General features: G+C 37.6%; 5 protein-coding genes across 6 annotated transcripts; 3 read left to right on the top strand and 2 right to left on the bottom strand.

Moving 5' to 3' along the window:
- The first annotated feature begins 1,868 nt into the window (after positions 1–1,868).
- LOC145781398 (neural cell adhesion molecule 1-like) lies at positions 1,869–21,050 on the top strand. Of its 2 annotated transcripts, XM_082593190.1 has the most exons (14): positions 1,869–1,977; positions 5,854–5,942; positions 6,303–6,394; positions 8,730–8,863; positions 11,242–11,368; positions 12,005–12,210; positions 14,770–14,906; positions 15,031–15,160; positions 15,633–15,752; positions 16,037–16,237; positions 19,187–19,403; positions 19,831–19,937; positions 20,281–20,407; positions 20,838–21,050. In XM_082593190.1, exons 1-14 carry the CDS (start codon positions 1,929–1,931, stop codon positions 20,977–20,979), a joined length of 1,878 nt encoding a protein of 625 aa, XP_082449316.1. In that variant the 5' UTR covers positions 1,869–1,928; the 3' UTR covers positions 20,980–21,050. The 2 variants fall into 2 exon arrangements, 1 of the variants encoding a protein (XP_082449316.1); XR_014290728.1 differs by lacking the exon at positions 20,838–21,050 and having other exon boundaries at positions 19,187–19,407.
- Positions 21,051–23,122: 2,072 nt separating this feature from the next.
- Positions 23,123–29,548, bottom strand: LOC145780791 (ubiquitin-ribosomal protein eL40 fusion protein). The gene is made up of 5 exons (XM_082592431.1): positions 29,524–29,548; positions 24,810–24,918; positions 24,610–24,696; positions 23,965–24,067; positions 23,123–23,260 (listed from the first exon to the last, which is right to left on the bottom strand). The coding sequence occupies exons 2-5, from the start codon at positions 24,910–24,912 to the stop codon at positions 23,167–23,169; spliced, it is 387 nt and encodes a 128-aa protein (XP_082448557.1). The 5' UTR covers positions 24,913–24,918; positions 29,524–29,548; the 3' UTR covers positions 23,123–23,166.
- A 3,739-nt stretch (positions 29,549–33,287) lies between these two features.
- Positions 33,288–37,159, top strand: LOC145781388 (selenoprotein S-like). Its single transcript, XM_082593180.1, has 6 exons — positions 33,288–33,446; positions 33,744–33,884; positions 34,182–34,288; positions 35,158–35,250; positions 35,896–35,965; positions 36,534–37,159. Exons 1-6 carry the CDS (start codon positions 33,341–33,343, stop codon positions 36,608–36,610), a joined length of 594 nt encoding a protein of 197 aa, XP_082449306.1. The 5' UTR covers positions 33,288–33,340; the 3' UTR covers positions 36,611–37,159.
- Positions 37,160–39,319: 2,160 nt separating this feature from the next.
- LOC145781387 (dolichyl-diphosphooligosaccharide--protein glycosyltransferase subunit STT3A-like) lies at positions 39,320–48,905 on the bottom strand. Its single transcript, XM_082593177.1, has 17 exons — positions 48,789–48,905; positions 45,408–45,505; positions 45,043–45,225; positions 44,528–44,746; positions 44,270–44,394; positions 43,860–44,024; positions 43,220–43,400; positions 42,773–42,928; positions 42,532–42,623; positions 42,242–42,400; positions 41,610–41,798; positions 41,279–41,395; positions 40,833–40,935; positions 40,497–40,618; positions 40,137–40,203; positions 39,759–39,874; positions 39,320–39,546 (listed from the first exon to the last, which is right to left on the bottom strand). The coding sequence occupies exons 2-17, from the start codon at positions 45,493–45,495 to the stop codon at positions 39,508–39,510; spliced, it is 2,121 nt and encodes a 706-aa protein (XP_082449303.1). The 5' UTR covers positions 45,496–45,505; positions 48,789–48,905; the 3' UTR covers positions 39,320–39,507.
- A 7,810-nt stretch (positions 48,906–56,715) lies between these two features.
- On the top strand, positions 56,716–58,299 carry LOC145780519 (uncharacterized). The gene is made up of 4 exons (XM_082592141.1): positions 56,716–56,789; positions 57,376–57,566; positions 57,799–57,917; positions 58,193–58,299. The coding sequence occupies exons 1-3, from the start codon at positions 56,773–56,775 to the stop codon at positions 57,909–57,911; spliced, it is 321 nt and encodes a 106-aa protein (XP_082448267.1). The 5' UTR covers positions 56,716–56,772; the 3' UTR covers positions 57,912–57,917; positions 58,193–58,299.
- The last annotated feature ends 12,637 nt before the right edge of the window (positions 58,300–70,936 follow it).

Genomic DNA, 70,936 nt, shown 5'->3' on the forward strand with positions numbered 1-70,936 from the left:
AGAGATTTTTACCTTTAGCCTAAGATTGTAAAAGACAAAGCGCACAAAGGTAAACGATAATTTTCTTTGTGCGCGAATTGTCTTTTTTCTACAACACAAACTTTATCACTTCAGAATCTCCTCTTTGGCTGTTGTACAAATGTTTTCGCTTGTCAACAAGTTAGTTGAGCAATGTTTTGTTCAAAATGTTAGAGTGATTAAATTAGCATTATGTGAAATCGTAAAAGAAACAAAAGTCATACGGTTAAACAGTTTCTGGTTTCAATTTGTCAAGTTACTTGTGAGAACTCTTTGTATTGCGCTCTGGGGTAGGCTACGCTTTTCAACGTGGAAACAACATTCTGTTTCAAAGAAGTGATGTTGAGTCTTGACTTCAATCTCATTTTAATCACATAACGGACAGAAACGCGCACAATTAGTTGACATCAATTTTCCCTGATTTGCTTCCTAAAGAAAATCTGCAAAGAAGAATGACTGTGATTTTGCGTGGTGAGAGAAAATACGGTTGTTTCTTTCATAAACTAGAATGTTTTCAAATCAAAATCCTCTCTCATTAAATTAAAGTGGCCTGACTCTGAAGGGGAGAACACACAGCTGCTTGATTTTCGCAAGAGAATGATTGAAAAATCCTAAAAGGCTTTAGTTACTTTAGTGTTCCCAACTTAATTTGGCCCACTTGAAACGCTTAAACAATAGTAGTAAAAATGCATCAACCAATTTGATGTTGTAAGAAATAGTAATTTTAGATATTTGGTTCAAAACACGGCGAGATAAAGCCAGGAAGCAAACTAAAGTAAATTTAGAAAGTAGTAGGCTACAATGCAAAAGGATTTTATTGAGTGTCACAATAATTTTTATTTAGGCTGAGATTCTTTGTCAGTCCGTATATTAGGTAAAGATGCACGAGAGAATAAACAGTACAGCTGAAGCATAGCTTTAGTTGATAAACAATGTTTCAATTTAGAGAGTATATGCCAACAGATTTGGCGTGTTTTCAAGATAGAACATAAAAGTGAGAAAGAAAAGAAAGATTCTTGTCAATGAAAATACCAAGGTATTTAGCAGTATCAAGGTTTTTTAGCTCAATGAATTATCGGCTTCAATGACAAGACAATTATTGTCATCAGCAAATAATCTAGGAACACAAGAAACAGTTTGATATATCATTTATGTATAGTAAAAAGAGAAATGATCCTAATATGGACCCTTAAAGGAATATCAAATTTTATTTTTTCTAATATAGAATTTTCTTGTCCTATAGACACAAATTATTTACAGTTTTTCAAGTAGGAAGTAACTAAATTATTAGCAACTCCTCGAATGCCACAATGATCAAGTTTATGCAAGAGTTTTTTTATGATAAACAGTTTCAAAGGCTTATTTAAGGTCTATCACTCTAGTAAAACAAGTTCAGTCAATTTATTGTTCTGCGTTTGCTCATATGTGGAGGTACTGCAATAATGTCGATAGAGCAGCATGACTTGTTGAATGATTGGCACAAAAGCCATATTGAGCAGGCCATAACTTCCAAGTACGATTCTCCCCCCCCCTCCTCTACAATGATGCCGTGCCCGAGTCTAAAAGTAATTTTCAAACTGCCAAAGCCATTGTGTCACATTTCCAAACATTGCTAAGGACACGTTCACCTGTTCCACATCAAAAGGGTGTAAAGTGTCCGATCAAAAATGAAAACTTGGCTTGACATTTGCAATAAAAGAATCACTAACCATTCGCAAAAGGACTGGCAAAGTTACGTTTTGAAATTTCACTGTTTTCACCACTGTTGAAAACAGCTTTTGTACCACTGTTTAATTAATTTTGTAAAAGTTTGAATGAGACATTGATACAGTTGTTCTTTTTTTGTTTTTAGAACTTTACTATAGTCTATTGTTAGTTTCACGCTATTCTTGTAAAGTCGCTGAATTACCATGATTTTATGGCTCAACTGGATATTTCTTGCAGTTGCTGTCGTGAGGGGTGAGTTGTAATGAACCTTCCATACTAAACTTGGAAACTAACAAACTAATCTTAAACAAAAAAAATTGTGTTTTTTTGCTGATAAGTAGGCATATTAAGGAGTGAGCTCATATGGGATGCCAAAGCTGATCACATATGATTAATCTGTTGAAAAAGAAGAAGACATAATTAGCTACAATGCCAATTACTAACATTAGCCTAATGTTTGTTAAATTTTTTTAAATTGTACGATTTTTGAAGTTTTATGTACATTGTACAGTACGTAAAAAAGTTGCGTCCGGAGATAAAAAGTATTGTTTCGTAGGCAGAAAATCTTATTCTAAAAGTTTGAAGGGGAATCATTATTGAAAATAAGCTTTTTTATCATTTCTGCTTTGCGGCTGTTTCGACAACATAACACTTTTCATGTCTGTACAAGTTGCAATTGGGCTTAGAAGCAAAATAACACAGTCAAAATTTTGCTTTGTGTGAGGCTATCGGTAGGGTATGTTAGATTAAAAAGCATAACGTATTTATGACAGATTATAGTTTAATTTTATCTGTCAAAATATTAAATTATTCATAAATTTGCAGTGACAGGTGTCCTATAAAAAGCTTATCAGCTCTTCAACACCAAAAGGCGAACAGAAGTAGACAGTTAGTTGAACTTCATGAATATTTATACCTGATGCAGTTTGCATAGTTTATGCGTTGAAGTCTCAGTGGACGTCAAGTCAAATTAGCTTAAAATAATTGCAGAATCACATTGCAGTTTTTTACATTACAATTGGTTTTCTCTGCATTCGAAAAGCAATTTCCCTTTTTTCGTTGTCTGTTTTTTCCTTATTTTCGTAGCCTGTTGCGATGCAAAACGAGATGGTGCTTCCTGAGCTCGTGTTGTTGTGGAATGAATTTCAAATGATAAGAGTATTATGTTGCGCACCTAATAGTATTAAATTCTACTTTAAAATTTTAATTCAATTCGGTTTTAATGCAATGGACAAGGATCTTTCAAAAATCGATCACATTTTTATTGTATTTGCACCAGCTTTCCCAACACATTTACTGCTAATGTCACTGTTCATTTGACTTGTCAATGGGTAGCCTACCTTTGTTCTGCAACCACATTCGGACAAACAGAGCAGCCTTGCCCCCTTTAGCAAATCAATCATTTCTTACATCCGCAGACGTTGAATCAATGTAAATGATTGATTTACTGATCGGGCACAGGATACATGCTGACACCAGTTGCTCCGCTTGGTTTTTTCCAGATTGATCAGCTGTGACCTCCCTAGTCAACTTCCACCATTTTGTTCTATCTTTGTTATTAGCAATAATTTCGGCATAAGTTACTTTTTAGTTCCTGTAATTTGCTTGATGTTGTCAATATATTTCATTTTTGTCATTCTTTAGTTCGTTTGCTTGCACCATCTCAGTTAACATTACATTTTCCACTGAGTTTTTTCTTGCTGGGTGTCCAAAGTATCGTAGTTTTCTAAGGTTGAAGTTGTTAATTAGATTCCAATTTGTTGGGTGAAAAATCATTTGTTTTTCTTTCCATTCAGCTAATGCGTGATAGTCTCTTGTGGAACCACATTTTAAAATTTTCAACTTGTAATGTTGTCATGGTTGCGGTATGATTAATGTAACATTCCACATAATTTTTCATATTTATTGCTTCCAAATTTTTTAAGATGTAATTGTTCTTGGCTCAAGTGAACGTAGCTCTGCACCGAAAAAGGTTCGAATTATCAAAAGATTTTTTATGTACTTTGAATAACAGTATTCATGCTACTTACTTTGTTGTAAATCGTTTGTTGACAGCGCAGCTAAGTTTCTTCTTTTCCAAAGTTACGCTATTTCTCAGGCAGAAAGTTGCCTACGTAGGGAAGGCAACTTTTGCCGACTGGGTAAGCTCAGCTGGGTTAGAGAAATACGCTTTAGAATGTGATTGTTAGCGTTAATCAACGTTTAGGCCTACGCTTTGTTCTCGGCTTTTAGATAGATTTTCGACCAACAGGCATTCGTCCACATTTGTGCCCTCTATGACTTCTAATAATGTCCTTTTTCACAAAGCATTTGTCGTCTGTGTAGGCAAACAGCTGAAGTTGATTTCCTTTTTATTGTTTATTTCAGCTGTCTCGATTACGGTACAATTAACAAATCACTTCATTTTTTTTGTTATCAACGCCCGTTTGACTTATTTTGTTTAACAGATGCAACAAATGCTCCAACAGTATATATGACAAAATCCCATATGCAAATATTTCACCCCAAAATGGTTTTAATATTCGATTGAAAACGATTTTCATAAAAAAAAAAAAATTATTTTATTTCTTTACTCAGCTTTGCAGATGCAGGTTGAATCGTCATGTCGTTGTTGGTTATGTATCCCCTGTAGTGTTTCCAGCTGATCTTTTGAAAACAAAGCTAATAGGTTTCCATTCATTTTGACTTTTTGTCACTTCGTAACGCAGCAGGCTCATTTTAAGTGGTCATTAGTCAGGTTTTACAATTGGGATTGTCAAGACGTTCGCCAGTCTGTTGGAAAATTTGTTGAAAATCTCATATTTCACGGCGATTTACTAAATTGGTTTATGGCCGTGTTGACCTCATTTCTGGCTGATCAGCCACGATCAAGATTTATTTGGTCATTATTACGCATATTGATAAGGATTGCTTTTTCTCACTGACAATCGAATATTTGAGCATGATTTGAGTAATTCACAAAATAGGTCAGTTGCTTTTTTTGCAAAACCGTTTTTAAGTACGGCATTAGACACAGTCAAATTTGAAAACGCTGTTAGCCCGCGATTTAACTTTAGAGCAACAACTTAGCACAATCACATTAGCAATCCTTCAAAATGAATTATCAGTTTGTATTATTCAATTACATGTACGTAATTTTAAAAATATATTTCTTCTGCTGGTAGTTGGCCAGAATATTGAAATAAGGTTTCTGATGGGTAAAGTCTGGTTGAGTTAACCTCACGTTATAGTTTGTTACGCAAATCGTTTGCTATGAACCATACTGTTTTCATTAATGAATCCAAATGACACTGTCATTTGTTTACAAAAACCAATTTTTTTTCAGTTTTGATTTATCAGTAGGACGCCTACTACTACTACAATATCACAACCGATGCGGCCTTTGATGAACTAGATGCTCAGTTCGTAAATTCTTCCCATGTTCCCTTTATCGTGCAGTGTCCCAAAGTGTTCTTGGTTGGCTGATTGCTGTATTTCGTTGTATTGATGTAGGACGCCAAGTCGTTGTTATTTGGGTCGCAGTGAAATATTCACATTAATCTTAAAAATACAGAAGCCATTAGTCATGGCTTGATCAATTGAGAACTCAGTGAAACCGAATTTGACATTGATGCAAAAACGAGCACACTGGGCTGCAACCCAGACAATAAAATCCGTCATTTTCGCATTGATTCAACGTTTGCAGACGCTTGTATTCAGCCACCATTTAGCGTCATATGGAAGGTTAAAAAGCAGGAATGCGGCTTCATATGATGCGTGAATAACCCCAAGGTAACTCCTTGGATGTAACGGTATCACTAAAGTCAACCAACACATGCCAGATGTTAAACGTGCTAGATTTGACTAAAAACAGCGATTTAGAAATTACCTAATTGTTAACACTTCTTCCTCTTTCTGAAAACCGAAGAAGCGGAGAAATGTTTTTAAAGACAAATCTTTTCAGTTCTTCACACTTTTTCCTCGCCGTTTCTTAAGCCTGTTTGTTTCAAAACTTTTGTGACCCCAGCATAGGATGAAACATGCAGCCTATATCCGGGGGCCCATGCATGGGTATATACAGTATTAAAGTATAGCAAACTTTAAATTTCGAGAAACAATTTGAGTAGGTTTTAAAACAATTCTTTGCAGCTGCAACTGACCAAAGCGATGACAGTGCACCGATTATGGGTGAAGTTGGAAAGTCGGTAACGATACCATGCCGATACAAGCTTACGGAGGTAAAATGTTTTGTTTGGTTTCAAGTTACCTATTTTCATAACTTTTTTAGTTTTGTCGAACAAACACGTAGTATGCGTGTCTTGCGTTCTTCCGATGACTATAGGCTACTGTACTAACTACAAGAAATCAAAATTTACAGTAGTCAGTGATAGGCCTACTTCAGACGTTTCGTCAGTTAGCACGACTGACTTTATTAAGGAGTTAATAAAATGCCAACTCACGTTGTTTTAAAGCTCTGTTTTATAACTACTGGACAAGCCTGCTTTTATCCACCTTAGGTAAAAGGCTTCGACACTATGCAATGTCAAAGCATGATGCAATTACAGTAGGCCATATTAAATTGATAAATTTATGATCAGAACGAGCAGCTATACACTCTGAGATGGCATAAAGGCGACGAAGACATACAAGCTTTTGTAATGAACAAGGAAATTTACAAAAGAAACCTGACGTATGTGTTATGTTCATCAAGCCTTTAAATGCATTCGCAAATCTCAATTAAAGTAATCTGCAAGATAAACAAAACCATAGAAATATTGGATGATTCTGTAACGTGCTTGAGAGCATATGGTGGAACGGAGTGTCAATAAAAGTAACAAAATATAGAAACAATTAGGCTACCGTACTTGATACAGTACATGACCTAAGGCACACCACGTCAGAATTTTAATCGAACTTGATGTTTTGAGTCAGGCTTGGGTTGAAGAGAGTTATATTAGGCGTGAATCTCGTCATTTTTTTAAGTATTTATAGCCTATAACAGTGGTTCCCAACCTGGGGTTCGCGGACCCCTTGGGGGTCCGTGAGAAAGCATTTGGGGGTCCGTGATTACCTTGATGAATTTAGGAAAAAAAAAATTGTTCTATATGCACGGATGGAGCACCAGCTATGCTCGGGAACAAATCCGGATTTACTGCTAGTAAAAACTGAAGCTCCTCGCGTGGTTGTTTCCTGCACAGGTACGCCTTAGCAGCAAAAACTTTACTAGCAAGTCTCAAAGAAATTCTCACGAATTGCGTGAAAGTCGTTAATTTCATCAAAAGCAGAGCTGTAAACCACCGTACTTTTAAAGCGCTCTGTCAAGAAGTAGGGTGAGATTACGGAGTACTTCTGTATTATTGTGAGGTACGTTGGTTATCTGGAGGTTTTAAAATGACTGCAGCAGCTAAAAAATGAGGTATCAACTCTTTTGAAACCAACAGAAGTCCCCTCTCAAAATTGTTCGAGAGTAAAAGTTTTCTATACGGCATGGCCTACTTAGCCGATATTTTCGGTCATATTAACAATGTTAATCGTGGCATTCAAGGATCAGGTGTGACAATAATTGATGCAGCTGAAAAACTGAAAGCGTTTTAGTCAAGTTGCCGGTTTGGAAACGCAGATTGGAAGCAGGTGATTACGCTAACTTTCCAATGTTAGAAGATCTTATCTTGATGGATGAAACTCAAAGAGAATGTACTCTTTTGATCTCTATGAAAGAAAATTTTTGCGCACACTTGAAACCCTGCAAATCTCATTTCAACGTTATTTTAATTTAGAACACCTGCCAAACGAAGTTGAAACATGGATTCGAAATCCTTTTCTTTTTGACTTGAACAACATTAGCGATGACGATCTCAGTAAAGATGACCTAATTGATTTGAGATCAAAAGAGTTATTACGCATTGAGTTTCATTCAAAACCTGTGGACGAATTTTGGTGCTCACAACTGCAAACCTACCCATTCTTGGCAAAGCAAGCGATTATTGTTTTGTTACAATTCATAACCACTTAACCTTTGCGAGGCAGGATTCTCAGCTCTTGTTACAATAAAAACTAAACATCGAAATCGCCTGGACGTTGAAGATGACATGCGTGTTGCATTGTCAAAAACTCAACCGCAGTTCAGTCGTTTAGTTCAGGAAAGGCAACAACAGCCATCTCATTAAATTTGTTTACGTTGAAAAAGTTTCGGCATGGCACTTTGGGTCACCTTAATATTCAAATACTGCTGACATTTCTTGAACAATCCATTCATTTTCTTATTTGAGCAACTGTTTAACCTGATATTTGCCGCAGGAGTCACAGCGGCAATGCAATATGACACCGTACAGTAGTTGAGTAGCATAATTATTACAATAGTCAATAATTGAGTTTCAGGCAAAATTTAGGTAGGGGTCCGCAGAATTAATAATTTGTCTAAAGGGGTCCGTGACAACAAAAAGGTTGGGAACTACTGGCCTATAGGTATGAACCAATTTGCGTTTGACAAGTTATTCATCAGCAACTTTACAATTTGATCACATTTTGAACTTCATATGAATCTTCTCATTCGAGCTTGGTTTAGGTCCTGTATGTATAGGCCTGATAGGCCTGAACCAGACTGCTGAATGCTTATAAGTCCTGTTTATAACTGCTCTTTTCTTTGGTAAATATGCTAGTCTGTAATGATATTAAAGTATTTTCGTCGATCATAACAATGTAATCACTTTATTCTCGCAGTCGCACATTGTCCAGAATGCGGTAGGCTACAATTTATTTATGCATCCAAATCACTGCAAATTTGTTTCCATACTTGCAGGTTTGCAACCGTATTATTTACTTTTAGTTTTTGAGTTTGCCTAGAATTTAGAGCTAAATTCGATGCTTGCAGCTCACCGATTTTTTTTTTTACAAACATCTTTACTCAGCCATTGTTTGCCTATTTTTTTTTTAATTTTTTTTTAAGTTTACTGCTTAAAACGAAAATCACATTATTCATACATACTTGCTTTATTATTTGTTTAAAATATCATCTACAAAATTAGGAGAATGCTGGTGAACAACAACACTCATGAATTGACTCTGGTGGATCTTCAATATGATGATGCTGGTAAATTTTCTTGCTCGGTGCTTACCTCAAAAGGGTCATCAACTCGAACGGAATACTTGCAAGTTTTTGGTGAGTATTGTGCCACTCAGAGTCAAAACTTTATTGGTGTCGCGTCAAAATTTATGAAGTCGCTTACTTGTAGATTTACGTGCAAATACAAATAACACCATATTGCATGAAATTTTGAATGAAGATTGGGTGTGTTTTTCTCATAAGTCATACATATTCTGATGGATAATAAGTTATGCATTGGCCCATAAGTTTGAACCAAACCAGAAAAATATTTCGGATACTGGAAATAAATCGGACCCGTATCACGAACGCTAAGCGGATGCAAATTAAACCATACACACAATCTTAATTAAACCAACAAGCTAGCTAAAAGTCGTACTCAAGTGGAAAAACATTATGCAACGTAACGCAAATGTGACCTTCGACGTAAACCTTTTCATATGGTAAGCTTTTCATGAAACAATCCACATCAACGTTCTTTGAAACTTCTGTTTATTCAAAACGCTTTTGTTTGATGATTCTATTCATTAAGACCCAACGATATTGGCCACGTAGATGCCGCTTTAATAACACACTTATATTTTGAGTTCTTTCAAGCACTTATTGTCAGCACTTAGTGGCACAAAAATAAAATAAATTGTAGAGCTTTATTCTTTGCTTTGTTGGTATGGTGTATTTTGCTTGAAGAATTTAAGTAGTATTATCTCAAAAGCTAAACTCAATCTATTTGTATTATAGAATTTCAGTAGCCTAGCCCAGTGGTCTCCAACCTTTTTAAGAAGCGACCCCAATTTAAGCGAAAACGAAATCAGCATTTACATGAGACCCCATTTTTGTTTTTGTTTATTTTTCTTATCTTTATCCTGCATTGAGAGAAAGCGACTTGAGCGCTATGCATCGCTGTACACCTTCCGACGTACACCTGACCCACGCTGCAGCCGACGGCAATGTCTGTTTCCGGTTGTCTACTCTACTTATGACTTAAATTTGGTACTACCCATTACTCGAAATCGATCACTGGGTAAAGGCAATTATCGTAAAGTTTCTTGCCCAGAGAAACAATTTTCCAATACGGAGAAAAATATTTTAAGTAATGCTGAAACTAAATAGGCCTAATACGAGTAAGTTTGCAGAATTACATAGAAATGTGGCTACACAAAAGTATTCCAAATGATTGTTTTTAAGAAGTTTTACATAACACATGAACGTGATTTCACGAACACAAAATTGTCAATTTGTTTCAACATTTAATTTGCACTGTTAATGCGATGATTTCAATTTGGTCAAGAACGTCATTGGACATATCTTCAATCCTACGTTTTACTGATAGTGAAATTGAATTCAAGAGATTGCAATTTACGTTCAAAAAACTCAGATGGTTTATCCATGCAAGCAGCCTGGATGATTTTTTTTCAAAATGACGTTTAAGTTTATTTTTCTTCATCGATTCTTCTGCGAGAACTTTATGACACTTTGGTTTGCGATTTGAATCAGTAAAACCAAGTTTTAAAAAAGCCTCGTCATAGCATTTTTTTATGGTATTTTTTGCTGCAATTTTTGTATAATATTTAGCTATACTTACTAGCTACAAATTACCATTACTAACTGCAAAGCAAACCAAAAACAGCCGATGAAATGTCTGCACACTACACCTGCATAAATAACTATTCGCTCGTTCTAGAGTCACCATGAATAACAAAAAGTTAATCTAAACTAGCATCGTAGTCTTTTTTTTTCGGTAATAAATTCAATATGGTGAGTTTTGGAGACCCCAGGAAAAATTAAGGCGACCCCACTTGGGGTCGCGACCCACAGGTTGGAGACCACTGGCCTAGCCTATGCATCGCTTGTGTTGCCATCATTTTAAAGTGTCGAAAACGTTTCATTTTAATTATATTGTTTTTTGTTTTTTTTTGTAATAAAATATGCTAAACCCATTTACGTCTGTGGCACAACAAAGCAGCGAATTCTCTATCAAAGCTTTATCATTCTAAATAGTGTCACCAATCAATGACATAATTTTGTGTCAATCTCGGTGACTGAGTCTGCAATCTGCATCAGTGGTAAAACGTTTTCTATGGTTCCTAGGTAAAACTCCCAGAAAGATTGCCTTATATTTTTTTGCCCTGTGTTTTCTTTCTCAATACCCCATATTTCAAACTCTCTTATTTGCAGCAAGGCTACTAATTTTGAGGGTATTGCAAGCAAGCTCATGATAGGGGTGTAAACATTTGTTTAAACTTCGGGATTAGAAAGGATTTTCAAGTGGGGGCTATAGTTTACAAGCTCTACTACACTGTACACAGATTAGAGTATTGAGTAACGTACCTCTATCAACTTTTTGGTAGAGCCTAGCAGTGGGCCATCTGCATTTTTTACTCTTAATATGCACAAAGATATTGTTATTACGTTTAATTGTTTGTTTACTTTTCAAGCCGTTCCTAATATAAGCGTACGAGTTCTTCCAGTTGTTCTTCAAGAAGATTTCCAAACACACCGCAAGAAAGAGAACTTGGCGGAATGCGTAGCGGTCGGAGGAAGCCCTCCGTTCTCAATCAAATGGTAGGGCGGGGTTTTGTACAAATGCAGTCTGCAATATACATTTCATATTTGCTTTATAAAATTATTATTATTAGTAGTCTATTTATTTGTATCAGGAAGCAATATTCAAATAAATAAATAAAAATATATAAATAAAAGACAAACAGTTTAGCCTAGTAGCCTACACAAACAGCAATATTATTATTTACATGTCAATAGGCCTACAGACGATTTTGAGCAATTGCCATAAAAATAGTTTAAACATAAAGTAATATAGATGCGGCCTTTCTCATTTTTAACATAATTTTAACGTGGCATCCTGCTGCAAGCTTATGTTACACGCGAATGAATTTGAGACGTATTCACCAAAGTGAAGAGCATATGTTGTAACATAATAACTTTGGCACTTTCGACTGCGGATTTACAAAAATTGTGGATTTCCAAAGCCGATCCTCGAAAATTGCGAGAGTTAAAGCCGCGTAACTTAGACGTACTGTTTGTTAACCATTGCATATATTTTAGTAATATCATCAGGTGCTACGTTTCAATGAAACTCAGGAGTACTAAATTTATCTGACATTTCGTAACCTTTTAATTATTATTACTTCACATATCAAACTGCGTTTGCCACAAAGATAACGATTTATGCTTTTTAAGGGTCACTTACCCCGGGGGAGATTTAATCATCGGTGATACTTTTCGAACGGAATTAGTAAACCGTGATAACAAAGAACTTTTGGATGCAACTCTTCTACTTACAATTTTACCTGATCCGCTTAGAAATAACGGAAGAAGCTTTTCTTGCGTGGTGGAAGATGCTATTGGACGGGAAACGGTTCAAGACATCACAGCAGATGTTTCTGGTAATGCTGTATCTAAATGTTGAGATTGCCTGATGCCTTTTAAGCATTGTGCTTGTGATAGATTGGTATCGAAAGATTTATCAACTATTAGCAAATTCATGTGGGATTGATTGCTTCGTACAGCTATTTCTTACTTACACTACAGCTTAGCTTCCTTTCGCACAAAGCTGATTGACAAAATTCCATTCCGCTGAAAGGGGATACAGTAGGATATGATATGGGTTGTAAAGGACAACTTATGAGTATTTTTGGAAGGCACTGATTGCTGAAAGTAAAGTCATTTTTAGCTATTTTAGCCAATATGAAATCTGCGAAATAAAAATATATTTTGTCATTTGCGAACAAGATAACATCGATGTTTTCTATCACTTCGAACTCCTGTGTTTTATCAAAATGTAACCTACTCAGCTGCGCCATTATGCGGCTATAATTATTTGTGTCATATTTAATATTATCTTCAATTCGCAATAAATTCGTCAGAAGCTGTCACTGAAGTTGTATTTTTGTTCAACAAAGGCCAGTAATTTATCTAGTTTCTTATTTGTTTACACCAACTTAATCCGTTTCCGGATCACTGTGACAACTTTCGACTATGTTTGCTTTCTGTTTAAAAATTTATGTTGGCAAAAATAGGTTACAAGTCGTCAACTTTAATGGATGCCATTTCAATTTCTCTAAACTTGCCGTTAGTTGTAGAAAGCATTATCGATACTTCTGACGTACAATGTAGTCTGGTGTGACGGTGGTACATCAATATACGTATATCAGCATAATTGATGATATTGTTAGTTCCTTTTAACTTTAGGTTTATGAGCTCTTTGATTTTGTGAACTAATTAAAGTAACATTTGTTTGCTGATAACAAAATTTTGATTTATAACTACCCATAACTTGCTGTTGTTGTGGTGTTTTATGGGTGACTCTGTAGTGGTCGTACGTGAAGGCCACGGTTGGTCTTATGAATGTATGTCATGTTCAGCTGCTATTGTTTTAATATCATATGTGTTATAACAGGTTGGTAGATGTGTGGGCTTATCGTCTTCAAACTTAAAATGCAAAGTACCTTTTGTCAATGTCCACGAAATTTCGTCGAAATATTTTGGTGCAAGAGAAATGCAAAATGTTATCCCTTTTTTTTACATAAAAACTGTCGTCGTTTTATTGTAACGCTCCAAATTTCTCGGTTGCAGTTCTCACCACCACCCCGCCTTCAACCATTATGCAGGGTGAGACAATATTACGTGCTATCGACTTACAAGAGTATTTTCACCGGACTAGTTCAAGATTTTTTCTTTAGAAATCATCTTTATCTTGATTTTATTAAAGCCCTTGAGTTGTTTTGGTGATTTCAGTTTACTTTTTTGTTTCTTACCATTATCATTGAAGAAATGAATGTAATACTCTATGCATGCTACTCACTTAAAGCACAATAGCACGTAATTAAACTCTTTGTCCACATAACCCGACGTGTAAAATGCCTTCACGTGCGCCAACCTCAAATACTCTGAAGAACCTGCTGTCAAAGCATGTATTCATTACGACTGTGACCTACTGTACAGTATGTGCAGCTATGTCATTCCTCAGTCATAATAGGGATTTAATTATCTCTTAATTACAACCTAAATTGGTGGGAGTTGATTTATCAGTGTGAAATACTTCTGTCCATCGCTTGCTAGATTGCATGGTAGCCATGGTTATCTAATGTATTTTGCATGAACTTTTTAAAGAATAAAGCACTTGCAAAGCATTATGTTGAAAATTAAACAAAGAAAATTTTGTAGAGCTTCTTATGCATGATTTTGACACCAATAAAGTAATACAGATGGCACCTTATAATGCTTAGTGACTTGTTTTGAAAAAAATGATTGACATCAGGAGGTGCGAACTGCGAAATTCAATTCGTCACTCGAAAGGTCGAGATGTTCTGCCTTTTATAATCCTTGAGCAGTGTCGGTGACACGGGATAGATGTTTGTGCAGGTGTTGAGCAGCCATTGGATTGACTGGTTATCCAGTTTGTTCATGTACTCAGTTAACTCAGTTTGCGAAAAAAATTCGCCATATGTTTAGTGGCGTTGCGACTATTCAAAACCATCTGTTTTGTCCCAAGTGTAAATTGGTTATAAAAAACTTGAATTTATTTCAGTAATTTTTAATTACTCGTTAGATTTAAAGTGCCTTCAATGGTCAATTAACCAATTGCTTTCATGCCTGTCTTTGCCTCTTTAGAAGACAACCATTTTAAATATCACTTTACTGGACGTTGAAACAATGTAGATGTCGCTGCAATGAAAACGCTTCCGTACTGGTATTGTGACACGTTTTGGCTTTCGGTATCAACTAGAAAAATCTGCCCTTTTTACGTGGATTGAACGTCTAAAAACGTAAAAAGGACAGGATTTACTGTGTAGTTGATTGTCCAAATACAATTGCATGAATACTCGTTTTAATTATTTGATAGAAGTTGTTAACAGACAAACACCAATCCTTCCATTCTTTGTGACACAATCATCCTTATTATGTTAGATTACTTATATTGTGATTTTTATTTTGTTTTCCAGCATCTCCAGCGGTTGCTTCTTTTCCTGCAAAAAATGGTGTTCCAATTTATGCAGAAAGGGGAGAAAGAAAAGAATTTCCATGTGAAGTTACCGGTGTACCATCCCCTAAAGTTGCTTGGTATTCAGGCACAAAAAAGGTTTGATTATGTTCAATTACAAAAAGTAGCTAAATGCTGCACTGCTAAAGCATGAAGAAATTTCAATAATATTTTAGGGTTTCATTTGGAAAATATAGCTGGGTATTTTTTTTTATTGCTGCAGGTAGCAGAAGGTGTGGGAAAGGCGGTTTTGTATATTGAGATCGCAACACTTGATGATGCCGGACAATACACGTGCGTGGGCCACAACAAAGAAGGAAATGATTCAAATACTTTTCACCTCATTGTTCATGGTAAGCTAGAATACTTTTGATATTTTTTGTTAGCAAATCCAATTTTCAGGCTCTGACACCAAAATGTGGCATTCACTGAATTTCTTTTTTTTACAAATACTGCATTTACAATTAAACAGAACGTAATATAAACAGAATTGATGGCAATTGAATAAAAGTCAATGCATCGTGAATCATCCCAAAAAACTTGGCAATTCAAAAATGCCATTCAGCATCTTAAGAGTTAGATTTCCAGCATTTCTTGGCTTGGCCTTTTTCTTTTGCGCCCTCGCTGCATTGAACAGAACAGAGAGCGATGTCTTTTTCTTCCGAGTACAGTGCTCTGCGTAGTTTACTAGAATAAACGACAGCTTGCAAATATATAATTTACCGTTTTTACTTGAACAAAATAACAATTAGGTCTACACCTTGTCTCCTTTGTGCAAAAGCATTTTCTTTTCATTTGTTGATATAATATCATTGTTTTGGGAAGGACCTCCAGTTATTCTCAATGAAAAGAAGAATGTTGCAAATGAAACAAAAACAATTGCTGTGAATCCAGCATGGAGATTTCTCAATATTTCATGTCAAGCTGAAGCTCTTCCGATTGCTGGTGATTAATTGTTCAACTTGATGTTTTCTAGGTTTTATGACAGTAGCCTAGCCTACAAAGCATTTTATAGCTTGATACAGCCTAGACTGGTGGGATATATTTTTTTAAGAAAAAAATATTCGATTTTGGTGTTGCAACTAACTTTTTACATTTTATATTTATATTAGGCCTAGTCTGTATATAGGCTATATAATTTTTTTCAAGTCCAATCTTCAAAACGTCATTTAAAACAGCTAACAGTCACTTATGGTTACAAAAGAATATAATTAGGCTACGTTTTGCAGATATTCGTTGGGAGATGGACGGAAGAAATATAACGAATGCCATCATTGATACAAAAAGAATTTCAGATAAAAAAATAATCATTTCAACCGCCCACCTGGAATTATTTGACAACAAGGAAAACACTAAGCGTGTTCATACTGTTCAATGCATTGCCACCAACACATTGGGCCAGTCAATCAAAACATTTATCGTTTCCTTTCGTAAGTTTTGCGATTTTGAAATGCACACTGTAACAATCGATAGCTTGCTACAGGTAGCTTAAGTTTTTGCTGCTCTTTCTATGTTAACCTCAAACTTTAAGCAATACGTTTTTCTATTCACTAAACACTCCATGACAGACAGATCATGTGTAGCCTACAACCAGAGATGGGCGTGATCTTGATCTTGATCTTCAAGATCACTTTTTTTTTGGTGATCTTGATCTAAGATCACTTTTTTTTGTGTGATCTTGATCTTGAAGAACAATAAGATCAAGATCACTTTAAAATTGAAGTTTACTTGCTGGAAAGAGGCATTTTTTTAGAACTCGTACTGTACAAAGTAATTAGTGGCAACTACTAACATTAAGCCCAGTGCTTCCACTTTTACAAAGCTAGATTACCACTTGTATTACCACATTTGTCCTCAGATTACCACATTTTTTACCCGATCTTAACCGTGTTTCGACTTACTTTTACATTAACACTGTGGCTATTTTTACCCACTTGTTGCCATAGTTACTATCAGGTGTTGTCAGAGTTAGGATTAAAGTTAGTAAGAGTTAAGGTAAGACTTAGGAATAAGGTTAGGGTTTTGATCTTTACCCAGAACTAAAATTTTTTCTAAAATGCAAGTTTTTGTTTTTAACAGCTTTAAACTTTTCTCAAATTACGACAGAATTCCTTATCCGGCAACGCTATTATTTGGTTATATTTACACTATAGAGTGTAAAATAAGGCCTAAAACAACTACTCAGTTTATTAACAGAACGTCCGAAATAAGAAAGCAAAGTACCAGTAGCTTAGTCAGGAATTTTGAAAGAGGGGGTTTTGACGGCCGCCGGGCTTTGCCCGCCGGCCTCTTCTCCAAAGGCGACACCCAGCGGCAGGGGGTCTGGGGGGCCTCCCCAGAAAATTTTGAAAAATTACTTTAAGTTTGGTGCATTCTGAGAGCATTTTCAACAAAAATGTGGGTATAAATAGTCCTGTAAAATGGTGCTGTCTGGTGGCATAGCAAAAGAATAAGATCATGTTTTCTTGGGCATTTTTCGGTAATAAAGCTAAGTCTATGTTTTCTTGTTGCTAATTCCTGGCTGAGATATTTAAATGTTTAGTATTCGCAAAACTCGCTCTTTTAATGCAGTTTCGTTTAAAATTAGACAAACTTTGTTTTAGAGACATAGAGACTGAAAGCATCATTCTCAATATCGTAACGTCACACGCGTGCCAAAGGGGGGTTGTACCCCGCCCCCTGGCTACGCCACTGCAAAGTACTGTACTTGACACCGCAGCTAGAATCTGAAAGACATCTTGACTATGAATATGATCACATGGTCACCCTACCTTCAAAGTCAAAAGTCAGGACGCATTCCAAAATCAAACCAAAAACAGCGGAACATGCTAGTCACATGCTGTTATAAATAGTTTTTTGCATATCTGTTCGATTTTGGAGGACAACAGTTTAAATGCTCTTATTTATTGATAGTACTTTATGTCAAATTTTCAATATTTATAATTTCCACATTTTGGCAACATTTCCACACAAAATTTCCATATTACCACATTTTTACCACAAATTTTTCATTACCACATTTTTACCACAAGCATGATGAAAATTCCACAATTGTGGTAATTACCACAAAAGTGGAAGCGCTGATTAAGCCACTGTTAATACGATATGTGTCCAACAAAAGACGATTTAAAGTCCATCTAATCTGGTCAGTGTTGCCATTTCAAACAGAAAAAAGTTTTTTGTGGTGGTCATAATAAAGAAGTCAACTTCCGTGTAGCCTACTTTATGTTGACGTATAATAAAAATGATTTAACTTTGTTCACAATTTCCATGTGTGAATTTAAAGAAATGTTTGCTTTCTTTGGCTCAATTTTAGATGTTTCAAAAGTCTAGAATGGCGGTGTTAAAAAATCTGGACTCTAGCCGACTTTGGTCATGTAAAGTGGTTTATTGCAGAAAATCAACCAGACCAAGACTTGTTTACAATGTTTAGGGTCTGAGTATGGAGCGGTTTGTCTGACCGAAAACCTCTGAACTTTTTTGATTACAGACAACAGTATCAAGGCTGCCAAATGGGTCAATGGTGCAATAAACATTGACATAATACAGTGAAAGTTAAAACTACTTAGTAACACGAATAAAACTCCCACATGAACCAGACAAAAATTTGGTAAAAAATGATGCAGTTCAGAGTTTATTTTTATTTATTTATTATAAATAAAAAGCATAACACTAATTTGGCGACTTTTTCAGTACTAGTGCGTGTAACCTCGGCCTTGGGTGTGACGTTGCGATTATACGCAAATTACGTCAACAATTGATAGGCCTAAATAGCAACAGTCACTAACTTATTACAATTCTTAGGCCAGCGATCGAGTAGTTAAAAGTTAGCAATACCAACTATATACCTTTACCCAGGTTGCTTATAGTAGGCTAATTATTTTATGCAACCTCATTGATCAAAAACTTGATTTTTTTTTCAAGTACACAAAAAGTGATCTTAAAAGTGATCTTGATCTTCAAGATCACGATCTTGATCTTCAAGATCACATAGTTTGGTGATCTTGATCTTCAAGATCACCTATTCTTGGTGATCTTGATCTTCAAGATCACCAATACTGGTGATCTTGCCCATCTCTGCCTACAACGGGACGTAGCCACGGAAGGAGGCTTGGAAGAAATCACCTCCTCTCCCAATTTTATCTTGGCCTTAAAAATATGCTTTACCATTGTAATTCATGTTGAATGACACTTGCCTCTCTCCCAACAGTTGCTTTTGCCCTCTTAAAATGTTCTTTCTGGCTACGCCACTGGTCACAATTCTGTTGTCTTAAAAAATATTAAGTTTGATTTAGAAATATTTATCTTCAAAATAACTTTTCTGCTAAAGTAGTTATGCAGATTTTCATAAATCGTAACAAAACTTTCCATTTCCACAGCTGATGCCACGTTTCTTGATCCTCGTTTTATCGTGGGGGCGACAACAGGAGGTGTTGTTATTTTCGCGTTGGCTGTCGTTGCCATTTGCTATATTTTGTCCTCTAAAAGACGCGAAGATGCAAGTGTCAGCGTAAAAGAAAATTCCAAAAAACGCTGCTCAACTTGCACACCAGTGTGTGGATTTTCTCGGAGTAAAAAAACTGCCAACAAAGACAAGTGGGTATAAACACATTTTTAACAATAGCCATGCAATAACCTATCACAGCAAGGCAGAGGTGAAAGTGTATGTCAGTGAGAGATTTGTATAGGCTATAATATTTGCTGGTTAGAATATGTTACTATATGTTTTCTATTTGTATTTTTCATGCTGATTAACGCTTTTCATGTTTTATAGCAGCATCCATGTGAAAGCAAATAGCCAGTTGTAATAATAGCCTAATGCATTTTTTTCTGTAACGCTGTAGTCATGGTAAATACCGTTGCTCTCAGCGCTTCAGCTGGCTCAGCGCTTTCGCTCAAGCAGACAGTGTCAAGGCAGCTGGAAAGAGGCGCGGCCGAGTTATCTCTAAAATACCTGAGTATGACAGTAGCTCAAATGACCCTAAGTCGGCTTACCTTGACAGTGCGCTTTGGTTTATTTCAGCAAAAGTCCTTGCGGAAACGAACAAATTAAAGAAGCGATAGAAAAGGGAACGGAAGAAGAAAAGAAAAAGTTAACCGGTCCTGAAGAATATGGTTTTGCAAACGAAAGTGAGCAACTAAATTTATCCTGAACCAATCTACTAGTTAACATTTAGGCTAACAGTAACACGATTTTAAAAGGCTTGAAAGTGTAGAGGTAAAATCAAATATAACTCTACGACTTTTTTTATTTCAATTTAAACAACAACCGAGGACTTTTTTCATAGCCTATGCTAGGATTATTCAGTTACGACACACAAAATTATCATTACTTTGCTCACTTTTATTAAAAAAATAAAACCAACAACAAAGGCTTACCAAGATCGTGTCCTGTCCATCTCTTTTTCAAAAAAGTTTAGATTAACTTCACGATGTTGGTAAGACCAGATGTTATTTAACTTTTGATATGCAGGTGATCCATCAGAAAACAGGTTTTCAAAAGAAGATGAAGTTAAAATTGTCAAACCACGCAAGCCACTGATTTCATTCCGCGGCTTACATTGCTGTCAAAGCAGTAAGAAGATCTTGAAGGAAGAAGAGTGAGTTCATTTCATATACGTCCCTCTTTTCCACAAAGAAGTTCAGTTTACTCATTTAGCCTATTACAAAAAACTTGATGAAAGCAAAGCATATTCTTTTGCTGCAGTACGTTTACATTCAACTTAAGGACAGTCCCTGTTTTTGGAGATAAACTACCTCTCTTCTCGATTCTGTCATTATTGCCACAAAGCAGTTTTTGTCATTTTTAAGAGATTTTTTTATATCGTCCCAGAATTATCGTTATAGCTCTGAGTACAGTCCCAGACAACAAAATCCATCATTTTTACATTGATTCAATGTCTGCAGACGTTGCAATCAATGTAAAAATGACGGACTTTGCTGTCTGGGGTAGTCTTGCATTGGGTCACATCACTCTTATGCAATGCACCACATTATGCGTGACAATGAGTTTCGTTTTTTAATTAACAGCAGAGCAGATGAACAAGCCACAACAAATTCAGCAGAAAAAGAAGAAAAGATCTTACATGACAAGAAGATTAAAGACATCTCTACCGAGCCAGACTCGGGAAAAGTGGAAACTTTGAATAAAGTTGCAGAAGAAACTAAATGACCAATTTCAAAAACCTTCTTTGTTGCATTGAAAGTATGCCTACAATTTAAAAAGTATTTTCAGGTGGACGACTGTAGGCTACCATTAGCAGCGGCTTAGTGTTGGTGGGTGTTTTTTTTTTCATTTCGAAATGCTATTTTATAGGCCCTACCATCCAGTGATATTTCTTCCCCAATTGCAGTAGTGTATGGATGATAGATTTAATAAAGCAAGAACGTTTCTTCAATAGTACAATACTTTTGTATTGATCCTTGTTATTGACTTGCAAACACACACAAGCTCCTTTCCAATACGCCTTAGGTCTAGTCGGAAACAATTATGTGTTCTTCCAATATAGATTTTAAAATTTCTATAGGCTACTGTAGCATCGAACCAGCTCAGTGGCCTGGTAGTTATCACCTTCGGTAGACCTGAAATCGACTCATACCCAAGACTTGTCCAAGTATCGCCCCGACTGCTCAGTTGGTTAGCGCTGGCTTTTGTGAAAGAAGCTTTAAGATCAAGCAGCGCTGGTTCGAATCTCAAAGTGTGCGCTTGAGCAAAGAATTTTAAGGACTGCTCTCCATTTAGCGGTACCTAATGAATGGATAATTCCCCGACAACAACACTTTAACAATCGGATACTTCATTCTGTCAATCTCGGTAACCGGCTCTGCGTCAAAAACCTCTACTTCGTCAGTCCGAGGATAAGGATTCAAAACCAATCAACAGACTTTAAAAACAAAATCGATTGTGCTGTTTTGAGCATGTGGTGAACGGCAGGGTAAATACCTTACATAAATTTGGCACCAACAAGGGGAAAAACAACTGACATGTAATTTGTCGATGCTTGACATTTGTGACAGCTGACTTTATGACTGATATAGCCTAGTCTTCGCTGCTTCTTGTCTGTTGGGGTATCTAGGCTATTTTTTTATCACTGTATCATACTATTCTCGCATCAGACGAAATAAAAGTTTTCTCTCTGTTCTTTCTTGCATGACGCAGTGAGGAACTGAGGATCGGCAGGCTCATAATCACTGTGGTAACATTCTAAGTCTGATAAAAATAAGCCTAAGCCCTGCCGCTAAAATATCTTAGCAGTTGTAGAGCGACTATAAATAAAATCGTAACATTATTATTAGTTCACGATAGGTTTGTTTTTCAAAATTTTTTGTTGAAAGAAGTTCTATCTGGCTTCTCGTGATTGGTTAATTTGTTAGCATTGTAAAATTACGTTGTTCTAAATTTGCCAAGGAAGATTGCGGTTCAAATACCGGTGACTTGAAATAGGAGTCAGGCAGAACCATCATCATCGGGTTTTGTTTCGGAGTGCCAAATGAAATCAAACAAATGGACTGAACCCTAATATCTTCCCGATCTTCGAAATACCCCTTCGCAAAAACCAACACTGTCCGCAACAAAAAAATTCTGGAGAATTAATTGAAGACCTTACTGTTTGATTTCGCGAAAGTACCCAGCTTTGAACAGGCAATATATTTTTGGGCATTGGAACCGTACTGGACAGTTTGTGAATTTCCGTCGTACCGTAACTGAGCAAATCAGCACAACTAAAGATTTCCGGTGGTATGCTCTCGAGCAACGCATTCAAGGATAGTTTTTCAAGCTGGCTAGTGAGTTTCATACCGATTCGAACGTTTTAAAAGCTTTATAGAAGGGAAGTTCAAGCTTTAGCCAAAGTCTAACAAACGTCACACATGGCCACCTGGAAATGCGGTCTGATTTGTCACAGCTACTGCTAGTGTTTGACATTTTCTGAGATTTTTTACTTTTTGCCGTTTCCTACTGCTGTAAAAGCTTTTTGTTGCCTTGGGGAAGCAGTAGCAAACGAGAAAAAGTAAGTTCAAAAACGCTAAATCAGACTGTTATTGAAAAATTAACAGTTTGACAAAAATCTTCGAAATCCAAATTAACCTATTGTGTCGTCTGGGGGAAACAGTAAAGAAAGCATAAGAATCTAATTTTTAGAAAAATTTATTTAAACGTTCGCCCAAAGTTAGCAAAATCTGGAAATTTTTGCAAAATGTGACAAATCAGGCCGTATCTTTAGGTAGCCATGCGTCACACAACTGAAATAGCAATCCTGCATTTCCAAACGGCTTTATTTTTACTCTCAACATCTTCATTCTGCATGAGACAACACTGAGTTCTTAGAACTGATTTAATCCGCCTCCACAAATTAAACAATTACTTCAGCTTCTTCTTGGGGCGCAAATGGTTCGTGTGGCCGCATTTCTTCTTCCTGCAATTGGTTGCACGGGCGTGAAGTCGGGCGTAACACCTGAAAGTTACAGTAGATAATTGAACGGCAACAGTAGAGGGATACGTGAAAATCTAAAGCAGAGAAACCTATAGAGCAAATCCTCACATCATATTGTTTCTGGTGGAGGTCCATTGTTGATTACATAATTAAGAGACTAAGAGGTGAAATTCTGTAGAGGGATATGCAAACTGAATCAAGGCAATGCTAAGTTTGTTTCTTGTATCCAGAATTACATCTGGTTGAAGATTTAAATTAAGTGGACAGGAAGGCAAGAAAGACAATCTTCGTGTCCACCTTCAGGTATGTCTTTAAGTGTCCTGTCACAAGACACAGCCTCGTGCTCTTGAGCGGTGTCAAACCGGCGCGCCCTTTTGATTGCTGTTACAGGGCTCTCACCACTCGGCTATGCAGCCGGATGCTAATTACAAGATGAGATCAAAAATTATCTAAATATATGACAAATAGACAGATAGCTTTCACCGATGCTATTAAAATACAAAGAGCAATATGCCTGTGGTAGGAACTCACATAAACAAAGTTATGAAAGTAGGTGTAGAAGAATCTAGATTTTTGATTTAAGATCTGCAGATGTTGATTACATTTTGTCACTTTACACATAAGTCACATTTTGCTTAAAGTAGGTAGGCTACTGTCAAACAAAGCAAAACTGGTGTATACAGTTAAAATAAGTCCTCTTCGCATTAATACAGTCGGTCACTCACTTTCGACAAATCATTTTGTCACAATTGTATTTTTGGGCCAAGAGTCTCATGCTGGGTTCAATGACACCACCACGAAGACGAAGCACCAAATGCAAGGTCGATTCTAAAATATAATGAAATTGAAAGTTAATAACTTATCTTTTGCATGACTGTTGAAGAATATATTCAAATCTCAAGTGCAAAACTTTTACCCGTTTACAAAAAAGTCCCATCACTAAGTATTACTGCAGAAACATTAGACAAAATAACATTCTTTAAAAATCTTAAAATAATCCATCTTAACATTCCTTAACTTCTTTAGAACATGTCTTGTCATTTACTCTTCCAGAAATAAACACCATTGCACTTCCAAGAAATATAAATCTTAAACACAGAGAAAATTAAACACTTTATTTTTTGCAAATGTAAAGTCCAATGAATTTTCAGACAAATTTTTGTAGAGAAACTTGTAAAATACAGAATACAGATCGAGAAGTGATAACATGTACGTTTCCATAAGTTAAGGAGCTGAAACAGCATACAAGGTGATATGATATATAGTTGCAATACAAAGTTTGAGAAAACACAGAATTATTTGTCATCAGTCCTCAAAGTTTCTAAGACGATACAGTACCTTTAATAGTAAAAAAATAGGTGGTTCCATACCTTTCTGTATGTTGTAGTCACTCAAAGTCCTTCCATCTTCCAATTGCTTACCAGCAAAAATCAAACGTTGTTGATCGGGAGGAATACCTATTAAAGTTTAATGATTTACACTTAGAGATTAATGTGCGTAACTTTTTCTAGTTTGAATTTAAAGCAAACTGTTCAAAAAGCTTCTTTCAAAATATATCTATTGTGTATACCTTCTTTGTCTTGAATTTTTTGCTTGACATTGTCAATGCTGTCGGAGGCCTCAACCTCGAGAGTAATGGTCTTCCCAGTAAGGGTTTTCACAAAAATCTGCATCCTTATCTGCAAAGGTGAAACAAAAGACAGGTAAATTTTACATAATGCCTGTAGTTGCATGCACAAACAATTTCAAAGCTACTTTGCAAAAGTACCGTATGAGTACATGCAATTTTGTGTTCACATGCACTTAATGCAAATTTCCAGCATTTGTTTTCTTGTCGTGTACACAGAGTTAGAGAGCTTAACACCTACAACTTACTAAAAAAATTTTTCAACTGTTTGACAAAATTTTGTCATTTGGTATACCGTAATACAAATTTTTAGCTAAAAACAGCCACATAAATTATCTCTTCACCATTGGATTTCATAACTAATTAATTTGGCTGTACAATTTAGGAGACTCCAACGTGATTTTCAACTTTTTTGTACTTGTTGAAAAAATATTTCTAAACACAAGAAAAAAAACTTTTTAGTATAAGATCTTGGCTAGTTTTGCGGTTGCTGTGAAGTGCAAACTACTACTATAGTTTGCAATCAGGCTAATCTTACAAAATGATTGAATCTTGAACCAGCTACGCAAATATTTATACTGTCTCACAGAGATGACAAGAGTGTATCATATAAACCTCTCAGAACATCTAGTGATCTTCAACAAAACAGTTGACAATTTAGTCTAGAAATTTATTTGTTGTCGGTTCAAAATTTTGCAATGAAACATTTGAGGATATATGATTACTTGTGGCTAAATTACCCGAGCAAACAGTTTAATTAAATTGTTTGCATGTCAGCCCCGACAGCTCAATTGGTTAGCGCGTCACTTCTGGAACAAAGAAGCTTTAAGATCAAGCCGCGCTGGTTCGACTCTCGGGGTGTGCGCTTGAGCAACGCATTTTAAGGACTGCTCTCCATTTAGCAGCATCTAATGGATGGAATCATTTTCTAGTAACAACACTTCAAAAATCGGAAACTTCACTCTGTCAACCAATCAATGTTTTATTTGTCAGTAACAGGAACATAGGTACATGTTTGAAATATGTAATATACACAGTACAAAAGTTACACAGGTTCCCATACTAACAGGGAGACAATGAGACGACAATACGGTCTACTAGTCAATTGCCACCCTACGGAAATGATGATTTTGCCATATAAAATAAGCTTACAAGAGAAAAAATAAAATAATTGAAACGTTCCCGCGCTTCTACAACAGCATACGCACAAAAAAAACATATTGATAACGTAGGCCTAAACACAAAATTCCATGAAGCAAGCAGAGAATAATCAAGTTTCCAAAGAAACTGACAAGTTGGTTTCCATAACATATCACTTACGACGCACTGTAGCTTTGTAAAATTAAGGTTTTGATCTCTTTTTTGAAACAATGAAATAATAAGTTTTTTAGCCTACTTGGAACCTCTGACCAGAACATGGGTCCCAATACCTGCATGGACTTTTTGCCAAATTCTGTGTTTGATCTATTTATAAAATAGTTGTTGCTTGTTTGATATCTTGTGTTATGCTGATGAATAGATGAAGCATTTGTAAATAAATCACAATACGTAGACGGATACTCATTCATATGAAGTTTGTACATATGTTTTTGGCAGTGGCTATTTGACCGGCTCCGGTCTTTGAATCTGAAACACTATTTGACCGGTCATGACGTCACTACATAAGCACTTTTTTCTTTCAAAGCAAAAGACGATAAGCGCGTTAAGTTTTAAATTCAACACGTTTTCTTCAACTGAGTCCGTGGCGCATACGTAACGTCTCGGGCTGCCACTCTAGAGGGAATGAGTTCGATACTATCTAGAAGCGTTCTTTGTTTGTTTTTTTTTTAACTACAAAAGGATACAAACTGATATGAATGAATCAACAAGTGAATAAAAAAGTTTCAAAACGAATTAAAAAAGTTTTTTCTAGTCTTTGTTTTTAACAAATTCCTTTCATTTCTTAGCACAAATTCTCTGAAAAAATCACACCTTCTAATACGCTGTAAGGGAACGTTCAAATATTACGTAACGCCTTCGAGGGGGAGGGGGGTTTATGCAAAGCGTTACGTTAGCGTCACATCGGGGGGGAGGGGGTTCAAGCAAAACGTTACGTAACGCTTTCGAGTACGGAATGGTAGTTTTTTGTGCTGAATTCGTAGTGAAAAAGCGTTACATGGGGGAGGGGGGGGGATTGAAAAATGCGTTACGTTGGCGTTACATGGGGGAGGGTCAAAAATTCGGAAAAAAAGCGTTACGTAATATTTGAACGTTCCCTAAGATTACGTTTCGCTGAAGTCCGAAGTTAAAAATTAAATCCAGTCTCATTGTCGCACAACAATCAGTCAAGTTTCAAATCATCATCTCAACCAACCCTTCAAGACAACTTTCCACTTTCACTTTACTACGCTACGCTGAAGAGGTCAGGAGATCGAAACACTGGCCTTTGTCCGTAGTTGCTTTTCATAATGTCTTTTTAGACATTCTTTTTGGGTCAATAATGTATTTTTAGATATTACTTTTAAAGAAATAAAAAGGAGTCAAAAGGCATGTAAATTTCACTCTGTGTGGAGCTACATGTACTTGAGAGGTTAACTGTTATTCTTTTATTCACAAATTAAAAAAACTTAACTTTATTACTCACATTTGGAAAGATTTTAAAAAATGGGCTGTAGGCTACTCAAATTAAAAAGGCAGTGGCTATTTGACCGGCTCCGGTCTTTGAATTTGAAACACTATTTGACCGGTCATGACGTCACTACATAAGCACTTTTTTCTTTTTCTCTTTCAAAGCATGTGAGTGTGGCATGGAGGAACAAACCGTAGACCACACCATCTGTAACTGCGCCATCTACCATGCGCCAAATGGTGTGCGTGGTCTGCGTGAATTGGATGACGAATCAATTCAATGGCTGCTCGACACCTGCCCAAACATCTAGACCGCGTCGCCGCCACTGCCCAAGGATGGTAAAAGGCAGAGCCCCTCGACCCTTGAAGTGGCGAAGAACAAGGTTCAAACGAAGAAGAAGAAAGCAAAAGACGATAAGCGCTTTAAGTTTTAAATTCAACACGTTTTCTTCAACTGAGTCCGTGGCGCATACGTAACGTCTCGGGCTTCCATTCTAGAGGGAATGAGTTCGATACTATCCGGAAGCGTTCCGTTTTTTTTTTTTTTATCTACAAACTGATATGAATCTGAATGAATCAACAAGTGAATAAAAAAGTTTCAAAACGAATTAAAAAAGTTTTTTCTAGTCTTTTTTTAACAAATTCCTTTCATTTCTTAGCACAAATTCTCTGAAAAAATCACGCCTTCTAAATAATAGGCTGTAAGATTACGTTTCGCTGAAGTCCGAAGTTAAAAATTAAATCCAGTCTCATTGTCGCACAACAATCAGTCAAGTTTCAAATCATCATCTCAACCAACCCTTCAAGACAACTTTCCACTTTCACTTTAGTACTTTACTACGCTACGGCTACGCTGAAGAGGTCGGGAGATCGAAACACTGGCCTTTGTCCGTAGTTGCTTTTCATAATGTCTTTTTAGACATTCTTTTTGGGTCAATAATGTCTTTTTAGATATTACTTTTAAAGAAATAAAAAGGAGTCAAAAGGTATGTAAATTTCACTCTGTGTGGAGCTACATGTACTTGAGAGGTTAACTGTTATTCTTTTATTCACAAATTAAAAAAACTTAACTTTATTACTCACATTTGGAAAGATTTAAAAAAATGGGCTGTAGGCTACTCAAATTAAAAATTGACGACAAAAATGCACTTTGGGTCAAAATTTAGTTAAAAAAAAAAAAAAAAAACGCTTCTGGATAGTATCAAACTCATTCCCTCTAAAATCGAAGCCCGAGACGTTACGTATGCGCCACGGACTCAGTTGAAGAAAACGTGTTGAATTTAAAACTTAAGGCGCTTATCGTCTTTTGCTTTGAAAGAGAAAAAGAAAAAAGTGCTTATGTAGTGACGTCATGACCGGTCAAATAGTGTTTCAGATTCAAAGACCGGAGCCGGTCAAATAGCCACTGCCAATTAAAAATTGACGACAAAAATGCACTTTGGGTCAAAATTTAGTTAAAAAAAAAAAAGAGCGCTTCCAGATAGTATCGAACTCATTCCCTCTAGAATAGCAGCCTGAGACGTTACGTATGCGCCACGGACTCGGTTGAAGAGATCGTTTTGAATTTAAAACTTAAGGCGCTTATCGTCCTTTGCTTTGAAAGAGAAAAAAGTGCTTATGTAGTGACGTCATGACCGGTCAAATAGTGTTTCAGATTCAAAGACCGGAGCCGGTTAAATAGCCACTGCCTATGTTTTTTTATTTCAATGTTATGTATGTCTTTTAGTTTTTCAATCTCAGTGACTGGGCCTGCGTCAGTGATTCAAAGCCTCTAAAAATATGCGAAACTGCCAGGATTAAGCTCTACAAGAAGCTTTCCCAGTCCAAGAATTAAGATTCAATCAATCAGATGGTTGAGGCACTTGTCTAAATGCACAAACTTTTAAGGTACAGGGCCATAGGTCCTAGTCTAAGCATTTTTTTTTTCTTTTGTATTGGCATAATACAAAATGCACCAACATGCGTGGCAATATGCTATGACATTTTCAATAAACTACGCTTGCTTACAGCAAGACCACAAATACAAATAAGAAAGAAAAATCTCACTAACCGATTTTCGCCAAACCGAGAAATGAAAGAAGTGTGGATGAACATAAATTTGCCAACATTATATAGTCATACAGAGTCATGTAAAATTTATTTCTTTTTGTTAAAGGATTTATATTTCTTTGATTAAAAACAGTTACTCTGTTTAATTTTGTTGTTTGTTTACTCAAAACGATAATGGCACTTTCTATAACTAATCTGGTATCTACAAATAAGCAAAACAATAAAGCTGAGAAGTGCTCGAGACTGAAGAGTCGTTTTGTACTCAAAGTAAAAAGGAGCTTGCACAGTGGCGCCTGCATCACACTTTAGGCTATGTTTTCCTTTTTTTGTGTACGCTTTGTTTTACATCCGAACAAAAATAAATAACTAAATGCCTAAAAAACGTTGAACAGTTAAAAGCAACAAGCGAGATAAGTAAAGTTTCGTTCAGTTTACTTTTGTTTCTGAACATCAAGTACAAATGTAGGGTAAACCCTACACAAACACCAATGTCCATACAAAGACTACTCGCTATAGTCACTACCAAAATCACATAGGTATACAATTTAGGTAGAGAGGTTACTTTTTGAAACCATAAACAGACATAACTGAGCAACACCACAGCATTTAACATAATAAAAATAGCCAATGTTTTCGGATACCGTATGCATAGCCCTTATCAAGCTTGTAAAAAAAAATATGGTAAAAATTATAGTCTATAATTTGAGCATTTTAGAAGCTGTTTAACTTGCTCACACACGGGATGATAACTGAAATATTACGCAGCACAATAGTATTTCTAATATTCTACAATATATCTTTTAAATTAAAGGCTTTATAAGGGCTATATGCATAGCCGAAAACATTCGCTATTTTTTGTGTTTATAATGAAAAATGTTGTGTTGTGTTGCTCAGTTACGTTGGTTAATAAAATTACAAATAAGGTACTTTTGGAAATCCCTGGCTTCTATCTAGAAAAAGTCTCCAAAGTAAATTTAAAATTAAAATACAAAAAATAATAAAATTGTGATAATGGTTCGTTCTGCAGCAATGCACAATATTGCGATCGAATGTTTTGCTTGCATGATATAGACAAGACGTATTTTATGAGCCCAATCTTAATTTTGTGAAAGAATGAATTTTCTCAACAAAAAAAAATGTAAAATTTACAGATAGATGCAGAGATTTTTCATGGGGAAGGTTGAAAAAAACTCATGAATCCATTCTAATCGTAGCCTAACCAGCATTTACTTCAAGGCTGAAATCAAACTGGGCTTATGACAGATCACTAAACGTCGACTTGTCATTGTGCTAATGATTAGAGCTACAAGATGGTCGAGAAAGCTTGACGAACATTTAGAATTACGTTTTTTGCGTTAAAATTTTTTTGGTTAATGCCAGCATAGTTAATAAGTATATTTATTAACTATGATGCCAGTGTGCAATGTAAATCATGAATGCAGTCCAGTGTTGATTCAGAACTTGGCCAATGTTTCCTGTGAAGCACGAAAACGTTTATCATTTAAGTTATGTTAAGATTGCACTTTGTAGAAAAAAGGAATTTAAAATACTCTTTGCAGTGCTTTGCTTTTACTTTGGGACAGAAAAAAGTGGGTTAAAGCATAGTTAATAAATATATTAAGTATATTTGTTAACTATGGTTAAAGATGATAAAAATCTTTACAAACCCTGTGATGAATTATTATTTATTTATCAGACAAAATAAAACTTTGAAATAGATGGTGTCTTGTTTGAAACATCTCTAAGTGAAAGTAGTCAGTCTATCTTAAAATAAACATTTTTTACGCAATCTCACGCATTTTTGTCTTCACGCTTTATAGCCTACCTTGTAAGTTAGACTGTAGCCTACGATTCTCATGCATTGACATTTTAATTTCTTTTCAGCGCATAGCGAAACCAAGTGGCTGAGATCTCGAAATTAAAGAAGATAAAACTATTTTCTGTCAAAATGAAACACAACATTGTTTTGAAAACGTTTCAACGTAACATTGAAGTTGCTCATGCTAGGATCCAGGAGATGCTCAATCAAACGGTGAAAAACAGAACGGTTATTCAAGCTGGTGATGAGCCTGGGTCCACAATAGCTTACAGATTAGCTTCAAGCAGCCGTAAAAAACTTACAAACAACAAAAGAAAACAAAAATTGCGATGCCAGCTACTCATTTTTTACTTTTTAGTTTCGTCGCAGACAGTTTCTTTGCTATATTTGCTGTATCATAACACAATTACATGTTTACAAAACTTGATTTACATGAAAACTAAGGAGAATTAAGGAAAGCTAATTTAAAGAAAGTCATGATAAGCCATAAAACAATACAAACTTAATAGGAGGGTTAAACCACAAATCTCCCCTCCTTGCGTACGCCACTGTCTTTGGGGGTATGTGTGTCGGAAGGGTGGGTGAAAATACAACTCCGCACTACATATCCTTCTCCTGAAAAAACAATCTTTAACCTTAATTTGAAAAACTTAGCTGTTTTTTAGTAGCATTCCCTGTGCATTATTATTAAGTTGGGCGACACACTATTGCTGACAAGCCTGCTTTATGTAATTCATTATGTCAGGATACCATAATGGAGCAGAAGTAAGACGTAAGCAAGCCCGATTTTTCGCTGAATCATAATATTTACTTTCCATTTCCCACAGCCATAATCTACATCACTATAGTGTAGTTTACTAGTTAGCACTGTCTTACAGCTGTTTTAAGACCTTGTGTTGAATAGCTTCAGTAGTTCATAGGTGAGGTGCTGAAATTGAAAACAATGCAGGATTAGCCTACATCATCTGATGTTATTACAATGGAGTGGAAGGCATAAATGTGGAAGTTGGTTCCCCTTACCCTACCTTATTATGTGTTACCTACTGTCGCCTGCGGACTTACAGATCGGTGATAAGCTTACAAGTAGACAGTGGCGTAACCAGATCCATTTTACAGAGGGGTAAAGAAAGGGCAAGGCCTTTTCCAGGGGGACAACAGCTACAGTGACATCATAAACGAAGGCACTAACAGTATCGACTATCAACCTTAAACAATCATTCATGATAAGGCTTTTGACTGGTCATACGCATGGGCGTGGGCAGTAAAATAATTCATGAAAGACAAATGAGTAGCCTATTGTAGCAGATTCGTGGGGCCTGAAGGGTCTCTCCCAGAAATTTTTGAAAAAAATACTCTTAAATTGTGCATTCTGAGAGGACTGTCAGCCCAAATCAATAATAAAACTTTGTCAAATAATTCTGTAACAACAGAGAGGGAAAAGCTTATTTTTCTACAGCTTTTCAATAGCTTATACCATAAGTCTTTTAGCCGGTTGCATAGACAAAAATATTTCGAGGGAGGGGGCAATTGCTTTGCTGACTGCGCCCCTGGTCATACAGATTGCACTAGCCAATTCTGTGCAATGGATAGTTTCTAATGAACAAACATGCTGAATCAAGATAACACATCCTCACTTGTGATCAGCTGTGCCATATTATTTTCAGCTAGATCTAGAAAAAAGGATTTAATTATCCGAATCTGGTTAAAGTCTAGGTGAACTACTATAGACCACTGCACTATGAGATAGAGAATTCTAATTGAAAACAGTTCTTCCTGACTTTTTGTATCTGTTGGTTCTGTGAGAGTTTTTGTATCTGTTGGTAGCGGTATATTGGAGTTTTAAGAAATAACAGATGGGTTGAAAGTTGCCTGTTTGGAGAAAATAGTATAAAGCTGCTATTTATATAAATCCTTTTATTTGAATTTTTTATTGTATTTACAAGAAATATCTTGTAGTATCTGCTTTAAAATTTGTTGGTGTACTGAATTTTCTTTTAACATGGATCCTGAAGAAGATGTTTTAAGAGCTGATCCAAATGAAGCAACTAACAACAGACCACTTGTCAATGAAAATCCATACTTCTTTGGTACAGCGCTTTCATCATGTAAGTATGCTGCCTGTTTAACAATGAAGGCTATGTATTTTGCAACTTTGTTTGGACCTACCTACCGTATGCTATGCATGGTTCTTATCATATTTTTAATATTACTGGTAAACGCTGTGAGTATATAACTAAAAATAAGTAGGTTGAAAAAGTTTCCATGTGAGATAAGTTTATTTTATTTGCAGCAGGCATCGTATCACAGTTGTTGCAGTTTATAATAACAGTATTTGATGTAAAGTTGATACTAAAACCCTCTATTAAGTACAACTACCATTATCATATTTTCTTTGGTTTCAGTGGTGTCGTTTCTTGAAGTATATGGCTGGTTTCTTTTACTCGGTTCAATATTTGCAATGGTGCTTTGGACAAATGTGAGAGGCCACATCATGAAGTTTTTTAATCACCGCAAGCGAGCTTACGACGTCACTGACTCTTTGAGTAAGCAATTTTCTTGGACCTGTTGGTTGTGTCAGCATCTAAATTGTAAGGTCGTTACAATTTTGTAATATTTTTAGATTAAAGATTTTGATGGTGAAATATGTTTCCATTCAGCAACTTTTACTTGCAGGTGGTAATTGAAGCTATCACAATGTGGTAGTTCATGCAAAAAACTATGCAAACTTAACAATAACCTATCAAAAAATTATTTTTTGCAATCAGTCTTTGAATTAACTTCATCACCAGAACTTCCCCTTGCTGATGATATGAAATTACATTATTTTGTTGTGTTTGTAGATCCTGACCAAATCGAAGCAAGAATGATAGCCATGGATAAGGCAAGACAACGCATGCAGGAAAGATATGACGCACAAGTTAGAGTGAAAGCTGAAAAACTTCAAGAGGTAACTATTATTCACAAAACTGGAGAAATGTACTTTCTAGTAACCTTTTTAAATATGGTAAATTTTCTCCAGTTTTGTATGATTAATAAATCAAACAGTTTTATATATCATCATGTGGGTGTTTCTACATAGCGCTGCGTCCACCGGTTTCTGTTTATTTAGAGAATTTGTAGGGATCATTTGGGTACATGGTTTTTGTGTTTCCTTCCCATACCTATGCAAACGAGACAGTTATTGTTTCAGTGAGATCGAGTGAGAAAGATGTAAATTAGCTGATATCTCAGGTGCATGCTATATATCGATTTATCTAGCAACTTTAGTTGAGAGTTCATTTGATTAACCAGTCCACTACTGTTAATCATGGAACACCGTTTGACAACTGTTTTGTTTTTTTCGTTGAGACTTTATTTGATTAACCTCTGTTATATGATAATTTCTTTGAATAAACAGAGGCCACTGTGAGATTTTAAGTATCTCTGAATTGGCATTTCTCCGAATAGTAGCAAACAGGATATCCGTTGCTCTCAGTGCCCTAGAAACCAGTCAACGCAGCCGTATACAGGTGTAGCCTAGTACATCATTACCCTGAATTTACTCCTTTGCTGAGTGCCAAACAGGGGTAAGATTTAGAACCACTTTTAAAAGGTCTTTGGTATGACCCGACAGAGTATTGAACTCAAGTCAACCGATGTAGAGGTGAACGCACTAACCACCAGGCCGATGCAACATATATTTAAACAAGCGCACTTTCGTGCGTTGTGCTGTAAAACACACACTGGTATACCTGATATGGAGAATGCCTGATATTTTTATTGGTGTCAAATTTATTTTTGCCAAATTTCTTACGCGCGTTTGCTTGTCGATCACAGCTGGAAGAACAAAAGCGATCTCAGAAGATAAACGACCACGATGCGATGAAGCACGGAAAGTCACAATCCAACACATTGCACAAGATAGAATTGGTCAGTGGAGTGATGTATTTAACTTCATACGTGTTCGGTTCCACACCTCAGCTTGCAAAACGTGCTTTTTTACATTGATTCAACATTGTGTATCCGAGTGGTGAGAACGTCTGCGCGACGTTCGAAAGGATCTGACTCCGCCTCAGAGCACGCAGCTGTGTCTCGGCAAAGACACTTAATGGCAAGCCAAACTAAGGGGAGCAGCTGACTCGAAGACTATATGTCACTTCGCTGCTTGCTGTTGTATTGCATCTGTGACCGCAGTCTACTGTATGTTATGGCAATGGACACAAATAAAAGCATGATTGTTATTACTTTACTCTTATTCAATATCGGCGAACGTTCAAAGTGAAAAGGACTGCTTTTTTTCGCATAAAAGAACGAGGAAGTTTCTCTTTTGTAGTACGCAATGAGCTTTTGTTGTTTTGTGAGGCAACTGCACATTTCATTTGCTACCCAGTACAAGATATTTCTTTTTTATGTGACTTTTCAGTTGATACGTTAGCTATAGTGGCAGTTTCTTTGTTTAAATTTGCTTATGTAGTATGAAATAGGACTATCTCATTGCTAGCAACTGTTTGTGGGAAGATATGGTGACTTGTATAGAATTACCTCCTTGTTCATTGTTTTCTATTACTTTGGCAGAAAACTGATTCTAATCCTACGCCAAACGTTATCAGACGAAATAAAGATGCAAAGCCTATGCGAAGTTACGGTACGTAAGTGTAGTTTTTTGGTAAAAAAAATATTTAAAAATGAGGGAGAAGCCAAGCTAGGGTTATTTCGTCTACAGCCGTGGCATGTACTTTATTTGGTGCTTTGTAGATGGGGCTCTCAAAAGTGCATGGGCATCAATTTGTTTCTCTGCTGGAGAAGCCAAACCCCAGCCTACTAGTGCTTGCTAGAAAAGAAACGGCCAGCCTTTTGTACATCCGTGAGCACGTGAACTACAAAGGCTGCTCCGGGTGGCAACTTTCTAAAAGGTACCATTAAAAAATCCCCTTTGAGCAACAAAGGAAAAAGGCAATAGCTAAATTAACTCATCGGTTTGCTACTGGCTGAATTGGCACGGAGGGTTAGGGCGGTGGTAGTCATTTCATTGACGTGGGTTTGATTCCCACCACTGCTATGCTCCTTTTTCTTCCGTAATTACCAACAAAGTTCGAAGGGGATTTTTTAATGGTACCTTTTCAAAACTTGCCTTCGGGTGACGCTAGAACGAAGTGACTTTCTGAACGTCTTTATTCACAACTTGAGCCTTAAAAAAAGTTTCTTTGTTTCAGACTCTAATCCACTGGGTGGCAGCGGAGGGTCTTCAAGATGGCGACCGTCACAAAATCGTCCCTCGGCTGGCGGATGAGGTTAATTTCCCATGTGCATTCAACCATGCAAGTGGTTGTGTGAACGGGAAGAGGACAGAAGCCAAGCATACATTAGTTCGTTGTACATTTTTTCATTCACTGTCCTCTTCGCTGTTCACAAATGCACATGATTACCCTTTTGAACTAACTTCATTACCTCAACATTGATTCGATGTTGTGGTATTGAAGTCCGTTCATTTTAGATCCAAGTTGACATTATTTGCGGGAGAAAAAGGCTTATTGTAGGGCACAGCTCACTTTACCTACTGCAGTTTTTTTGGATATTCGTTTTATAATAATATGTAGCAGATAGTACGTAACTACGTATGTATTGGCCACTTTTTGTGAATAGGTGCAATTAAGTTCTTCTGACCTACGTCGAGAAGTGTAACGCCGTGTTTTGCCAATAAGCTTTCTCCTGCAAGTACTTTTGACGCAAGTTCCTTAAAAGCTAACATTGCTCGGAAATATGCTGAGTTTTTGTCGACGACGATCGTTGTTTTTGCCCTTATGGTGCACTTATGAAAATATACAAAATATGCGAAATATGTAACGCCTCCTTTCTCTCACCTACATTGTCGTACCGTTGAACTTCGAGAACCCTGTTAGCAGGGATGGAGGAACCATTTTAAAAGTAGGTGGGCCCAGAGGCGCAGCAGTCACAGTTAATCCAACTATGTGGCCACTGGCCAGGCTAGTGGTTTATTACAGGTACTAATCAAATGGAAGAACAAGTACTTTTCATTAATCATTTTAGTAGGCCCACGTCTTTGATTTGCAGCGTTTCTGTTTGTATAAACAAAGAACTCAACATAAAGCGCCATTATGATACAAAACATATTATTTCTTCCAAGTTAATGGGTCAAGCAAGGAACGGCAACTTAATCTACTCAAAAATAGCTTTAAAACAGCAAATTTCTCTGTTACAAAGGAAAGGAAAAACCAATGAATCAGAAATTCTTTTGCTAGCTACAAGGTAGCACAATTAATAGCAAAAGACAAGAAATCGTATAGTGATGGAGAATTTGGGAACAGGAGTAAGATGGATGATATTTAAAACATATGTCCAGAGAAAAAAAAAACTACTTTTCAGATATAGGCCTAAGTCTTTCAACAAGAACCGTAACTCGACGAAAAGAAGTGATATCGGAGAACGTAACATCTAGCAAAAAGTTATTGTATATCTACAGTTCTTCGCAATGGCAATAGATGAGAGCACAGACACGACAGCTGAGCTGGTAGTATTTGCGCGTGCAGTAAACAAAGATTTTGATGTTTAAGAATTTGTTCAGCTGATTCCCGTCAAGGATATTACTAGCCGATATTCTGAAGGCATTAGGCTACGTCAACACCTTGAAATCATGCCTCTGAATCTATCAAAACTGGTATTAATACGCTACGGCCCGCCATGACCATGTAAAATTTGGCTTTGGCCCGCTGTTAGAAAAAGTTTGCTGACCCCTGGTTTACACATTGTGTTTTCATAATTGCCTTTCGTGCCAACAGGCAAAATTTTCCATTTTTGGGCCGGATTTGATCAAAAAAATTTACAAAATTGTTGAATTGCTCTATAGATAGAGCTGTACAAAATGTGGCAATGTACTGTACACACAAATAAAAAGGCAACAATACACGCACAGTTATAACACCACCTGGGAGTAAAAAAAATGCAGCATTATACAGTAGGCTACGTGCATATGTAATGATATCACTGTTCTAACCATAGAGAATAATTGTATTGATAGATAGATTGCTCCACCAATCACACGCAACCACACCCACACGTGCTGCCCATCAATAGTGGGCTCAACAGAAAAGTTTGAAGATTGGATATCATCATTGAGCTATCTAAGATAATCAAATGAGTGAAGACCTTTTTTTGGAACTCCCTCTCTGAAAAGGTAGCAAAAACGGCAAATCAAAGAAATTTGGCTTTCAAAAGTGGGTGGGCCAGGCCGCGAAATTGTTTTTCTCACGACATTCCTGTCTCATTTGCATATTTTGGTAAAAGTTTGTATTAAAACCGTGTGAATGCAACATTTTCTCGTTGGCACAGTTGGTTCAGTGGTTTCATCGTCTGCCCACTGATCGTGAGAACGAGGGTTCGACGCCCGTCAAAGTTAAACTTCTTTTTTCTTTAAATTAATTTTTGCGGTACACAAGAGCTTTTCAAAAAAGTAGGGTAAGGGAAAGCTTATATTTTATTATCATTGCAACATTTCATTGGCAAATAGTTATTTCGCAATCTGAATCAACCAATCTCTCAAAACACTTTCGGAAAATCTTACTTTTAGAGTGACTAGAATCAATGAGACGGAATCACGTGGGAAAAAAATTCGCGGCCAGGCCCACCCAGAAAGTAAAGTAGGTGGGCCCAGGCCCACAAGGTTCCTCCATCCCTGCCTGTTAGTCAAATGCATGCTGATTGCTGAGAGTTACGAATGTGTTATTGTGTTTCATACACCAGACGTGTTTCCGCAAGACATAACCTACCTGTAAGTTTGGCTGACACAGTGACACAGGCTGTGTCTGAACACACCACAACACGGTTACGAAATATTTCTTTAATAGCATTTTATACTCTGACATGCGAGTATATTGCTCACGATTTCGGAAAATTATAGATTTAAAACATTTTAAGACCACACACTAAGCTTCCGTATTCCTTAATTATGTAAGGGCAAGTCAGAAAATTTGAAACGCCTTAACAAATGACGTTGTTTCGATAAACTGCAAGTTGAATTGAAAAAATAAATGTAAAAAAAGCTTCATTTTTATTTTTGCATCTTGCCGAAGACCGCTAGTTCAGTTGAACAGAGCAAGATAACATTGCCCACAAAACACCGTATTAAAATAGTCCTCCCGAGCGAAATGTTGGTCATTGGATGAAAAAACTTTAAGTGCGTGGGTTTCCACGATTGTCCAAATCCTTGACCTGAAGCAAAAGAAAATGCCAGTTACGATTCGGAAGGACACAGACTTATTTTTACAAAGCGCTTTGTCATACAAGACAGTCGCAGTGGAATTATAACATAAGGTGACTCAGATTTAGACTTTATCTTCTTTTTTTGCGAGTCACGCTGTATTATAACTTTATTAAATCATATTAGGACCTAGATTATGTAGTTATACCAAAACAAGACGCACCTTATAAATTCGAACAATCCAGTGCTCTGTCGTGTAGGCTTCATCAAGAACGTCTAACTCGAAGTCTTTGTTTCCAATCTCAGCATTTCTCACCCGGTCATAGCCAGTAGGTTTATCTGAAGAAAGCACGGACATTGCAATCATACATTACCCAATTCACTTAGTCAGCAGCAGAAAAATTTACCAGATAAATGGAATATTTTATTGTCGTCTTCTCATTAAGATGGGAATCGAACCCATGTGTCGAACACTTAAGGCAATCATGCTAACCAATTATACCAGTTACTCAATTCAACAAGTTCGAAGTTATTTGGAAAATTTTCGCTTTAAAAAAAAAAACAGTGGACTAAGACTCTACTTCTTGAAAGTCCAACTTACTTTGTTCAGTGTAGACTTGACCAAACCGGTAATAGCACATTTTGTACATCATGCAGTTTTGCAGAACCTGCGTAAAAGGTCAAACGATTCAGCTTTCAGTGGTTAAAAAGATTCGATTCATATTACAAGCTTAAGTGTCACTATCCAGACAGTAAATCAATCATTTTTACACTGATTCAATGTCTGCAGACCCAGAATCAATGTAAAAAACGTCTGATTTGCTGCCTGGGTAAGTATTAAATTAAGATGCTCTCGCATCGCTGGCAACAAAGTTATGAAAGAAATGTTAATATACGGCATTGCAGCGTTTAACGGCGAAATGTTATTGGACGTTCAAAGTTTAAATAAATTGTCCCCAACCTGGGAGCCATCAGCGTCCACACGGAACTCCCCTGTGGGGGTGTAGTAGTCTGCTTCCTTTATGTGAGCGCCCCTGTCTGTAGAACCGCCGATCCTCACCATCCACAGGAACTTGTTGATATCTACATCACAAAAGACATAGATCAACTTACTGTAAGTTGACTTTGCTTTCAAATAGCGATTGCACTCAAAGAACTAATCATCAATACGGCACAAAAGATGAAGAAAACCAAAACAGGTCGTTTGTACGTGATGCAACATCCGCAGAGGTTGAATCAATGTAAAAAGGATCGATTCTGCTGGTCGAAAAATGTTGCACAAAATCAATGCAATTACCGTCGGAAGAATAACCGGTCAGCCCTCCGAATATGACAAGCACATAGTCCACATCCAGTTCTCTCATTATTTCATACGCCTTGTCCTCTGTCGACGCCATTGCCTGTTCATAAAGTTATGAAGTGGGTAACATTTAACCAATCTTCAACCGTTTCGTGCCGAGCAAAAAGAACCAACTGTTCAAACTTATGGTTAGGGCTGTTGTGGTTGCATAGTCTTTGTGTCACAATACGCCTTTTCCATCAAAATTACGGTCAGTGGGTCCATTTGGATTTATGCACCCCCTAGGCCCGAGGGAAGCACAAACTAACTACCGTACACCACTGGTTATTTACCTGTAATAATGTGAAATTAACAAGCAAAGAATTGCTGGAACTTTAAAGATTTTTGCAACGACATTGAAGATTGTTGTTAATACTTACACCTTGTCTGCTTACGACGCCTACCTGACCAACTCTTGATATATGCGTGTTATTCCATGTATTATTGTCCACTAAGATTGTTCGATTCGCCATAGCAGTTATTTGATAACCGTAATCCCACCACGACATGACTTTTGCGTTCTGTAAATATAATAACAGTTGATCGAACGACACTTCTTCGCTTTCAGACTAAGCTTACGCAAACACATTTCTGATATTTCGCTACGTTCGTTTCTGAAAATAAACGACAGATACAAAAAATGAGTCACGGATTGCATAATATTTACCAAACATTCTGTGTATATTCCAACTGAACCTTTTAAAACAATCGCAGTCAAACTGTGTAGTGGAGTACCTCCGGAGTGTTGTGTTTGAGCCAATAGTAAGCCTCTCTGAAGTCGTCGAATATGATTCGTCCACCATCACCGCCACGGGCACTCAGAACAATAGAAGGACTAGAATACGCCTCCGATGACACCCATATGGAGTGGAACGCAAAGAGGCAGAGGAAGATCGTCATCATCACAACCATTCCGGTGGCCACCTGAAGAAGAAGATTCTTTGATGAGGAACTTTGTTCAGTTGACGTTATTTGAAGTTTACCGTACGAGAAAGCATCTCAGGATGACAATTGCGCGATTTTGTGATAGTGATATACATGAATAACCGAATCGGATAATGGATTATCATGTGCCAAATGAATAAGATACGTTTCAAAAGGCGTCAATTGAATTTCACCAAGCAAAAGTTCTTAAAAATTAAAACAAACTCCAGAGTGCCGTAAAGCGATTCAACTCCAAACTATACCAGTTAATTAATGCACACTGTTACTGTACATTACAACTGTTAAAGAGTTTTCTACATTGCGTCTCCGTGGTAGGCACAGTGGACAACTGTTACGACAAGCCTTCGTGAAGCAAATAGACTGACATCGATGATCGAATAATTAGAATGCGATTTTAATTTCAATCAGTTCCAAGGTTCTACCTCGTTTTTCATCGGATAAGAGTTGTCGGATTTCTGTTTTCCTTTCTTATCTTTCGGAGTTGCAACCTCTAAGTTCTTCATGTAAGTTGTGAGGATGTGATTGACACCGATACCTGCCAGGACGCACATAACCGGAGCCAAAACCAACATCAGACGGACCTGAAGGAACAAAAAATTGGCTAAATTTGTTCATCCAAAGGTTCCATCGCCAAGCACTGTAAAATTGAAGTTGTAATCATATACGTTTCATGTTTTGAAAAATACACGTACTGTAGTTCAATTCCCCTTACCATGACAGCTGCGAAATACATGCTGGTAACCCCGTACAAGATGATGAACATGTTATAGTCATTCAGGTTCTTGAAGCAAACGTACAATCCAACTGGAAAAGTGAAAGAAAACATGTTAAAATACGAAAAACCATTATCAGGATATTCGAGAAAATATTATTAAAAATAAATCTTCGAGACTTTACAAATCGACTTGGCCGTTTCAGCTAAAAAGGTCAAAGGTCTCTCAATTTATATTTACCTGGAAACATGAAGACAAGCATTTGGAGATCGAAGTAGAATGAAGACCAGGTGGTCGGCTGATGTTCAGAAACGGATGCAATGATGGGAATGTTGTTCTTGGCATAACTAGGATCCAAAAGGGAGTAGAAACGTCCAGTCCACGGAGCAATCTTGCCTAAAATATAAGCGAATGTTTTTTAACAGTTCAAAGTTATTGTTGATTGCATAAATTATCATAGGCGCTTCTTCCATACACATATGTATGGATTCTTCGAGAAACTCCTTGTAGTGTTATTTACCTTTTAAAGGCTACGGTGACAACCGAAGAAAATCCACTTCTCAAATTTGCAGATAATAATGCGACTCCATCAAATTGATTTCGTTATCTCAACAACCTGTGCTCATTTAGTCGATTATGACAAAATACGTTTGTGAACTTTTTACCACAAACTAAATGACTATTCACCTGACAAAGTAAGAAAACCAACTGCCCCGGCGAATATGGCAAAAACAATGTATAGAAATGTTTTCCAAAGAATAGCAAAGTGTGAAGGTGATAGTTTGCTCTGAAGGTAGGTGATGCCGCTGACTAGTTGGCATAAACCGAACACACCAAGTGCCCCCATGTGTTCAGAGGTTTGCACAGGCTGAAAAATACATTTAGTTGCCCGTTCAACAAAACAAAGAGAATTTATTGAGACGATAATTGTCTTGTCAAGCCCAGTTTGACTGCTAAGGCAAAATTTCAAGGTTGAAAGTCAACGCATTAGCATTAAATTCTGCGCATTCTAAGCATTTTGCGATTCAAATTGTCACAAAATTTCCTAGCAGCAGCCGAATAGGAAAAACTTGCAAATAGCTTCACAATTTTGCATTGCTTCTGCAATTTATCTGAGTAACACTTTCACCACATAGTTAAATGAAATTGCAACTTGGAAGTTAAGCACTGTATTTAACATTGTCCTCACAATAGAGGTTAAAAAAAACTATTAGTGCGGTACGGTATTTTATTTGAAGTTTGAAGAATTTCCTAAAATTAGTCATAAAATTTACCTTTAATGGAATTAGGTTGATTAGATTAAACAAATATCTTGCAATGACAATACCTGAAATCCCACAAAGGATATTTGCATGGATAGAATGGTGCCGACGCAATAGACAGTCGTGTATGCAACGTAGATTTTATGTGAAAATCTACCCGTGATGATGCAAGCAAGCACGTGGATGGGAATCAGGTTGATTAGAAAGACGTAGCCACCCCATGAGGAAACCTGCACCAAATATGTCTCCCAGTTAAAAACTTGGTGGTTAGCATCCGAAACATCATAAAAGCCGAATAATGCTTAACGGTTGGAAAAGAAACTAACTATTTTATGTCCAACTGCATTTTATCATTGTTGAAATTACGCATCAAAAAGTTTACAGTAACTCCAATAACACAGGCGTAAAATAAAGGTTTAAAAACTTATCTGTAGTAAATGGAATAAAGTTATAGAAACTGGTACAAGGTACAAACCATGTAAAAATAGGCGATGGAGCACAAAATAGACCAAAACACACTCCCAGTTTTTACAGATTTGATCCAGAGGGTGTATGTGAACAACATACAAAAAATAGCAATTCCTTCGTTATCATATGATCCTGAAAAGAACACGTTTTTTAAAGAGTGGAAAATTCTAACTAAAAGTTACCTTTACAATATTACATTATTATTAATAAAAACGCATAAATATACATCAAAACTTCTTTCCGATCATTACACAAAAGCAATCACCTGCAACTGATCGAGAGATGTAGCCAGGTACCACAGACATGAAAGCTGCTGCTGCAAGGCCAGCGCCACTGTTAGATAACTCCTTGGTGAGATGATAAGTAACGAGAGTGGTGAATGATGAAAAGAGGGGAGCGAGAAAGACACACATGTTTCGGATATCAATGGTCAAGTTCAGGTAGTGTAAAACATTGTAAAATGCTGCAGCTGTGACCATTAAACCTGTAATGAAATTTGCAAATGATGATTGCTACTTACAAATGTAACGAATTTGTCTGTTTAGCCGTTTACTCAACATTTTTAATCTTAACATCATAAGAATATCATAAAATGATAAAGTATGAAATATCTTGATTTTGAAAATAAATTCTTAATTTCAAGAGGATTTAAAAGAATCAGTTGTTACAAAATACAAGGCTGGTTACTTGTGCAGGAATCTTTGCTAAGAAACAATTTCAAAAAAACACAATCTAGAAGAGTAATGGAAAATATTCTTTCAATATAAATGACATAAATACCTGGATATATTGTTCCACCAATAATTCTACCCAAAGGGTACCAAGCCGTGTCATCAAACCAGTTATGAAAATCATAAAACCCTTTTTCTGCAAGGAATCTTGTGGTGCGATAATTAAAGTAAGGATCGAATTCATGAATGACACTTTCAAATCGAAGGACAGAGAAGAGTCGCACAGAAAAAGCTGTCAAAATGAATAGGGAATAGCATTCTTATGATACCAGTACATAATAATACAAAATCTATATTTCGACAATATTTAAAAGTAACTTTGGAACAGTTAATATTTCATGCTATTACTCCCAAACCATAAAATCTGCAATAGAATGCAAAAAGCACAGCAATGCAATACGAGAGTTGACTTACATAGAATGCAACATATAGACAATACAAGCATCTTCAAAAGTGTGTCCTGCTTTTCCAAAGACATTCGTAAAATGCTGCTACGACCCATGGTGTTTTATCTATAAAGAAAATTGTGCATTTTTATATTTAATCACCTTTTCTAATCTAAAGTATACACATATAAAGACAAGTGAATATAAATCCTCTAAAAATCTTTGCAATTAAATACAATCACCAGATAAAGAACAAGCTTTAAGTATAGAAATTATTTACTGTTTCTATATATATTTTTTTAAATCTTGCTCCTGCTTGTTACCTTAAGCAGGGATGCAAAATATGACCTCTAATTATAATTAGCACATCAAAAGTTAAATTCAGCCCATCCCATGGCATACATATCAAATATTTACTATTGAATTTAATGGTTTACAATTGACACCAGTCCTGCTAGCAATCCACTCTATTTTGTATCTAGTAGTTTTCTTAACTTAGCATTGTATAACGTTTTAAGTTATTATATGGCGAGGAGAAGGTTTGTCATTGACTCGAAACTGCAGTAATTTTTGACTCTCTTCAGAAGCTTGTCATTTGCATAAAGTTAACCCAAATGTGGTGAGGTATTATTCATAAGAGAGAAAAAAGGATGCAAATTTTGGCTAATCAATGTGAAGTAATTTCAGGCTAACAAATAAGTTTTGGCGAAATAGTCTGAATCCAGTAATTTTAATTTTTACTTGTCTATTAAGAGTTTCAAAATTAAAACCACTGAAATTGTGTATCCTTTCCTGGGTAACAGCACTTAGGGAACGTTCAAATATTACGTAACGCTTTTTTTCCGAATTTTTGACCCCCCCCTCCCCCATGTAACGCCAACGTAACGCTTTTTTCAATTCTCCCTCCCCCATGCTGGGTTTTTTTTTTCGGTCATTTATCGGTCATTGACCGATTTTTTAGAAAAATGTCCGAAAAAAATATAGTCAATTCGGTCAAAATGTCCGAAAAAATACGTACGCGCTCAAATCGATTTCAGTGATTGCAAAGAAGCTTCTTGCGCCACTGTACGATTTCTTGTCAATCGGAAATACAAGACGTAGACTTAGTGTTTAAACGTTGATCCAATGTCTTATTATATGTGATAACGCAAATACAGAAGTCAGTCTTCGAAATTAGCGTGGGCAATCGGCACTTGCCGAGGTGATTGCCGACTCAGATGCGTGAATGGCGCATTAGCGTTGGCAATAAAAATGCTGAGGCCACAGGAGCGCTTGTAAGGACCAAAAGATTACAAAAAAAAAAAATTTTCTTGGACTACACCAGACTCTTATTATTGCTGGATGTTTTATTTGGGTTACTTCCTACTTCGCCGGCGCTTAGACACTTGCCCAGCTGAGAGAATTGAATCTTTCATAAAAATATCATCCTATTTGCATTGATTCAACGATGGTAGACGTCAAATTAGTCTAAGCATCTACTCCTTATCTCGCCTCGCGACTTTGTGTTGCTCGCAGTATCTCAATTGTGCCGAAATTATGTTAGTGTAAACGTAAATCGAGGCAATCTTTTCGCAGGGAGCTATTAATTTGTTACTGGTACCTGGTTGAGCAATTAACGTTATTTTATGATAATTCAACGCCACTAGATGTCGAATTAATGTAAAACAAGCGTAAATTTCTTATTGGGTACTGTTGTTACGCAATATAACCCGCCGGGAAAATTAAATCGATTTGTGTTGCCTCGAACATTGAATCAACGAAAAATTAACTTACTTCCCCCCCCCCCACGTCAGTTATATAACGTTTATTACTTAACAGCGTGCGTATCGCGTTGCTCGCTTTATCGCTAGTTTTTGGTATTATTACATCACAACAAATCAAACAGTGTGGTCGTGATAGACTACTCTAGTATATATTTTTCTTTTCGCTTTACATGTTTTGGTACAATTTTTTCGTAATAAACGTTCACATGCAATTGCCGAGGCAATTTCAACTTTTGCCGTTTGGCCTTGACAACGTTTTTGCAAAAATAAAAATATGTTAATTTCGAAGACTGAAAGTAACGTTTGTCTGTTCTAACTTTTCTCAAATAAAACACGACAACGTTTCTCAGCGAAACTCAATGTTGTAACTAGTCAGGAAGTGCAAATTTTCGTTTGTATTAGCTACTTCAAAGGAAATATTTTCATCAGAAAAAATGACCGAAATAAATAAAAAATGACCGAATTTTTTCAAGTCATTTCGGACAAATGACCGAAAAGTCTCAGCGAAAAAAAAAACCCAGCCCCCATGTAACGCTTTTTCACTACGAATTCAGCACAAAAAACTACCATTCCGTACTCGAAAGCGTTATGTAACGTTTTGCTTGAACCCCCTCCCCCCCGATGTGACGCTAACGTAACGCTTTGCATAAACCCCCCCTCCCCCTCGAAGGCGTTACGTAATATTTGAACGTTCCCTTACGGTAATAGTTGTTTACAATTAATATGGCCATTACAAAATGAGTAGGAGCTGGTATACAAGTCCTCCCCCCCCCCCCCCCCCCTTTGGTAATTCATGACAAAGACAGGACTCGACCAAACATACGGTATAGGGTGAAACTACTTTTCCTTTGCTTTACTGTTCACACACTTCAATCCACATGTTTTGGTCAATTCCTCTTTGTCATGAGTTACCAAGGGGGGGGGGGGGGGGGCGGACTTGTATACCAGCTCCAATGAGTATTAATAACCTGGACTGCTAAATGCAAACTAATTTATCCAAAAAAAAAAAATATGCAGAAGTTGCTTACTTTAGCCTACAGTGATTGCATACAATTTACCTATCTAACATAGGTTAGCTACTATGAATTAAGGTGAACTAAAAGTGACGAAAAACATTAAAGTTGAACAAAAAGTCCTTAATCCTATTACAAGAAATTTTATAAATGTTGATCTCGAAGAATACATTACTTGCAATACTTAATTCCATACAATTATAATTTACAAACTGGTGTTTTTCGCATGCATATAACATAAAATAGGTAAGTGAGTGCATAGTAAATGCAAGATACATTTATTTTTCCTGCTTGTTTTAAATATCTATAGAATAGTAGCCTACGGTACCTAATGATTATTTTGCAAGCCAGACAATTAAACGACACGATGCATGGAAATAACTGAGCATAATTGCATGCAGGTATGCACAAGCTATAGAACAGGAAGAATGCAACAATAAGACAAAAAGAATAGCCACAAACAAGCATTCAGTATGCTGCAAAGATCATAGTTCTCCATTCCACAATGTTGGTTGGATGTGATAGGAAAGCCAATGAGATAAAATGATATTGAAACAACAATTTTTATTTTTAGGCAACAAACATCTCAATGTTGTACTCTTTCGTAATTCTAACTAGACAAAACTAACTTACTTGATACTGAATCACAATCGCATGAATTGGACTTTCACTCAAAACTTCCTAACCGGCGACTTCAATTCGTTCAGCAAAAACCTGCGAATTTCAGATAGTGTTTACGTCACGTGCGCCACTACGTGTCACATACGTCATGAAAAAGTCGGCGTTGCTCTTTAGCGCTATATATGCTAGTTGCCACGTCTGGAAAGTGCCTTCTTTTACCAAAAAAGTAGGGAGGTGATTTCCACATAAATTGCAAACTAGGCTTTTAGAAATTCTAAATCACAAAATGAAAAAAGTAAACTAAATTTTTCTTGTATAGCAGATCCTTAGTCTTTTATTACACAAACGTTTATAAACATTCTGATTGACATTAAAAAAGATGTTGCCGATCTATCTGCATTAACAATGTGTTTTCGACTTTTCGTTGATGTTAAATAATATTGAGCATGTAAAATATTGAAGTAACATAAAAAAGTGACGGATCTCTGAAAATTTTCTATGTGTTTTCAGCTTCAATAAGTTTCATTTTTTATCATCATATAGTGAAGGAGTAACTATAAAAAAATATTGGTAAAACCTCTCAATTTAGCTCAAGAAGCTATCCAAATTTTTTGGTTGGTTGGTTTTAAATCTTTATTCTCGGATTGACAAAGCCTTTGATAGGTTATTTTTGGCATTTTCACATACTTGTAGAGGTTTTGAAGCATTGATGCAGGGCCGGTTATCGAGATTGACAGAGTAAAGTTTAACATATTTTGTAGAGACCAAATGCTTGACCAGGAAAATAGCTTGACCAACCAATACACAGAAAGGAATGATTCAGTTCATAGCAAATTTAATCATTTCATCGACACTTTTAATGACACTTTAAACAAGCATGCACCTTTACGATTGTTGTCTCGAAGAGAAAGAAAACTCAAGACCAAACCATGGCTAACAAAAGGAATTTTGAACTCCATCAAAACTAAAAACAGACTATATCACTTAAAAATAAAAGACCCAACAAACACTTCTGCACAAGCAACATACAAAAAGTACAGAAATGTACTTACTCATACCAAAGAGCAAGCAAAAAAAATGCATTACAGTTTTCTTATTACGCAAAGCAAGCACAACACTGGAAAAATATGGAAAACCATAAATGACATCATCAAGTACAAACATAAGCACACAGCTCACATACCAGAAGAAATAATTAGCACTGACAATGAAAAAATATCTGACCCTGCACAAATAAGTAACTGTTTTAATGATTATTTCACAGAAATTGGTCCTTCCATGGCATCTAAAATCCCTCTACCGTCTCCTGGCTCATTATTGAAATTGCAAAGTGTCCCATTCTCCTTTTTCCTAAAACCTGTCAATCAAGAAGAAGTATTAAAACATCTTAATAATCTTTCTGTCTCTAAAAGTACAGGACATGATGGAATACCTATAAGATTTGTCAAACTATCCTCACCAATAATCGCCCCTTTCCTCACCAACTTATTCAATGAGTGTATCGATAAAGGTGTATATCCTGATGTACTAAAGGTCGCTCAAGTTACCCCAATCTTCAAAAGTGGCTCCAGGAAAAATTGTTCCAACTATAGGCCCATATCACTATTGTCCCCTTTCACCAAAATATTCGAAAAATGCCTGTATGAACAAATGTACAATTATCTAACAAAAAAGACCTGATCACACCACATCAGTATGGATTTAGACCACAATATTCCACTTCGTTAGCTGTGTCAAACGTTTGTGATAACATCTTAACTAACCTAGATAATAAAGATACAACTTGCTCTGTATTTCTTGAATTAGCTAAAGCCTTCGACACAGTTGATCACACTATTCTCATACAGAAACTGCAAACATACGGCTTTCGGGGCCTTCCATTACAATTGTTAAAAAGCTATATCAGCAATCGTCTACAGCACACGGTCGTCAATGAAATCTCTTCAAACTCAAGACAGGTTACCTGCGGTGTGCCCCAAGGATCGACATTGGGACCCCTTCTTTTCTTACTGTATATAAATGACTTACCAAATTCAACAAACATGAATGTTAAACTATGTGCTGACGACACCAATCTTACGATGAGCGACTTATGTGAAATAAATTTGCAGAACAATGTGAATGCCGAAATGCAAAAAGTTTACAACTGGTTGAAGCTTAATAGATTATCATTAAATTTCTCAAAAACTGAATACATGCTAATAACAAATAAAAAACACATAAAAAATTTTAACATTAACATTGGTAACACAACCATTCAACAAAAAGATCAAATAAAATACCTTGGCGTTTACATAGATAACAAATTAACATGGAAATATCACATAGATAAAATTTGCGGAAAAGTAGCAAAAAGTTCATGGGCGTTGCTTAAACGCAGAAATTATGTCAACACAGACACTTTAAAAGATGTGTATCACGCTTTGATTTACTGTCATTTGCAATATTGTATTTCAAGCTGGGGAAAGGCATGTGACAGTGCACTGGATCCATTAATAAAATTACAAAAAAAGGTTATAAGAATAATTACGAAACAAGATTACTATGCTCACACTAATTTTTTATTTTTCAAAATGAACATCTTGAAACTAAAAGACATACATAAAATTGAAATAAAAAAACACCTACAAAGTTCATATGAATGAGTATCCGTCTACGTATTGTGATTTATTCACAAATGCTTCATCTATTCATCAGCATAACACAAGATATCAAACAAGCAACAATTATTTTATAAACAGATCAAACACAGAATTTGGCAAGAAGTCCATGCAGGTATTGGGACCAATGCTCTGGTCAGAGGTTCCAAGTACCGGTAGGCTAAAAAACTTATCATTTCATTGTTTCAAAAAAGAGATTAAAACGTTAATTTTACAAAGCTACAGTGCATCGTAAGTGATATGTTATGGAAACCAACTTGTCAGTTGCTTTGGAAACTTTATTATTCTCTGCTTGCTTCATGGAATTTTGTGTTTTGGCCTACGTCATCATCAATATGTTTTTTTTTGTGGGTATGCTGTTGTTGAAGCGCGGGAACGTTTCAATTATTATTTTTCTATTGTAAGCTTATTTTAAATGGCAAAATCGTAATTTCCGTAGGGTGGCAATTGACTAGTAGACCGTATGGTCGTCTCGTTGTCTCCCTGTCGGTATGGGAACTTGTGTAACTTTTGTACTGTGTATATTGCATATTTCAAACATGTACCTATGTTCCTGTTACTGACAAATAAAACATTGATTGATTGATTGATTGATTGAAATGCTAATTCTCCATTGCTTTTTCACATTTACTACATAATATTTGTGTCATTGAAGCAATTGAAGCACACATTGTCAAGAACAGAAATTGGCTGATAAATCGTAGGCCTAATGGCTGATTCCTTTGACATTTGGAAACTGTAATTAGGTTATAGCCTATGCGTGAGTACCTGTCTTGGAAAAGTTGTTTTGAAAATGTGCTTCTTCTTCTTTCGTTTGAGACTAGATCAAATTTCAGGGCAGGTGGTGGAGAGCCAGGTGAGTGTAGCTTCGTCCAGCGTTGCTATTGGTCACAGCGGTAAACCATAATCTCTTCGTGGGAAAATTTTAACATAAAGTTCCCGAATCCGTTCGTCTGTATATAATGACCGAAGAAACACACACTTGAACTTCTTTTCAATAAGTGTATTTCTGTAAAATTAGCCCGCGGCTATCGAAATGACTGGTGCAACGCCTTACACCTCTAAAAAACTGTCACTACGATACAGATTACTTGGATAAAAGACGGAGAATTTGTCCAGCTAGCAAGCACCAAATAAACCAGTTAAATGTGCGACCGACTTCCAACAAACAACTTCGAGAATGAATCAGAAAAATTTGTGATAACTCAAAGGCGACGCAACATTTCATGTTTAAACCGGTTTCAACAGGATTGACACGAGTCTTACGGACGATGGTGCAATTTTGGCTCATGTTTTAGGAATTTCCATGACGTAATATTCAGTAAACCCGAACGGTTTCTACATGACGTTTGACCAGGCGAACAACCGTCTGGAACAGCTATACCATGCGTTCCATTTGGTGCCTTGTAGATGGGACATTCGAGAACGACATGGTCAGCAGTTTGTTCCTCCGCGCCGCATTCGCAGGCCGATGAGGGAGCCAGACCCCACTTGTGCATGTTGGAATGGAAGCGACCGATTCCGGTTCGGATTCTGTTGAGCTTGACCCAAGTCGGCCGAGGAAGGTCCATACCAGGGGGGCGCGCCACCGGGTGGGGCATAAAACCATGTAGTTTGGTGTCGGTGGCGCCCCAGCAAACATTGATTGCTGGGCCAGCGTTGGCTATATGCTGGGTATGTTGGCACAAGGCTGGCAATTTTGTCCAACATGTTGCCAACATTGCCAACATTACGCCAACAATTTCAATACTTCTTATTATGCGTTCAAAAAGGTCTTAAAGATTTTATTTCAGGTTTATTTGTTTTAATCTTTAAAAATACTAACACAAACCTCTTTTCATGTGGTGTTGCTTCAAAACACAGTTGTGTGGTTGGCTAACATCGGTCAGAAGCATTGCCCGCGTTGTGCCAATTCATAACAATTTCGGTGTTTTCTTTAAAATTATGCAAATGTATACCATCATTTTGCTACAATTTTGCATTTTTATAATAGGCTATCAATGCTGTTATTATTTTCTGATACCGTACAAGTATACTATGAATACTTAAGACCAGCGTTGGTTAGAAGGGTAGCCAACAGTTTGCCAACAAAGTAGTTTCATTTTAGTTTGTTTATGCCAAACGAAGCAGGGGTCTAGAAAAAGGCAGGAGCAACAAAACGCGAACGCGATAACGTGCTTGATACCCAAACAGTTTAAACTTTCCATTAGCCCGACACGCTTCCACAAAATAAACAATTGCAACGTCGGCTATATGCTGGATGTGAGGGCACAAGATTGGCAATTATGTCCAACATGTTGCCAACAATATGCCATCAATTTCAATAACTTATTTCTAATTATGCGTTCAAAAAGGTCTCAAAGATTTTATTTCAGGTTTATTTGTTTTAATCTTTAAAAATACTAACATAAACCTCTTTTCATGTGGTATTGCTTCAAAACACAGTTGTGTGGTTGGCTAACACCGGTCAGAAGCATTGCCCGCGTTGTGCCAATTCATAACGATTTCGGTGTTTTCTTTAAGAGTATGCAAATGTATACCATCATTTTGCTACAATTTTGCATTTTTATAATAGGCTATCAATGCTGTTATTGTTTTTATAATACCGTACAAGTATACTATGAATATTTAAGACCAGCGTTGGTTAGAAGGGTAGCCAACGGTTTGCCAACAAAGTAGTTTCATTTTAGTTTGTTTATGCCAAACGAAGCAGGGGTCTAGAAAAAGGCAGGAGCAACAGAAACGCGAACGTGATTTCGTGCTTGATACTGAAACCGTTTAAGTTTCCATTTGCCTACGCGTTTCCACAAAATAAACAATTGCAATTCGGATGTGAGGGCACAAGATTGGCAATTATGTCCAACATGTTGCCAACAATACGCCATCAATTTCAATAGCTTATTTCTTATTATGCGTTCAAAAAGGTCTCAAAGATTTTATTTCAGGTTTATTTGTTTTAATCTTTAAAATTACTAACACAAACTTCATTTCATGTGGTATTGCTTCAAAACAAACTTGTGTGGTTGGCTAACATTGGTCAGAAGCATTGCCCGCGTTGTGCCAATTCATAACAATTTCGGTGTTTTCTTTAAAAGTATGCAAATGTATACCATCATTTTGCTACAATTTTACATTTTTATAATAGGCTATCAATGCTGTTATTGTTTTTATAATACCGTACAAGTATACTATGAATATTTAAGACCAGCGTTGGTCAGAAGTGTAGCCAACGGTTTGCCAACAAAGTAGTTTCATTTCAGTTTGTTTATACCAAACAAAGCAGAAATCTAGAAAAAGGTAGGAGCAACAGAAACGCGAACGTGATTTCGTGCTTGATACCCAAACAGTTTAAACTTTCCATTAGCCCGACACGTTTCCACAAAATAAACAATTGCAACGTCGGCTATATGCTGGATGTGAGGGCACAAGATTGGCAATTATGTCCAACATGTTGCCAACAATATGCCATCAATTTCAATAGCTTATTTCTTATTATGCGTTCAAAAAAGTCTAAAAGATTTTATTTCAGGTTTATTTGTTTTAATCTTTAAAATTACTAACACAAACCTCTTTTCATGTGGTATTGCTTCAAAACACAGTTGTGTGGTTGGCTAACATTGGTCAGAAGCATTGCCCGCGTTGTGCCAATTCATAACAATTTCGGTGTTTTCTTTAAAATTATGCAAATGTATACCATCATTTTGCTACAATTTTACATTTTTGTAATAGGCTATCAATGCTGTTATTGTTTTTATAATACCGTACAAGTATACTATGAATATTTAAGACCAGCGTTGGTCAGAAGTGTAGCCAACAGTTTGCCAAGTTTGTTTATGCCAAACGGAGCAGAGGTCTAGAAAAAGGTAGGAGCAACAGAAACGCGAACGCGATAACGTGCTTGATACCCAAACAGTTTAAACTTTCCATTAGCCCGACACGTTTCTACAAAATAAACAATTGCAACGTTGGCTACTTCATTTCAGTTTCACTTGATTTATTCTTTGAAAATATTAATAGCCAACAATAAAATGACTCTTTAACTAAATGACTCATGTGGTTTAGCGGAGAAACACAGTTTCTTTAGCATACCGTATTCTTGTAGCAACAACGCCATGATAAAAATCGTTTGTTCATATTCAATTGCTTCAGATAATTTAGTGCAATAAATGTCTTGTGATTCAGAGGGCACTTCCAGAAAGTTTAGGCTTTGGCGCCTCCAATACCCAACTAGCATAATCCGTTCTTTTTACATTGATTCAACGTCTGCAGACGTTGGTAAGGTAACTAACAAGCGATAAACTTAAAAACGTGGTTGCTAATTCAAGTTACCAGGTCTTCATTTTTTTCTTGTGTTCAACAAAAGCTTTTTTAATTTTCAAGTTTAACTATACTAAAATGTGTTGTAATAAGTTATTTTTGAAAACATTTTTTCAGGACTAACCTCAAAATTTGCGTGCAGTTAAAGAAAATTTAAAACAACTTGTAAGCTTAATCGAATTCACTTGTTGATGTTTGGTAGCGCTCGACACAGCAGCATGATTGTGGTGATCATGTGATCATTGAGTTGCGGCTGCACTGCCGCCGCGCTGCTGACCTGTCTGCAGACGCTGAATCAATGTAAAAAAAAATCGATTGATGCGCTATCACTTATCGATTGTGTTCTGAGAGCAGTCTCGCTCACTGTCTGATTTTGACCACGTGGATTAGATTCTCGTGTCGCCAACAAAGGGGCGTCTTTACTTGAAATGTAGCAAAGCTTGCACAATAGGCCAGCTTCAGGAGCAGTCATGTTGCGTCGAAATCTCTCCTCAATTTCTCGAAGCGAGATTTCACAAAACGATCGCTACTTTTACTTTCAACGATTCGGCGAATCGTTTTTTCTTCCGCGGTGCATAGAACAATGCTGCAGGCACAATAATTGTTGTGAAAACTCCATTATGACGTCACTACTTAAACTTTGACTGGGCAATATGACGCGTTGAAGTGAAATAGGCAACAAAGCTTTAGAATGCGGCGATGTGTTATATCAACGTGAGGAGATGCAATTTAGCAGAAGAACTTGGTTTTTTTTGATGAAGGAAGACAAAGGCCATGACTTAATCCTTTGCTAAAGGGATTATGACGTCACTCGATTTACTTCGACTGTTCAAACATGGCGGTTGTGCGCAATACACAATTACGTGGAGAGCCGAAAGCACAATGCTTATATGAACAGCGCTAAGAGGAATTTTCGCTTCTTGCATCGAAAATATAAAAAATCGAATTCAATTGCGATATTACGGCCGAAAGAAGTTTTAGAAATGATCAAAATGAAACTATAGGAATGACTTACGACAATGTTTATGAAAACCTGGTAAGTGAATGTCTTATTCATTTAACCTGAAATAATTGTGTAAAGTCGTTTTTGTCACTAGGCTACGTTTACACAATTTAAAGAAAGTTATAAAACTCATCGACCAATGGAAAACTTTCATATGAAATATTTTCGTGACAAATTTAGTGCCAGTGCTCATAGATGAGTGCTAAGAAGATATCAGCAAAGTAGCAGAGCTTGTGATGTCCCACAAAATGTGTAGGGTTTTACTCAATCTTTGATTTTGCTGCTCCGGCAGTGTTTGCCTGACTGCTTGAATGTGTTTGTATTTTTATGTCGTGTGGATTGGTCTGTGATGGTTGTAGAGTATTTGCAAATGTAGCTTTCATTGCCGTCAACTGAATAATAATAATAATAAAAACATGTTTTATTTTGCGCCCATTGCGACAACATAGCCTACAGTAGCCTACACTGCGACCTACATACGCAACACAACAGACGACTGGAATCCCAAAATAAACGTTAAACGTTGGCTGTCATTTGTAACAGTCGAAAATTGCTGTAACAAGTGCTGAAGCTTTTTAATATGATGGATGAAACCCCTGTCATTACATTCGATTTACAGTTTGCAGGTGGCAAATTTATGTCAAGTTGTTGGCAAAAATGCAAGCGATTGTATCAGTGGACTTATTCCAACTATTATTATCGAACACAACACAGTTCAAGTCATGTCGAGAACAAAGAAAGAAAAAAACATCGTGAAGTCTAAGCACTCGTTTGATTGTTTAAAAAAGAATCTGAAAAAGGTTGTTCTTGGTGAGTACGGATAAATGTTTCTACTATGACTAAATGATTATGTCATAACTATGCCATTTTGCTCTTTTGATTAATGTATGATGTAATTGTGAAGTATATTGAGTAATGTATGAAAATGTTTTAGTGGTGTACTCGCATTGATGTGAACAACGAACATGGTGGTTAGTAGGCTATGTCGATGGTCGGCATTTATATACTGATTTAACACTTCTTTTTTTACTTTCATGATTAGACATGGTGATGGCGCACGACAAAGCTGCTGCCGTGCAGCAAATTGGGGAAGAGTTTCAGAGTGATTTCGAAATGGGAAGGACAGGCAAGGTGGCCGAAAACGGCAAAAACTAACTTTTGGTGAGCTTGTTATATGTTTGAAAGACAACAGCGAATGTGTTGCTTTAGTTGTTGAATAACTACTGTACACACAGAATGTATTGGAACTTGATTATCGCTCTGCGTGGCGCAGAATCGAATGATAAGTTTTTTGTCGCGCACGTTGGAGAAAGGGATATTACATTGATATTGCAGATTGTCAATTAACTTCGTATTATCCTGGACGACAACTGATCAAAATCCTACACTGTTGCCAAACAGCCCTCTTGAATTAGATATTTTTGTTTCATTCGCAGGAATTCAGAATGATAAAGATACATAAGAAAAAGCTGATGATGTGCAATGAATTTCCATCTATCAATACGATTTGATGTGGCTTGTTTCTAATAAATGTGAAAATATACGAAGCTCGACTGTTACTTTGCTTTGTCACAAAGGGAGTAGTGTTGCTTATAAATCCGTGTTGCTGCTGTTCTTTCGCCCAAGGATTAGCTAGGTTCAACAATAAACTTTTGGTGATCAGCGAGGTTTAGGTACAGAGACGTTTGGCAAATGTAGATGCCAATGCTATTCAGATGTTTTATGCACCAGCTTGCTTCGCATGGCCAACCTTGGTCAAAGCGCGGGCATCACAATAGTCAATGGGTCAGATGAAGCAGCGTCATGGTGCGTAAACGTCAACCAGAATTTAGGCGCCGGATGAAGCAAATGGTGCACAAGCCATCTTGACAACGTTGGCCAGATACAGATGCCAACGTTGGCTAGATGCAGAAGTCGACGTTGGCCAGATGCATCCAAATGGTGCATAAAACATTTTGCCAACGTTGGCAAGATGCAGAAGCCAATATTGGCAAGATGCAGAAGCCATCGTTGGCAAGATGCAGAAGCCAGCGTTGGCAAGATGCAGACGCCAACGCTGGCCAGATGCATCCAAATGGTGCATAAAACATTTTGCCAACGTTGGAAAGATGCAGAAGCCAACGTTGGCAAGATGCAGAAGCCAGCGTTGGCAAGATGCATAATCCAATGTTGGCAAGATGCAGAAGCCAACGGTGGCAAGATGCAGAGGCCAATGCTGGTCAGATGCATCCAAATGGTGCATAAAACATCTTGCCAACGTTGGCGTCTGCATCTTGCCAATGTTGCGGCCAACTTCTTGCCAATGTTGCCCCAACAATCAATGTTTACTGGGGCACCATGCTGCATTCCAAGTGTCTTCCATGAAGTGTGCTGCGCTGATGGCACGATCGCTGAATGGTTGTAGTAATTCAACAGCAGCTGGCACAAAGGGGTGTCTTGACTTTAGTTGCCGGGGAGATTCCTGAGGTGGGATGTTGAGTTTTGCATGGAGCAAGTGGTCAGAATCCCCCGCCCGGCGAGCCAGGTGTATAATGGCTCCCTTTCGGCGAAGCTCAGCAGGTTGGATGCCTGCAAGGATTGGTAAATACTCTGTTGGAGTTGGGCGCAGGCATCCAGTCACAATTCGCAATGCGTCGTTGATTGGGCTGTCGATGAGGCGGGTGTGGGCACTGCGGCACCAGGCAGGGGTGCAGTATTCAGCAGTGGAGTGAACCAAAGCCAGGGTTGCAGTGCGCAAGGTGTCAGCACCTGCGCCCCAAGTTGTGCCTGCCAAACGTCTCAGCAGGGCGACGCGAGATGTCAGCTTTTTGCGTAGTGACTGTAAATGGTGACGGTATGTGAGTGACCTGTCAAGTGTAACCCCAAGGTATGTTGGTTCTGGGCAGGGCGGCAGAATTTTGCCGTTAACGGTCACTTTCAGATCACGTTTTGCCTCCCTGTTGTTGAGATGGAAGGCTGCCGTCACAGTTTTACTTTCGCTGAGCTTCAGTTTCCATTGATGGAGGTATCCAGATATGGTCGTCATGTCTTGGCTCAACGTCGTTTGTAATGATTGCCAGTCTTTCGCAGCGTGCAAGATGGCCAAGTCATCAGCATATGCATATTTGTGAGATGTTGTTGATGGTAGGTCATGCGTATAGACGTTGAAAAGGAGGGGAGCCAAGGCTGATCCCTGTGGGACACCGTTTTTGAGTCGCCGCAGTCTACTTGGTTTTCCGCTTCCGGTGGTAAGGGTAAAACTCCTGTTGTGGATGAGTTCCATGATCATTTTGACCATGTGCCTGTCAGGGAGTAGGCGGAGTAGCTTGTAGAGTAGGCCACGGTGCCAAACAGTGTCATAGGCTGCTGTTAGGTCGATAAAAACAGCCCCCGCTTTCTTTTTTGCCGAGAAACTTTCCTCAATATCCTGAGTTAGTAGTGTGACTTGGTCTACAGTTGACCTCCCGTGTCGGAATCCAGCTTGTTCGTTGGGAAGCAGTGGGTCAATTATTGGTTCGACACGGGCGTAGATCAGTCTCTCAAGGATCTTGAAAGGGATGCAGAGCAAGGAGATGGGGCGATAGCTCTTTGCATCGTCTAGTGGTTTGTTTGGCTTAGGGATCGCGACGACCAGAGATCTTCTCCATACTTTAGGAATCTTGAGGCGGCGCAGGCAGGACGACAGGAAATCGCATAACCAGGACTTTAGAATATAACCAGCGTGGATGATAAGCTCTGGACATATCCTATCTGGACCAGGGGCCTTACCAGGTTTTAATGAAAAACCAGGTTTAATTGAAAATTACCAGGTTTAATTGAAAATGTGCTCTGATAACTGAATTTTTAAATCTGTCTTCGATTGTTGACTCGAACTTTGGTCTCGCATTGCATCATATATCTAGTCAGCAGAGATGTAGCCTACGTATAAATTCTAGCCTACGCCGCAAATTCTACGCCGTAGACTTGCGGCGTAGACTTTTTGTTTACGCTAACGCTTACGGCCACATTTTTTTGGATAGGCTAGTTGTCGCTTGAGCCTAGCCTACGCCGTAAAGTTTTTGCGGTTTTTTAGCGTCAGCGTCAGCGTATACTATTTAATGTCTTAGCTGTTGTTTGCATTTTTTTTTATCAAACTGCGAAATGTTTTTTTCGCTACAACACGCCGATACCTTCCAGCGCTGCAGTTGAAAGAATGTTTTCAATGAGCAAAGACATATTGAAACCAAAACGCAGCAAAATGTCAGATGATCACTTTCAGATGCTTGTGTTTCTTCGTGGAATTTCAAAATAAAACTTGTTTGTTTCGAGTGGTTTATACCGTGTGAATGTTTGGCACCTAGCAAATAAAATTAGTTTACGCTAGTGTATGTGCTGACGCTGACGCCGCCAACTGTTTTTACAAGTTACGTTGACGCATACAGCGTATGGTTTTTCGAGCGTTTACGCTGACGACGTCAATATTTTTTGTATGCGCGTACATCACTGCTAGTCAGTAATAGGCCTATCACTTTTTATGTTGATTCAACCTCGACGCTCGTTGGGTCAATGTGGGAAGAGGACTAGTGTGCTGATAGGCCTATGACTTTATTTGAACATCTGGGTTTGAACGATTTTTAAATACTTCAACAATCGCAAAACTTCACTCTGTCTATCTCGGGAATCGGCCTTGCTTTAAAAGCCTCTACAAATAAGGCACCTACAGCTAATAAGGACCGGCCGGTAATAAGGCCCACCTCCGGGATCTCCGTTGTCACAAATCTTTTAAACAAAAGTGAAATCTCTGGTTGCTGCTATGGTGAATTGAGACTGACTGGTAAAGTTTCACAGCCTAAAGTTTACAACTTTTGAGTTACGGAAAGTGAAGTTTTGGGGGACTGAAATTGAGTGGTTTTATTAATTTTCACATATTTTAGACTGCTCTGCAGTTAACAAACCGCTTTGACTTCCGTTTTTTTTGCATTTTATGTGAAAGATATGTGCGTGCTGATGCAGTAAAACCAATAGATTTAAACTTTTTTTCTAATTAAAGTAAGACTAATAATGATGATCACGACTAGGTTAATGTTGGTAATACGGCTCATGGACACATTGGGTAGGAAAATTGTACCGTTGTGCACTCCTGGTTAAGAAAGTGAGGGTTAAAGACTTGAGTAACCCAAAAAATTCTTGTTACACCATTAATCCAACTTGTTATTGCAATGGAAATATCATAATTTCAGTATCAAAATACTGTAGTATCCCTACCACATCTAAAAACACCTTGTCGCTTTGAAAAAAATGGAGGATGGGGTTAGGAGGGAATAGTTGTCTCTGTGTATTTACTTTAGTTCTATGCCTGTGTTGCCGATTAGAAGTTGTTTTGTGGTGTTGTTATTGTGAAAATCACACCTTTTCTATCACTTTTGGTGCAAATTTAAACCGGGCCTTATTCACAACACATGCATCTAATAAGGCCGGCTTGAGATTTATCTTTTATTTTTTTAAAGGGCGGGGAAACCCAAATTAACTTTGCGAGTTTTTTGTTTCAGCGTGATGTCATTGTGTACAACATGCGTTTTAGCAATAAAAAAAATCCAAATTTTGTTGCCCTCGTCTCGCTAAGGCCGCTTTTGCTTGATACCCGTTTGCGAGGTCTCGTTGCGCATCAAGCTGTGATTCTGTTCGCTGTGACGTCACAAGGTGCATATAGTTGTGGCCAAAAGTTTAAGCCCAGACTTGATTTATGACGATTTTTGCATTACTTCAAAATACTGCATCAGATATAAGATGATGCATAAAGATGATGCAACTGAAACAATATCTGATGCAGTATTTTGAAGTAATGCAAAAATCGTCATAAATCAAGTCTGGTCTTAAACTTTTGGCCACAATTATATGTACCTTGTGACGTCACAGCGAACAGAATCACAGCTTGATGCGCGCGAGACCTCGCAAACGGGTATCAAACAAAAGCGGCCTTAGCGAGACGAGGGCAACAAAATTTGGATTTTTTTTTGCTAAAACGCATGTTGTACACAATGACATCACGCTGAAACAAAAAACTCGCAAAAAGTGAATTTGGGTTTCCCCGCCCTTTAATATTTCACAACTTCTTTTACTTAGAAACTTGTTTCACAGATATGTTGTTTAGATAGACCCAAAGTATCCGTATTCCAAGTTTCGTTCCAAACTATGCAGTATTTAGAAAAATATTGAGGTTTGAAAATTAGCGGGCCTTTTCAGTTGCAGGTACTATGCCAAACTATCAGAGATGTACGTAGGCTATACGCCGTAGACTTGCGGCGTAGACTTTTCGTTTACGCTAACGCTTACGGCCACATTTTTTTGGATAGCCTAGTTGTCGCTTGAGGCTACGCCGTAAAGTTTTCGCGGTTTTTTAGCGTATAGCGTCAACGTATACACGGTATACTTTTTAATGTCTTAGCTGTTGTTTGCATTTTTTTTTATCAAACTTTCCAAACTTTGGATAAGTTGAAATAATGTTTTCAATGGGCAAAGACATATTGAAACTAAAACGCAGTAAAATGTCAGATGAACACTTTCAGATGCTTGTGTTTCTTCGTGGAATTTCAAAATAAAACTTGTTTGTTTCGAGTGGTTTATACCGTGTGAATGTTTGGCACCTAGCAAACAAAATGAGTTTACGCTAGTGTATGCGCTGGCGCCGCCAACTTTTTTTACAAGTTACGTTGACGCACACGCCGTATGGTTTTTCGAACGTTTGCGTTTACGCTGACGGCGTCAATATTTTTGTATACGCGTACATCACTGCAAACTATAGCCTACCAGGAATAACCTATCAAGACTTTGTCAGTTTGAATATAGAGATTCAAAACCAAAAACCAACTAAAAACTTTGCTTCTGATAGCCACTTAGCCCACTTCCACAGATGGTTTGAATGCAGGGCATCTTCCTGCTGCTGACTTGGATTTTGGATCTGTCAAAAAAACATGGCATCAACGGATCGGTTCCTTGTTGCATTAATTCAACGTCTGTGAAGGTTGCGTCAGTGTGAAAGAGAATTATTTGCTGTGTGATTTATCGTATTTATGTTTCACTTTTTCAACTTGTTTTGACCATGTGTTGAACTTTGCTTCAACTTCTATATGTGGATATTTTTGCTTTAAAGCTATCTATAAGCTAGACACCTGGGCATTCACTTTTTTCTTGGTTTGGGAATGCAATAAATACTCCAGGCAAAAACGTGTTATTCAGTTTATTATCCCGATTCCCAGGGCTTCCCAAACTGGGGGTCGCGACCCCGCAAGGGGTCGCGTAACGAACTTCAGGGATCGCAGAGAGTATACCAATTTTACATGAAGTAATGCATATTAGCCTATGGTACTTTTCAGACGTTTATTTTAAAACGCAGTTGTTAAAACTCATAGGCTATAACTGTTCAAAACATTATTTTTTAACTGAGTTGTTGTTCCCGACAATTTTCACCAAATCAAACGTCATATAAAAACCGTTATGGTCTACTTAACCTAGCTGGCATCTTACGTCATGGAAATTGCTAGAAAATGTCCAAATATTGCACCATCGTTCGTAAGACCTTATGAAATATTGCATCAGCCGCTTTGAACACCTGTTTGAATGACTTCATAATTGTCTTTCATTATTGCGTCACAGTACTGCGTACGTGAGTTTGAGATATTGCAAATCATTCTGGTTATTCTTAAAATTGTTTGTTGGAAGTCAGTCGCATATTTAACTGTTTGCTTGGTGCTTACTAGCTGGACAAAATATCCGTCTTTTATCTAAGTAATCTGTTCTGTAGTGACAAGTTTTAGTGGTGTACGGCGTTGCATCCCATTTTCGACAGCCAGGTGGCTAATTTTACAGAAATACAATTTTGAATAGACGTTTCAAAGGAGTGTTTCTTTTTCGGTCATTACATGCAGACGAACGGATTCGGGAATCTTATGTTACAATTTTCCCACGAAGAGATTATGGTTTACCGCTGTGACCAGTTGTAAGTTAGATTCTGCGTAAATAGGCCTCTAGCCTTGGTAGTGGGCTAACTTGAGGACTGCATGCTAGTAGCTAAATATTGAAAAAGTAAAACTAATCGAAAGCTGGTTACAAAAAATCGAACGGTAACGATAATTTCGTCAATTTTTGCACTAAAGTGGAGCTATTTTGGAAGGACTGTGTTTGGCATGTCTACTGAGGGAGCTTCTGCAATGACAGGACATAGGCTACAGCTGGGTTTCATGCAAAAGTGCGATTTGCGAGTGATAGGCTTACACATATTCAGTGTTGTACGCGTCAATGAAATAAATTGACGGCGTCAGCGTCAGCGCGAATTGCCTAAAAACTTTACTGCGTAAGCTCTCAAAGAAATTGACGGCGTCAGCGCTAATTTCTAGCGCTATTTTAGCCAGGGTCTCACAAAACGGATGTATTTCAACCAAGTTTAGGCTAAGAATACCTATAACTAAAGAGCAGGTTTTATGTTTTGAGTCTGTATTGTAAGTAGCTGCTTTAGCTTATTAGTTATTTCCTTGTAGAAACACACGCATTTCAAAACGTTTGTCTGACAATCTGCTGCGGTTGGGACGCATAATGTCCTTTCCAAGTGAAAACATGCGTTCCACAGCAGCGCTGAATGGTATTGGTGTGTTGTATTTCAAAAACAAGTCTTGAAAACGTTTACTCGGAAAGGTACCAAACCAAACTCGGAAATGCACCAACATCGCTCTTTCCAAGGGCATAGAGCTCTTGAAATAAAGTACCTTCAACCACCGCGATGACATTCATTGATTTTTCGCTTTCTCTCTCTGATCCTTCGTTCTCGATACTGATCACGATATGAGTGATCACCATTTGGCGAACTTCTTCCGCTTGTATTCCAGGTAGCTATTCCAATCAACGCGAAATCGGGTAATTCGGATGAGTCGCGCTGGCCAGAATACATTGTGAAACTCTTATGGTGAAACGAGATTTTCCATGAAAACAAAAAACGACGCATAGCGCTTGACGCTTAAAATCGGCAAAATAATTGACGGCGCTTTCACTTCCGTCAACTAAAAAATAAACTGACGGCGCTAGCCTCAGCGTCAACAAAAAGTTGACGCCGTTAAATGACGCTGTCAAATTGACGGCGTCAACGTACAACACTGCACACATTGCATTTACACACTATAGCAGGGCTACTCAACTGGCGGACCGCGGTCCGAATCTGGACCTTCTGGGTGCTGACGGTAAACCTTGAGCTTTTGGAAGAAGAACCTCATTTGCCATGTTTCAGGGCTTCTTTAAACAGATTTCTACTGGGAGGATCAATTTTTACTGTGATTATCCTAGTTGCTGGGGGGCTTGGACTCCCAGACTCTCCAACACTTTCTCAGAAATCCAATTCGAGTTACATTTTACCTAAAAAGGTGGTTTGGTACAGATAGTTTAACTTTTGTGGTCGCGTGTGAAATAACTTATTCATCGGACCGCTAAAAATATTCAACTTGTCAAACTGGATTTTTGTTAAGATTAGTTGAGTAACCCTGCACTATAGGCTATGATTCGTTGCGAGATCTTAATAGCTAAAAAGAATATATCCTCATCGAAATGCTATTGTGCAAGATGTTGTGAAAATATTAACTTTATCAAGAGTCGCGCACTAAATACCCGTATTTTTGCAAGTTTATATGATGAAACGTGATGAGAGTTCAGTTTAAATCCCTTTTACTGCATTGTGAAGTAAGATGGCTCTCAAAAAAAAACTTTAAAAATGCTATTAACGTTGAAAAATGAAGCCGTGGTTTTTCCAACGGAAAAAAATCAAACTTGGTCCATCATTTCTGCAATGACGCCTGACTTTCAAAATTATGCTATTTGTGAGATTTGCTTGACAAATGGAAAGAACTTAATTTATCCATCTAAGGAAAAAACACCAATGTTTTTACATAGAAATCAAGAAATCAAAAACTTGAAGCGTTCGTTAAAAATTTAAACATCTAGATTCTAGAAAGAAGAAGTTGAAAATGATTCATTTGAAATTTTTTATCTACTGTAGAATTTTTGATTAACAGTGATGTGGAACCAAATGTTTAAGCCTGTGGTTATCGACCACTTGTCAAATCTGTTGATTAAGTTGCGGCTTGAATTTTCTGGAAAAAGCTTCACACTTTTTGACTGGTTAAAGCGGAATATCTACAGGCCTAATTATCTCACTCAGCAGTGACTGCACTCCTGCCGTTTGTGTTCACGCGTTTGTGCGAGTCAACGTTATCAAAGTTGATTACAATCGCAAGAAAATACCGTTCCAGACTAGACAAAATTGAAACCGCCTTGAGACCAGCAGTAAATAACATTGAGCAACAGGATTTTCTTTGCAGGATTTTCTTTGATGAGTGCGACTGGATTTTCTTTGCAGCAGAAAACAGTCGCACTCATCACACTGAATAAATGTGTTTTCGGTTGTTTTGTTTCCAATACGTTACGTGTGTTACAGACGGTTGTTCGCCTGGTCAAACGTCATGTAGAAACCGTTCGGGTCTACTGAATATTACGTCATGGAAATTCCTAAAACATGAGCCAAGATTGCACCATCGTCCGTAAGACTCGTGTCAATCCTGTTGAAACCGGTTTAAACATGAAATGTTGCGTCGCCTTTGAGTTATCACAAATTTTTCTGATTCATTCTCGAAGTTGTTTGTTGGAAGTCGGTCGCACATTTAACTGGTTTATTTGGTGCTTGCTAGCTGGACAAATTCTCCGTCTTTTATCCAAGTAATCTGTATCGTAGTGACAGTTTTAGAGGTGTAGGCATTGCACCAGTCATTTCGATAGCCGCGGGCTAATTTTACTGGAATACACTTTGAATAGACGTTTCGAAGGTGTGTTTATTTTTCGGTCATTACGTACAGACAAACGGATCCGGGAACTTTATGTTACAATTTTCCCACGAAGAATTATGGTTTACCGCTGTGACCATAAAAAATAAAAGACGAGTTCTTGTCAGTTGGTAGGTCAAGAAGAAATTAAAGCAAGAAAAATAAACGACGATTATTGTTAGCTGGTGGGCCAAGAAGCACTTGAAGGCATAAAAATAAACGACGTGTTTGTTGTCAGCTAGTGCAGAAGAACTGATTAGAAGTACAAGAAATAATAAAAGAAGATTTGTTGGTTGGTAGTCTACACTCTTACAGAAGCAAAGAAAAGTAAAGACATTTCTTCTCAGTTTGGTACTGAAGAAAAATAACTTTGACAATCATTGGCAAGAAAGAAGATTAAAAGACAATCCATCTGTGCTTGTAGATTCAAGTGGAAGAATCCAAGCAAGTTTTGTGGACTTTAGGACTTCATACTCGTACAGCTACGGTATCGTGCATTTAAATTCTTTTTTGTATTTTTACGGTCTTTGCAGTTAAGTTTTTTATAACTACTGTAGCCTAATAATTTTGTGTGTTTGTGTAACTTAATTTTTTTAATTGTTAAATTTAGCCCCAACATTTAATATGTCTACACTCGGTGGCGACAAGGACTCGACCGCCGTAGACTCGACTGAGTTTAAGCCTGATGATGTTCTTTGCGGTCGGGCAGGCCATTCTGGGGAGGGACCCATTAACGATGAGGCTAAGTCAGTTCGAGAGGCCCGGCATCTTAGACGGGATATTTTGACTCAAATTGGGAAACTTTCTGTAGCCCTAGGTTCTTTGAGTGATAAGCAGGAACTGTTAATTTTTAGATCTAAGTTATCTACTTTAGAAGAGGAATTACGGCATTTCCATGCTCTTTTGACTAAAATCTTTAACTCTGCAATCTTGGCAGAACTTCGTGATAGGGTAGATCCCGAATTTAACTCGTTAAAAAATAACTTTGAACAAAAAGAAAGTGAGTTGTCAGATATGTTGGATGCTGACATACATCCTGAGGATAGCGCCTCAAATGTAAGCACTGGGATGTCTAGGACTTCGTCTCGGATAGTGGCACAAATTAACCTACAGCTAAGACGAGAGGAGCTCCAGATACAAGCTGAGGCCATTCGAGCTGAGGCTGCCGCGAGAGCTGAGGCCGAAGCGAAAGCTGCTGAGGCTGCCGCGAGAGCTGAGGCCATTCGAGCTGAGGCTGCCGCGAGAGCGGAGGCCGAAGCGAGAGCTGCTGAAGCCGCCGCGAAAGCTGCCGCGAGAGCTGAGGCAGCCGCGAGAGCTGCTGAGTTCGCACTCAAAGACGCTCAGTTGAGGGCTGAACAACGTAAAGAGGTAGTTTTAGCTGAATATCGATCAGAGGTGGGCTCTCGGCGTAGCTCTAAGAAGGGCTCTTCTAGGCATTCCAGAAATGAACATCAATCGCAGTTTAATTTACATAACCTTTTCCAAACGCCCGTTCAACCTGTGAGTGGACCAGGGCAATCCACACGTTTTCCAGCTGTTTCAGGAGGTCTTGGGGCCGCGGCTAAGGGTCTTCCGAATGCTGTAGAGCCAAGGTCTGTGAATTACAACCGAACTCCTCCCCCAGAGCGTACAGGTCACGGGGCCGCCATTAGTAGTAATGCTTTGCCCCCTTCACAGTTTTCTGCGCCGCTAGGTTTTGATCGCCCAGCTACACGTAATTTGGGTGGTTGTGAGAGGCGTATTGCGTCTCCTGATTTTAACGTGTGTGAGGATCGTGGTCGGGCTGTGCATGTGACTGAGCCCACTCAGCCCCTTAAGGGATATAGCTTGTCTTCTCCCGCTAAATCGAGTTCTCAACAGCAGGATTGCTTTTTTGAATACCAAAATAGTAGGACGTTTTTCGATAAGGCGGCCTTGATTGGTTACGATGGTAATAATATGCCATTTATCTTCTTTAAAAATCGTGTTACGGCCTTAATGGCAGCTTCGCCCTTTAAGGGGACTTGTTTGACTTTGTTACAAGCAGCTTGTGTTAGAACAGCTGCGCAAACGATTGCTAATTTGGTTTCTGACACCCCTGGCTTGTCAGAGGAAGACAGGATAGAAATGTCGTTAGCTCGCTTGTCCCAGCGTTTTGGGGTTCGTGGAGGTCTTTTTGCAGAACCGGAAATTAGAAAGTATCGCTATGGTAGCAAATTGACTTCGACCTCTTCCAGTGATCTGAAAGAGTTTAAAGATGAATTATCGCAGTGTTTGCTTTACGCGCAAGCTTATGGTCAGCGTGATAAATTGGAAGGACGTTTTGTTTTGGATTTGTCTAAGCGACTCCCGTTTGACGCTAAGCAGCGTTATCTTGACTTTTTAGGTGATCAGTATGGTGGCACTGATGAGCCTACTTTTCAGAGTTTGTTTGAATTTGTAGTACGGGAGGAAACGCGTAAGTCGACTGATTTTAGCATTATGCTAATGGGCGATTCTGGTGAGTCGCAGCATTTTAAAAAGTTTGGCAAAGGAAAATTGCCTTCATGTCCGGTTAGGCAGACGTCCGTAAAACCCCACGATTATGTGATGTCAGGGAGTTCGCAGTACTCGACTGTTGTTGGCGCACCGCGCGGTGGTGAAGCCAGACGTAAAAACCTACCGGCATGCATTTGTTGTTCGTCACGTGGTCAAGTTGAATATCATTTTTTGTCTAATTGTAAAGAATTTTTGCGCTTGACACCTAAAGATCGGAGAGATGTCATTGTGAAAGCTGGCAAATGCTTGAATTGTTTGCGCCAGCATATGGTTAGGGATTGCGTTCATGCAAATAACTGTCGTAAGTGTGGGCCTAACAACGATAGGAAACACTATTTTCTTCTGCATGATTTTTATGTGACGTCACATGATTCTCTGGATTCTGTTGGGAAAGATGATGCTCGTGCCAGAGTTCCTGTGCGTAATGTTAAGATTGGAAATGTTAAAGCAGCCTTTAACCGCGTTACTGCTGCTCGTGTTTTGAATCCAATGACTGGCAAATCGAAGTTGGTGTATTGTCAGCATGATCCTGGTTCGCAGTTGACGTTTGTTTCGAGTGACTTGGTGTGTGAACTTGATCTTAAACCGTACGATAAAGCGTCGTTTAAAATGGATACCCTGGCTGGTCAGAAAGCTACTTGTGCTGACCTTGTCAAACTCAACATCCAGTCGTTAGAAACAGATGAACTGTTTTGTGATATAACTTCGGTGGTTAACCCAGCTTGGGCTGATGATGTTAAAACTTTACCGCATAAACAAGATTTAAATGGTTTCCGTCATTTTCATGACGTGAATATGTTTCATTTGAATGATTGTAGTACTGTAGATGTACTGATTGGCAACGACAAC

Source organism: Aplidium turbinatum, chromosome 12 (genome assembly GCF_918807975.1).
Source record: "Aplidium turbinatum chromosome 12, kaAplTurb1.1, whole genome shotgun sequence".
In the NCBI taxonomy this organism is placed as follows: domain Eukaryota; kingdom Metazoa; phylum Chordata; class Ascidiacea; order Aplousobranchia; family Polyclinidae; genus Aplidium; species Aplidium turbinatum.

Excerpts from the sequence above, each read along its gene's own strand:
- LOC145781398 (XM_082593190.1), top strand. The coding sequence starts at position 1,929 with ATGATTTTATGGCTCAACTGGATATTTCTTGCAGTTGCTGTCGTGAGG. Across the intron at positions 12,211-14,769 it reads CATCACAGCAGATGTTTCTG|CATCTCCAGCGGTTGCTTCT; the intron begins GTAATGCTGTAT and ends TTTGTTTTCCAG. Across the intron at positions 14,907-15,030 it reads GGTATTCAGGCACAAAAAAG|GTAGCAGAAGGTGTGGGAAA; the intron begins GTTTGATTATGT and ends TTATTGCTGCAG.
- LOC145780791 (XM_082592431.1), bottom strand. The coding sequence starts at position 24,912 with ATGCAGATTTTTGTGAAAACCCTTACTGGGAAGACCATTACTCTCGAG. Across the intron at positions 24,697-24,809 it reads AAAAATTCAAGACAAAGAAG|GTATTCCTCCCGATCAACAA; the intron begins GTATACACAATA and ends AAACTTTAATAG. Across the intron at positions 23,261-23,964 it reads GACAAAATGATTTGTCGAAA|GTGTTACGCCCGACTTCACG; the intron begins GTGAGTGACCGA and ends TGTAACTTTCAG.
- LOC145781388 (XM_082593180.1), top strand. The coding sequence starts at position 33,341 with ATGGATCCTGAAGAAGATGTTTTAAGAGCTGATCCAAATGAAGCAACT. Across the intron at positions 34,289-35,157 it reads AAGCTGAAAAACTTCAAGAG|CTGGAAGAACAAAAGCGATC; the intron begins GTAACTATTATT and ends TGTCGATCACAG. Across the intron at positions 35,966-36,533 it reads AAAGCCTATGCGAAGTTACG|ACTCTAATCCACTGGGTGGC; the intron begins GTACGTAAGTGT and ends TCTTTGTTTCAG.
- LOC145781387 (XM_082593177.1), bottom strand. The coding sequence starts at position 45,495 with ATGGGTCGTAGCAGCATTTTACGAATGTCTTTGGAAAAGCAGGACACA. Across the intron at positions 44,025-44,269 it reads CCATCGCCTATTTTTACATG|GTTTCCTCATGGGGTGGCTA; the intron begins GTTTGTACCTTG and ends TATTTGGTGCAG. Across the intron at positions 40,619-40,832 it reads GACCGGTTATTCTTCCGACG|ATATCAACAAGTTCCTGTGG; the intron begins GTAATTGCATTG and ends TTTGTGATGTAG.
- LOC145780519 (XM_082592141.1), top strand. Across the intron at positions 57,567-57,798 it reads TCTGAAAAAGGTTGTTCTTG|ACATGGTGATGGCGCACGAC; the intron begins GTGAGTACGGAT and ends TTTCATGATTAG.